The sequence below is a fragment of the Delphinapterus leucas genome, chromosome 11 (assembly GCF_059928025.1).
Source record: "Delphinapterus leucas isolate spDelLeu-1000000601 "Yukka" chromosome 11, BTC_Dleu_Yukka2, whole genome shotgun sequence".
In the NCBI taxonomy this organism is placed as follows: Eukaryota; Metazoa; Chordata; class Mammalia; order Artiodactyla; family Monodontidae; genus Delphinapterus; species Delphinapterus leucas.
This window is the reverse complement of record NC_143139.1, coordinates 71,927,589-71,999,140: the sequence shown is the minus strand read 5'-3', so window position 1 is coordinate 71,999,140 and position 71,552 is coordinate 71,927,589. Positions and strand designations below refer to the sequence as shown.

The following is a 71,552-nucleotide window of genomic DNA, read 5'->3' as shown; positions in this document are numbered from 1 at the left end:
CCTCCAGTGGGGGAACTGGCAAGCAAACTGTGTTCAGTATTCTTTTCAGAAGTGTTCTGAATGTAGCCGGGCTCCTAGAGACCAGGGCTTGCCGGGTGGGGCTAAAGAAAAAGAAAAATCCATTCATGGGAAAGCGTGCAAATAAAAGAAGAGAGGAAAAACCTGGAAAAGGCAACTCAGTTCACTGGCATGCTTATCCTTTCCTCAGTGAGCAGCCACTGGGTCAGCCTTGCCCCTGCCCTCTACTCTCAGGGGGCCCCTTCCTCACCCCAGGACAGGCTAACCAGGTATAGAACTGCCCGAGGAGCTGGTGTTTGTCTGGGGACACTTGGGTGGGGAGGGTTTTACCTGAGCCAACTGCAAGACCCCAGTTCTCTGCTCACTTAAACTCCACATTGTGGAGGACGTTCTGGTACCCCGGGCCCCAACATCCATCCCACCCCCTCACCATCGCGTAGCCAGCATGGATGGATGGATGAACCCTGGCTGGTCCATGCGAACAGGCCAATCCCATTTCCCTGGATCTGGTGATTGGTTCAAGGGTCGTCTGAGAAGGATGGGCACAATACGTTCTTTGCCTGTCTGTGAAGGCAGAAGTATTAGACCCAGTTGCTGCTTACAGCATCTCGAAATCTCTTGAGGGAAGTCACTCTGCACATAAGCTGACACAGGCAAGAAGGCAGATGCGTGAGGATAACAACAAATGGCCTGAGCCAGGCCCTGAGTGAGCCGTGCCTGAGGCTGACTACCTTCACGCCTTTCCCATCAGCATCCTTTCCCATCAGCGCCTTTCCCATCAGCATCCACACAGCCTTAGAGACTAAGCACCTGGAGAAACACAAGTGTCACTGGCTGCCATGTGATAGGTGTTAAGTGTGTGTGTGGGGGGGGAGTGTTCCGTGGCCAAAAACGTTTGCAAAATATTGAATTACACAAAATGCAGCCACTTGTAAGCCATTTATAAACAAATGCATTTTATAAATGTCCAGGAAGGAACTATTATATTAAGCAGATTCAACTCAGAACCAAATGGATTATTTGTTTCTGTTTTCATTTGTTTTCTGAGAACACATTAGCATTTCGAGAAACACAGTTTGGGAAGCTTTGCTGAGTCATTGTCAGGTATTTACACTCTAGGAAGCAGCAAAAGAGAGAAGACAGTAGGTACTGGACTTGGAATGTAAGAGAGAGAAGCCAGGACAAGAAGCAGAACTGCTGCTTCCTTCCCAGACCCACCCAAGAGCTCCCAGAACTGAGAGGACTTGCTTAGAGGGTGACGTGCCATGCTGGCTGTGTACCATCGTCACCTCTGGGCTTTCTAGGACCAACCCCCCACCTCCTACCCATATTCTAATTCAGCAGGCCTGCAGGGTCCCAGAAAAATTATATACATGTACATATGTAAGATAGATATAAATAGATAGATCGATGTCTATCTATATCTTATATAAGAACAGATATGGGTACAGATATTTGTTTTATGGCAATATTGAACCTTTGGGCCTCTCACAGTTGTGGCCTCTCCCGTTGCAGAGCACAGGCTTCGGACGCGCAGGCTCAGCGGCCATGGCTCACGGGCCCTGAAAATAGCTAGCTATTTTCCTGAAATAATTGAAAGTTGCAGACATGATGCCCCAGTTTCACTGGAAGTGTCAATGTGAACTTACTAAAAGACAAGGACATTCTCCCACATAATAACCACAATTCAGCCATCAAGGGCAGGAAGTTGACATTTATACAGTACTACCATGTAATCCATTCACACCATTCAAATTTCACTTAATATTCTAATACATACTGCATCCCACCCCCCCAATTTTTTTTCTTCTATTTCTGGTTGCAGTCCAGGATAATGCGTCACCTTCACTTTGGATGTCTCTTTCATCTTCTTCAATCTGAAATAATTCTTCAATCTGTCCTTGTCTTTTATGACCTCTATATTTTTGAAGATTTCACACCAGTTGTTTTGTAGAATCTCCCTCAGTTTGGGTTTCTATTGTGTTTCCTTACGATTAGTACTATTTGCATTTTGCCAGGAATATCATGGAACTGAGGCTGTGTTTCTCTTAGTGTGTCATACCAAGGGACATATAGTGTCAATCCATCCCATTATTGGCGATGCTTATTTTGATTTCTGGTAATTTTCAGGCAGGTGTATTTAAAATAATAAACCTGAGGTCAAATGCTACCATTGCAACTATGAGTGTTGCCTTTGTTCCAGTCCTGCACAAGAAGATAAGAAAAGGATACAGAACGAAAGGAAAAGCACAAGAAAGTATATTTACTAAGGACAGCCAGATTTTCTTAGTTTAATAATTTCCTTGATTATGAATGAGAAGAAAAACCTGGTTTTTCTTTTTCTCTTGTCTAACAGAAAAGTGTGTGTTATGGTTGGCACATTCAGGAAGTATCAAGCTTGCTGTTAAACAGATTATAAAACATGTTTATGCAACAGCAAACCAGGAGATTATTCTAGGTCATGTTTCTATTGCTTACTCAGTCATCTATTTGCATGAATCAATTTTAACCTCCAAACTTATCCAGTGTAATCCAAACATTAATAGTGCATAAGTTGCAAATGGTTCAGAGAAATGCCAATTTGGGGCTGGAAATTCCAATTGTGGAGCAGCTGTTTCAAATGTAAGTGGCACATTGCGGAAACAAGGCAGATGGACTTCTAAAGGACATCCAGAGTCCCCTGGGGGTCGGGGCTGCACCAGAATCCCTAGATAGCAGGGGCTTGGAGCAGCAATCTGGTTAAAAGAGGGATGGCTAAGGGTTGTCTTCAAGGTACAGGCAGCACACTTTTTACAACTTAGATTACGTGCAACAGATTAATGAAAGTATTATTCTCTAAATATGCTTTTATACCCACCTCATATACTACTGAGACAATGTCCCTTATACATATCAAGTAATATGATTATTTTTATTTGTAACAAATGGCTTAAACCAATCTGGCCAACGTATGATCATGAGGCTCTTCCTGAGAAATTTCAGCAGTTTCTTATAACAGGCTAGTGGGCATTACTTGATCCAAACCAGTTAGTGTGTCACAATTCAAGCAAGTCTCGGGCAAAATGGCCGGACATATGTACACATATTAGCAAGCAGGCAGGCGTGACTCATAGCTTTGGACACCTCCCTCTCTGTTGCTGTGGATATCAACCAGCATCTTACAGACGTGGTCTGAAGGAGACTTGCTGACATACAGCAGGATTATACAGGTGACATTTGAGTTAGATCAAGCAAGAGGGTCCTGAATGATGTGGAGGGACCCAAGGCAAAGAGGCCCAGGACCTCTTGAGAGTCACCAAAAAATCGAAAGGTGCCACACAGCACAGATACATTGAGCAAGTTCTTGTGTTGTTGCTTTCTCATTACCAGTTCCTCATTCTGCTTAATATAGAAAAATAAGAAAATATAGTCGACAAAAAGTGTCGGCAATCCATGATCCAATTTGGCATGGATTACCAATTTCACACATGTAGATACATATAGATAGATATCTACAAATAAACATATAATTTTTACAAACATGGGAACTTTGTTTTTCTTCTCAATGTATAGTCAATAGCTTTCAATATCAATGCCTATGTTTGAAAGTCAGCACTGCTTAATAAACTGGTTGACTATAACAAATCTGCTACTGCGAGGCTCTTAGATTGTTTCTAACTTCTTGCTCTTACAAATAATCCTGCCAGAGAACATCCTGGCAAAGTTTTTTAATTATTTCCTTAAGAAAAATTCTTGGAAGTGATGTTGCCAAGTGAAAGTTCATGCATATTTAAGTTTTCTTTCTTTCCTTATTTCCTTGTCCTTAGGTAATATGTGTTCATCTTCTTAACACTTGCTTCCTATTTCAGTGAGAAAATAGATGTCACCAGAAGATCATTTCCACTATCCCCAGCACCACTTCTACCATCTTCCAGCATCTGTTGCCATGAGCTCTGCCTTCCCTCCTCTTCCCTTTGGGCACTGGATGCCAGCCCCCCTGCCTATCCATGGACACTGTTCCAGCAAGTCTCTTTTCTCTTTCCATCACCATCAATGTTTCCTCTCTTTCCTGTGGATCATTCTCATCAGCATAAAACAACTCTTATTTTTCCCATCTCTGAAATAAACAGAACCCTTCTCTTGGCCCCATTTCCACTTCTAACTGTAGCTCTATTTCTCTTCTCCCCTTTGCAGCAAACTCCTCAAAGATTTGTCTTCATTCACTGGTTCCAATTCCTCCCATTCTTTCTTTAACTCACTTCAATAAGGCCTTCATGTGCACACTCCACCAAAACTATTCTTGTCCAGGTCACCCATGACCTCCAAGTTGCTGTAGCCAATGGAGAACTTTTCGTCTCATCTTACCTAACCAGTCCACAGCAGTTGACACTGATCATGAATCCCTCTTCCTTGAATGAGTTTTTTTTCACGAGCCTGCAGAGCACCATGAGCTCCTAGTTGTCCTTCTCCTTCACTGGATCCTTCTCAGCATCCCTTTCTGGCTCCTCCTCATCTCCATGCACTTAACTCTAGAGGGTTCCAGAGTATGGACACTTCTTTGCTGTTTACAGGCAGTCTTTTGGTGATCTCATTCAGTCTCTGGGAGTTAACAAACTCCCAGATGTAACTCTCCAGCCTAGGCTCCTTCTCTCACCTGTGCTCCACCCCCAACTCCAGATCCAACCTCTCCTTGACGTTGCAAATACAATACGTCCAAGACTGAAACCCTGGCCTTCCCCCTTCCCAACTGCTCCTTCTACAGATGTCCCTATCTCAGTCAACAGCAGCTCTAACTAGGGCCATAAACCTTGGAATCTTCCTTGATCTCTCTTGGTCCCTCACGCTATCCATCCAAACCTTCAGCAAATCTTGTTGGTCACACTTTCAGAACATATCTAGTACCACACCATTTGTCACCACCATTCTGGTCTGAACCACCGGAACATCTTGCCTGGACTGTTGAAATAGCCTCATGACTGATCTTCTTGCTTCCACCTTGCTCCCCTAGAAACTATTCTCATCACAGCCAGAGGGGTACCGTTGAAGAACGTGCCAGGTCATACAACATTTCTGCTCAAAATCAGACAATGGCTTTCCATCTCACTCAGGGTATAAGCAAAGCTCTTGTAAAGACCTTAGAGTCTCATATAATCGGTCTCATTGCCTTTCTAAACTCAGATCCTGTTACCTTCCCTCCTGTTGCTTGCTCCGTCCTCTGCTTCAGGGCCTTTGCAAATGTTGTTCTGCATGGAAAGCTTTTCTGTGTAGACACCTGAAAGGCTTACTGCCTCACCTCCTCTCTGTTTTTGCCTAAATATCACCTTTCTCTGAGCCTTTCTTGACTCTTATTTAAAAATCACAGTCCTCCCACCCCATTACTCCTGATATGCTTCTCCACTTTGTTTTTCTCCACATCACTACATACTTTATTTATTTCCTTTGTGCCTAGATCCCCCCATTAGAATCAAAGCACCATGAGATTTGTTGTTGTATCGCCTGCACCTGGAAACCCCCCAACAAGTGACAGGTGCTCAACACATGTCTGTTGAGTGAATAGATCTTGCAAAAAAATTAGAAAAGTAAAAGGAGAGAGTTAGAAAAAAATCACCCATATATTTAAAAAGGAAATTTTATTCAGCTGTGAGAAAGAAAGCAATCCTGCCATTTACGATAACGTGGATGAAACTTGAGGACATTAATCTAAGCGAAATAAGCCAAAGAAAAACAAATACTGTACGATCTCACTTAAACTAAAAAAGATGATAGAAAAAAAGAGTAGAATGGTAGTTACCAGGGGCTGAGGGTGGTAGATATGGGGAGAGGTTGGTTAAAGTGCAAATTTCCAGTTATAAGTTCTTAAGATCTCATGTACAGCATGGTGATTATAGCTGATAACACTGTACTATATACTTGAAAGTTGCAAAGACAGTAGATCTTAAATGTTCTCACCAAAAAACAGAAATGGTAATTATATAATGAGATGGAGGTGTTAGCTAAAGTTATGATGGTAATCATTCTGTAATATATAATTATCGAATCAACACACTGTACACCTTAAACTTACACAATGTTATATGTCAGTCAATTATATCTTAGTAAAGCTGAAAAAAAATCACCCATAATCACGCTCTCCAGAGAACCGTTGTCTACACGCAATTAAACTCACAGTCTTTTTCATGGATTCATATGTATTTTTGGTGGGGTCACTCTGTACATAGTTTTAAAACCTGCTTTAAAATTTTTGACATGCGCGTAATTTAGACTTTGAACACATACCCCTACATAGCCTTTCAGAAATACCAAGTTATACACTGCTGGGAGTTTATGATGGTCCATTTCTGCATCTTCTCCCCTGAAACTTGCTCTTATCGGATTTGTCTTGTATATAAGCCAACCAACATAATAAGTGTGCATCTGATCTTGAAATCTTTCTTAGCCGACTTTACTTTCAGCGGCTTCCCAGATTCCTGTCACCTTCATCACTTCTCACTGTGCACACACACCTCCTTCTTCCCTAATAATTTCAGGGATTCAAGAGAATGAAAAGTGCACACTCTCGATGGAGAAAATTTCCAGAATTTCAGAATCTAGCTTGTTAAAACTCAGAAAGCCTGATAGTGTGTATTAGGATGGCCAAATGTGGACTCGTGATATTTTGATGACTCTCATAAACTATTGCTGCCCTGTACAGTCAACCGGGTGCACTGTGTGACTCCAGTGTGTGCCATTGACACCGAGTACAATGAAAAGTCACTCCCTGGGCGTTCTGCAATGTGGCAGCCCCCCAAAAGGTCTGACTAGATTACACTCAATTCAGTTTTAAGGAATCGCTTCTGAGATGCTTTCTTTCTCTGGTTCTGCCCTTCCCCCTCACGATCTATTGAGCATTTGTCTAAGAAAAGCACACTTTCTATTGTGATAGTCAAAATTTTTAAATTATCTTTTTGACCCTTTCTCTGGTGGACAAGGAAAGGGATGCAAGCCATTTGGTCCAGTAAAATAACCAGACATGTCTGCCAAATGAGTTTGCTAACAGGTCTCTCCAGCGGGGAGCTTGGGAGGAAAGCAAACGGCTGAGCTTTGAAACCCATTACATCTCTGGTGGGTCAATCAGCCTCTGGCCTCTTTGGACCCTGATGCCTTGCCTGCTTCACCTATTTACTCTGTCCCTCAACCCCTAACTCAAGCCCCACGTTGCATGTGATGGGTCTTATGTGTGTGAATCTATTCTTTTCTCATTGCTGTAGGAACTTTTCAAACACTTTTTAGACCTAAGAATCCCTTTCTACCAAACCAGCAATCCAACAAACACTTATCCAAAATGTTAGCAAACAAAATAGATCAAGGCAGAGCTGCTCTGGCCGAAAAGGTTCTACTTGTCCCCTGATGGGGCTCTTTTGAACCTCTAGGCCTCTTGGAAGCAGAATCTGAAAATCTGGCACCTCTGCTGGAACTCACGCACAAAGGATCCTCTTTCGTCCCATCCCCATGCAGCCTCCATTAGATTCCCCTGGACATCAGAGTGAGGCCCTTGCTTAAGGTGCAAAATTTTAGAGGGGAGCCCCGAAAAAAGTCAGTAATCAAGATAAAGAGTATTTTAATATGATATTTTAAACAATCAAAATTAATGCAAAGAATCCACAATGAGCAAAATATTAACGTTGGATAAAGTTAAAGACCTGATCAGCAAGGGTGCCATGCTGAGCCACACTGAAGCCTGAAACAAAAGGAGAAATGAGTCATACTGAACTCAATCTTGATAATACTCTTTATCTTGATTACTAAGTTTCTGGTGTCCCTTTAAATTCTGAGCCCAAAGTGAGTGCCTCACTCCCCTCACCTGCCTCTCCTGGTACCCTTGACATCCATTACTCCACGTTGTCCTATAACTGGCTCTTTCTCTTGTCTCTCATCCCTTCTTAGACTATACCCTCCCTGAGTATATAAGGACCATGTCATACTAGTCGGTATCTCCAATACATTAAGCTCATAGAAGGCATTTAATAAACATTTTTTTAATAAATGAATTGGACTATAACTAGGGGCTATGGGTTTTTCCATCTGGCTCAACCTCTAACGAGCCCTGTGATTGTGGGCAAATGATAACTTCTCTGGTTTCAGCTTACTCATCTGTAAAATGAAAGACCTGGTCATCTCAACTGTCTTTCTGTATCTGTCTATAGAAATCATCCATCTGTAGAAGCCCAGGTCTCCCCAAACATTCCCTGCCTCTTAGTTGACGGTATCAATAAGGCAGCTGCAAGCGTGCTGGTATTTTGCGATAGGGTACAGCACTGTATTCAGTAAAGCTATGGAGTTACCTGTAGAATGTCCTCCTGGCCAGACAACTGCTTTAAACTTACATGCTGCTGGGACTGTATTTTTAAACCATGTAGAGGGTAATTTCTCCAGTAATGCCATCCTTGTTGGGAAATATAGGCATTGTCCTTTAATTAGACCAACATACTTGAAGAAATACCTTCCTCCTTCAGTTCCATTCCTGTCAGTCTGTTGTCTTTAAATCTGGGGAAAGCCACAGAAGTATTTAAAAGCATTTTATGCTTTCCCATCATCCTTTGTATGTGATTGAGAGAGAAGAAAAGAAAGAGAAGAATGAAGCAGTTCATTGCAGGTATAGAAATATGTATCCACGGAGCACTTACTGTCCATCTACTACGTACAGTCTTCTGTGGGAAGCACCTCAGACAAGGTTCTTGTCCTCAGCGAGTTTTCACACCCTTCCAGGAGAGAAAACATGAACACAGAAGCACCCCGAGTTAGTTAGATGATCAACTACCAAGAAGGTAAGAACACAGGAGTCAGAATAGTAGGAGAAAAGGAGGATGCAAATGTCTAGTGTGTGAGGTGTTAGGTGTTAGCAAATGTTAGGTGTCTAGTGTGTGAGGACTTAGAAAGTTTATCTTGTGCAATCTTTATGACTGTCTTTTTTTTGCTTTTATTAAAACTAATTTTTCTTGGTGTATAATTGATTTACAATGTTGGGTTAGTTTCTGCTGTACAGCAAAGTGAATCCATTATACATATACATATATCCACTTTTTTTTAGATTCTTTTCCCATATAGGTCATTACAGAGTATTGAGTAGAGGTCCCTGTGCTATACAGTAGGTTCTTATTAGCATAACTCTCTTTTTGAGTTAAGTCTTACTATCTCTAATACACTAATAAGGACACTAGGCTTAGAGCAAAAGCCAATCAGGAAGCATAATTTGCTTTCCGAAAGTGTTCACGTACAAGTCCTTCTAATTGTTTGAAATGCATTACTTGACCTGGATCTGTGAGGTTTAACCAGATGAGGAATATTGCTTACCTCTTCCCCTCAGTGATGCAGGCCTTGGGTTTAGAAGTGGCTTTTATTTAACCATCTCATCCATGGAGTGTTTGCTTATTAGGATATCACCAAGGTTTGGAAACTCTCATTGGGGAATTTAAAACAGGCCCTTAGTTTCATTTTCACACTAAATATGATTTAGGCCTTGTTACTGGGCCATCAGACACAGAGGTTCCCATATGTTATTTGGTAGCTCCAAAAGCTCTGGGTTCAGTGGCCAAAATTCCCCACCTGGCTCCATACTCCAGGATTTTTCTTTCTTCTTTCCAGGGGCAGGCTAGATGCTGGCCCTGGAAGGCCATGAAGGAGGGCTGGTGGGTGGGTGGGTGGGGGGTAATTGCCTCCCCTCTGTCATTCTAAAGCCCAGACCTTGAAACAACAGCTTTGAGACAGCAAAGCCTGTAAAACTTGTTTGTTGCTTTTTTCTTTTCTTTCTTTCTTTCCCTTCCTTCCTTCCTTCCCTTCTTCCTCCCTCCCTCTCTCCCTTCCTCTCTCTCTTTCTTTCTTTCCTTCTTTCCTTCCTTCCTCCCTTCCTCCCTTTCTTTCTTTGTTTCTTCCTTTCTTTCTTTCTTCCTTCCTTCCTTGCTTTCTTTCTTTCTTTCTTCCTTTCTTTCTCTCCAGTTTACCATGTTGTTGTTCTACCTCTCCTTCCTTCTCTACCCCTGGCCCCAGGCAATGAGAGAAGGGGTTGAGATTTAACCATCCATGACAGATGGCAATTTGCCAGCCTTGGAAGGTGGTGGTCTGTTTACCCAGTAGCCAAATGTGAGGCCAGAAATGCACACATCCCAGGCCTCAACCTCAGTCTGAAAGATTCAGCCTTTCTTGTTGGGAAGCAGAGGGACTCAACTAAGCTCTCAAAGATTCATAACATACTGGCCTGTGTGCCCACAAAGTATTTCTACTTTTAAATAAGATCAGATGTATCAAGGGATGAAAGTGACTCACCCAGCATTTGCAATTTTTGAGGTAGCAATCCTACCAATAAAAAGGGGCCTTTTGGGCCTTCCTGGTGGCGCAGTGGTTGAGAGTCCGCCTGCCGATGCAGCGGACATGGGTTCGTGCCCCGGTCCGGGAAGATCCCACATGCCACGGAGCGGGTGGGCCCTTGAGCCATGGCCGCTGAGCCTGCACGTCCGGAGCCTGTGCTCCGCAATGGGAGAGGCCACAGCGGTGAGAGGCCCGCGAACCGCAAAAATAAAAAAAGAGGGGGCCTTTTAATAATTTAATTTAAAAGATGACTACTTTCTGTTTTTGTAGGACCATTAGAACTTCTATTCCACACTTGCTCAGTGATACTTTTTAATTATCCAATGAAATCTTAATAGAAATATTGGTGCAGAGCTTTTTGAATATAAAAGGTAACGCATCATCACAAAGGCTAAGAATATGAAATAGCTAAACGATGGTATTAGATGGGGACTGGGGAGTAGTTTGGTAAGTGGTTTGGATGTTTCCTCCATATAGGCAGCACATACTTGCTTTGAGTCAAAGACATGCATGTTTTCCTGGGTCTCGGCTTGCAGGTGAGAGCATCATGGTCTTTCCATAGCCACACAGTCTTGCTAGCGCTGGTGGAGAGTGCCCAGGAGGTGGCCAGGGAGTCAGCAGTGTTTCCCGGGATGGTGGAACATACTCTTTACTATAACAGACCCAAGGGGGAAAAAGGCAAAATAATTTGAAAATATGGTCCCTAGAAGACCTTATAATTCAATTGTAGGAAAAGAACCTAAATTCAGAGAACTTCTCAACAGCAAATGGAAGATTACCAATATATCCGAGCATGGCATGGCACTCAAGCCCTGTCCTATCTGTTCCTGGCTTCCACCAACTACCGCACATCCCGTCTGTGCCTTCCCCACCTTCCTATACCTGCTCGACTTGTAATCATCCAGAAGATTCAACTCTGGCATCAGCTTTTCCAGGAAACCTCTGACACCCCAGAAGATGAGTGCGTGTGTGCTTCCACATGCCTATCTCAACTATCACTCTGATCACATTTTATTAGACAATTTTCCCAAATGGACTGTGACCTCCATGAGGGCAGTGACTAGGATTCACTCATCAGTATAGCTCCAGGACCAAACCCAGTGCAAGTAAATACACAGCAATAGAGAGCAAATCATTCCATAAATAACTGCTTAGGGTTTGCAATGATGCGGAAGGACTACATGCAACCAGGGAGAGCTTCTCAGAGGAGCGCTGAGTAACGTTTGAAGGAAGTGGAACTAATTGGATTGGTAGGAAGAAGACTGGGCATATCATTTATGGGAAATGTCAGTAGCTGCACTGTGGCTCTCAGAAAGCATTGTACGGGGGATTCATGAGAACGGGACTAATAAAAGAGGAAAGTGCATAGTTGGAGGACTGTGGGAAGCACTTTGTATTCTGGATTTGATGGGCAGACCATATCATTCTTTCCACTACTGTAGTCGAGAGGGTGAGCCAATGCCAGCAGTGCCCTGATCAAATGCTCACCAGAGAATCTCTCTTTGGCTTATTTAAATCCCACTGGGCTTTCAGTTTAATGCAGCACTTCCTTCATTTCCTATCTGAAATCCTTGTGCATATTTCAGTGGTAGTTGTGGATTATTTCTACATACTACTGTAAACCTATCCCCATAAATATCCAAGCTAATTCAAGTTTCTTCTTTTTTTTTTTTTTTAAGGCTGCAAGTTCTTTATCTTCAAGCAACTTTAATCTCACATTTAGCATGATTTGAGCATCATTTCTCATGTGTTTTCAATGGAATGAAAAGCCTTACTTGAGTCCTGCAATCACAGCAGCACCATCAGGAAGAGATGAGCAGGGCTGTTAACCAGAACATGCTGTACCTTTTTAAACATTAACCATTGTTCAGGTCTGTAGCCCTGGATGCTGAAGGCAATGACAGGAATCTGGAATCACACGCAAACAAATCCTACCTATGGAAGACTTTAGAGCTCCCTTATCTGCCTTAATCCATAGAAGTATTATACTATATATATATATATATATATATATATATATATATATATATATATATATAACACATGTTTTAGAGAAGTATAAGTACAACTAAATTAACCTATCTCTTATCTGAAGATAGCTCTATCTGATCCATGTCACGTTGAGAGAGACCAAAGTCATTCCATCTGACAGCATTTGGACTAGGATGACATCGTGCCATTAGAACATCTCTATGAAAGAAGTTTCTGTTCTGTGAGGAACTTTGTTTTAGCAAATAGAAAGAACTTGATAATCTTTGCTATTTGCTGGCATAGCTTAGGTGTATGTGGGTTATCATTGATTTTATGTATTTTTCTATAAATGTGAATCATGGGAAGCAGCATTTCTATCAGAGATGGTAGGGCTGCAATCATCATGATCGTTGTCATTTGGCACTGAGCGCTTACTAGGCCAGGTACAGTGCAAATGACTTTCATACATTAGATCTTAGAACTTGGCACTCACTTTTATTATGGTACTTCTCAAGGTGAACTAAAATACATTATATAAGCATCTGTCTCCACTAAATTCTGCTTCCACTGGAACCTCCTGAGTACAGGGCCTGTACCTTACTCATTTTCGTATCCCAGCATGCTGCACAGATTGGGTGCTCAATAAATGTCTGTTATAGAAGTAGAAATAACTTGAAGTAACAAAATCATACCTTTTTTAGAATCTTAAAGAAATATTACGGCCACACTACTTTGATACAATATTTTTTCTAATAACAAAATCTGGAAACAAACTATATCCCAACTGTATGGGAATAGTTAAACATAAGCAAGGCCTAGTATAACAGACACACTTGATACACTTAGCATAACGGAAACACATTGACTGTGAAACACATTAACTGTGAAAGCGCTGCTATCAGAAATATAAATGGCCTGTGTGTTGGGAAAGCTTTCCTTCTTAGTCTCCTATTAGGCTTTCAGATCGGAAACTTCTCCAGCCTTTCTAAACTTCAGATTGTCTCTGTATAAAGGATTCTCTTCTTGTTCACCCTGCCTGGCCACCTGCCTTTTATTTTAATTAATTAATTAGTTAGATTTTTTGCATCCTCTTCCCTACCACCCTAAGCCTTCTCAGGTACTTTGTTATTTATTTGCTCCCACAATTCTATCAAAGATATACTGGCATCTTTCGCAGCAAGGTGTCCTGTTAGCAGACGGTTCCTATCTTGCTTTAAACAATCCTTTCTAGTGGCCACTTTGCATAGCTCCTGGGTTCAATTAACCTTCATTGTCCAGCAAGAGAGCTGCTCAGATGATTTCTGGCGGGATAAAATTAGACCCTTCCACTGAATAACAACAAAATAATAGTAAATAAATGTATGCTCTCAATTTGCTTGGTTCTGCACAAATCAGAAGAGATTAATTGCACACCTCAGGATTAATGATCAATGAATCAGCAGAATTCCTGATCCTATTAGAAATGCTAATCTCGTGAGAACAGGGAGAACCATTTGTGAAAGGGCTGAGCTGCCCAGACTGTGTCTGTCCCCAGGGTCCTGGCTCTGTGAGAAAGGAAGGAAAAGGGGAGGGGAAAGAATATTTGTTCAGTGCCTACTCTATTCCAGACTTTGGGCAAGGGGCATTCACACACCCAATGTAGTTAATCCCCAAGCCAATCCTTCAAAGCAGGATTACAGTCAGCCTTGTTCCTGATGGAAAACCTAAAAATCAGCGAGATTAAGTAGCTTGACCTGGACCACACAGCCAGGAAGTGGCAAACCTAGAAGTGAGGACTTGAACTCAGGGTTTTATGAGTCCAAAGTCTGCCATGTTGTCATTATAGCAGTTGCCGGGTTTGGTTAGATAGACTGTAACAATGTTCAGGTTATTAAAGACCAAAAGGCAAGGTACAGGTCACCTCTGCAAGGCTGATTCCTCCTGCTGTCATGGACCCCAGGACTCCCTCCCACACTGTGTCACATATACCTGAAATGAGAAGTCATGTTATCCCGGATGGACTCCGGGAAGTCAAGACCTTAGGCATCAGGTTTATGGCCACAGCCCTAATACTGACTAGCTGACCCTGTGTCATTTGAACAGGGCCTGGCCCCATGAATAGAAAGGGCTTGAGGACCCCTGGAGCCAATCTCTATCCCTAACCAGCTGTATCTTTTCATGGAAATTCCACAATTAAAAAATCATTCCTGAGGGCTTGATTTTCGTCTCCAAAATATCCTATCGAAATATACATAGACCTTTAAAAAGGTAACACCTAAAACTCCTTTATTACACAGCATTCTGGCAGGATATAGTTGGGCAAGGCCCATAGGTCAGGTACCTGAGTGATGAAGCAAGTAGATGAGTTCTAGAACAATTTCCCCTTTACTATATCGTCCCTTACGTTGGGTTCACTCCTGTCTTTATGTTTCAGTTTTCCTCTTGGGAAATTACCAGTGATAATGAGACACTGGGGACAGGAATTTAAACCAACCAGAAGAGGAAACATGCGTGGACTTAAATGTTTGGTTTTGCAGAACCACAAGCCAAACTAACTTTAACATATATGTTTTTAGTAAACAGTTAATTTTAGAATAGTTTTAGATTTATAAAAAGGTTGTGAAGATAGTACAGAGAGCTCCCATATATCTCACACCCAGTTTCCCCTATTGTTAACAGCTTACATCAACACGGAATATTTGTCACAATTAAGGAACGAAAAATGATATGATATTGTTGACTAAAGATGGTACTTTATTCAGATTTCCCTAGTTTTTACCTAATGTCCTTTTCTGTTCCCATCCAGTTGTCACATCTCTTCTGGCTCCTCTAAACTGTGACACTTTCTCAGACTTTCCTTGTTTGTGATGACCTTGACAGTTTGAGGAGTATGGATCAAGTCATGTGTAGAATGTGTTTCAATTTGGCTTTATCTGATGTTTTTCTCATGGTTAGACAGGGGTGATGGGTTTTGGGGAGGACAACCTCAGTGGTAAAGTGACCTTCTCATCACACCATATCAAGATTATGTTTATCAAATGTTAAATCACTGTTGATTTAACATTTATTTTTATTTATCATTTATTTATTTATTTATTTATTTGCAGTACGCGGGCCTCTCACTGTTGTGGCCTCTCCCGTTGCGGAGCACAGGCTCCGGATGTGCAGGCTCAGCGGCCATGGCTCACGGGCCCAGCCGCTCCGTGGCACGTGGGATCTTCCCGGACCGGGGCACAAATCCGCGTCCCCTGCATTGGCAGGCGGACTCTCAACCACTGCGCCACCAGGGAAGCCCTAACATTTATTTTTAAAGAAAATAAATCATGTGGCAAGTTAGTCTGAACCAGAGCCAGGCCTGTCCATTTTCTAAAAGGACAGAACTGGCACAAAATCAGATTGTCAAAGTCTCTGGAAACAAACTAATGTTTCATTCAGTCCAAGTCCCAGGTTGTAACATTTTATGCAAGTTCCATTTGCAGAAAACATTTGGAGTTCCTGAGGGAAAAAAATGGCTGTCTTAAATATAGAATGTAGTTAAGATGCCATGTATGAAGAAGTTCACAGAACTGCCAGTGAGCGAGCACTGTCATCACAGAGCACCAGCTGTGGAACGCTGCCTGTTGGACCCACAGGCCCCAAGTCCCTGGAAGACAATATTAGCAATGAACCAGATTTTCACATTTCCTGCCTCCCCTGAATTCATAACATTTCCAAACTGCCGGGCTGCTCCTAGGAGTCTGTACCATTACCTTGTAGGGAAAGTGCTGGCAGAACCACCTTTCACATGTGTTGCATAAGAACATCATCTTCATTTCAATGATTTAACTCTGATTAAATTTAGCTGTCAGCCTTTAAAGTTCTCTGAGCAGCTTTCAAACTCAGTAAGGGAAGAGGCATGCTAGCAGGTTCTCTGCAATCCCTTCCCTCCTACCTTCCTGCAAGCTCCTTTCCAAGCAGCTGGGCAAGGCTGGGGTCATGCAGAGGGCAGTCGTTTGTCAGGCTGGGAGGTGCCTGGTTGGAACGGCTTCTCCCACTCTGCGACCTGGCCCTGCCTGGGGAAGGTGGCGGGAGCTCCCAGCACTGCCTGCCACTTTTTCATCTTTCTAGTTTCGATTGCTTCTTTCAGTGTCTTGCTTCTCAGGTCAATCAATACAGCCTGTAGCTTTGTTTTGGTTTTGTTTTGTTGTTGTTTGTTTATTTCATTAAAACAATTTTTTAACTTGAAAATTTTTTCCACATTTGTTTTCAATTGAATGATTCTTGAAATTCTATAGTGCTTTACAATTTTCAGAAGTTTCACACACATGATTTCATATAATCCCACCATTTTTATTACTGTTATTTTTTTTGGCTCTTTCAATTTTTCCTTTCTTGCCAGACTGTCTTGTATTTTTCCTCTTCCTGTTTGGGCCCTCCTGTCCCCAGCCCTCATGCTTTCACTGGACACCCAAGGCTGTTTCCCCTGATGAGTGTCTTTTCCTGTGCTTTCCACTGCCTTCCTGCCATTAGGGTGAGGGCAGGAGGAGGGGACAGGAATGTGGATACCATTGCATCCAGCCCTCTTCCCTGGTGAGGGCGGAAGCAGGCCCATCCTGGAGGGGTGCGGGGCACACACAGTTCCACAGGCCTCCTCCCACACCCCTTTTAACTTGTTCTCTTAACAATCTCAAGGGTCTCATTGCTGCAAATTGCATTTTGGGGTTTTCATCTCATGCTTTCTGTGTGCTCACCATGCAGAAAACTAAGCAGAACTACAGAACAACCTAAAAATTGGTCCTAGGAATCCTGGAAGTGGGTTATGGCCATTAGAGACAGCACAGCCTTCCACTTATCGGGGTCGTAAAAGGATATATAAGAAGGAGTTTTGTAATCAAGTCCATATGCTCCAGGCTTGATTACCAGGGCAGATCTTCGATGTTACACAATCCCCAACTGCTTTGATCTTTGCTGTCCTGGTCAGTATAGCCAGCTGGATAAATAACATTAGTCCAAGCATAGCTTCCTGGACAAATGGTAAAAATTGATAATGTCCTACATTTTCTAGAGGCACAGGTGCTTCAGATCCGTGGGGCTAATCTTGTGGAAACAACTAATGCTAAGCCTTTTTATAAGACAAAAAAGCTTTTGTGTTTACAGGTTCAGATTCGGGAGGTAAAATGAATTTTCTGGGAGGGAAAAATGTTCCCTTTAGAGCTAATGGATTGTTAACATTCAGTGTGGTTTACTGAGCTCTTAAAAAGAAGAAAAAAACAACCAAAACAACAAAGTAATAAAAACATGTACCATCACCATCAGCTTATTACAATAGTTAACTTTCTGCTTATGAGTTTTTCAATAATGACTCACCTGAAAGCTTGAGATAAATATATTATTATGAAACAGATTATCATTCTCCAGGTTTGCTCTTATCAGAACAGATCCAGATGGAAGTGGAGACTCCTACCGGAATATGGCTAGTTTCCAAAGGTTTAGAAGTGTTTCTTATGACTGAATAGATAGTCTCATAATTGGGTTTGTGAGTATAAGTTTGTCAAGATTCCACTTTATGTGGCATAGATATTCTCAGCTCAAACTCTCAAAAGATATTCCTCTGTAAATTTATAGGCAAATACCAAAAGACTCATTCTAGCTTTTCTCCAGTTGGGAGACGCAGTGTAGAAGCAAGTCTCATTCTGTTGGTGTGTGACTTTAAGCAGATCCTTCGTCGTCCAGGGCCTCTGCTCCCTCGTGCCTAGACTAAGGTCTAGCCCTAATAATCTGTGCCCCTATTTAAAACAGTGATTAGGAAAGAGGGTTCCGCAGTCAGACAGCCGTGGTTTTAAGTGCTGGCTTCATCCCTAAGTAGTTACATATTGTTGGGCAAGACAGTTAACCTTTTGGAGCCTCAATTTCCTCATCTGTAAAATGGCTGTAGTAATAGCATCTACCTGGAAAGGTTGGGGTAAAGATTAAGTGAGATAATTACATGAAACACTTAGCATAGGGCCTGAACTATTACAGGTGTTGGAGAAATGTTAACTTTCATTCATAGAGGCCATATTATTATAATAAATGGTTTATTTGTATGTGGTTTTCATCCTTTTCACTAAATTGATCCACTTTTTTTTCTTTCTTCTTTTAAATTGAAGTATAGTTGATTTACAAATTGTACTAGTTTCAGGTATACAGTAAAGTGATTCATATATATATATATATATATTCTTTTTTCCGATTCTTTTCCCTCATAGGTTATTACAAAATATTGAATACAGTTGCTATGCAGTAGGTCCTTGTTGGTGGTTATCTATTTTATATGTAGTACTGTGTATATGTTAATCCCAAACTCCTATAAATTGATCAACTTTTATGGGGATGGATCAGGTAAATAGGTCATGGAAGACCGAGACTCTTACTTTATAAATTCAGAGGTGCTGTTATTAATATTACATCAGTATTCCTGCTTCTAGTGTTTTTGATGCAAAACAATAATTAGGTGTGTGGGGTCCTCTTTGGATGGTTTCCAGTGACCATGTCTACAAGGAAGGCAAATGCCCCATTGGAAATGTGGTTCTTTTCCTGAATGATTTCTGAGCCAGGAAGAATAAGGTTTAAAAATAATAATTTTTGACAAATGATAATAGCAGATTATAGAGGCATGTACTTTCTAGGAGTGTGTGCGTGTCAGGGGAATGTTCTGTGTCCTAATCAAAATATTGTGGCTAATCCCAATCAAACCCACAGCAACAGGGCACTTTGTGGTAGATGACAAAGTTATAGGTGATGAGATAGGTGGAAGGGGAGGAATGAGGACTGTGGTGCTGACCAGGAAAGGGAAGGCCTGGTTGGTCCACTTAAGCTAGCTGGTCAATGATTTCCTGTTTTGATTATCCTTGTCTGAAGTTTTTGGTGAACTAATTGCTACTTTATGCAAACAACCATTTCTAGCTGGGAGGTGAGGACGTTCGAATCCCCTTCTCCTACTGGTTAGACCCAAGGACTACCTATGAGTCAAGCAGATCTGAAATCATCATGTTTGCTTCTGTCTCCCTCCATTGGAATAGAAGCTCCTTGAAGGCAAACACCTTGCCTGCCTAGTTTACCAGGGCCTGGTACAGGATATATAGAGAATATATTCTGTACATATATGGAATAGATCCTCGACAGATGCTTGCTGAATGAAAGCATACTCAGACGTTCTTTCTCATTAGGCTGCTGGAGTGGCATCTGCAGCAAACACAAACAAGGGGAGGAGGAGGAGGGAGGGGGAGAGGGAGAAGAAAGAGAAGAAGAAAAAGAGGAAGGAGAAGAAGGACAAGAGGGGAAGGAGAGGAGGGAGGAGAGGAGGGAGGGGGAGAGGGAGGAGAGGGGGAAGGAGAGGAGGGAGGAGAGGAGGGAGGAGAGGAGGGAGGAGAGGAGGGAGGAGAGGAGGGAGGAGAAGAGGGAGGAGAGGAGGGAGGAGGAGAGGGAGGAGGAGAGGGAGGAGGAGAGGGAGGAGGAGGGGGAAGGAGAGGAGGGAGGAGAGGAGGGAGGAGAGGAGGGAGGAGAGGAGGGAGGAGAGGAGGGAGGAGAGGAGGGAGGAGAGGAGGGAGGAGAAGAGGGGAAGGAAGAGGAGGAGAGGAGGAAGGAGAGGAGGGAGGGGAGGAGGGAGGAGAGGAGGGAGGGGAGGAGGGGAAGGAAGAGGAAGAGGAGGAGAGGAAGGGGAGGAGGAGAAGTTTCAGCAGGTTGAAGAGGGCTCTGGTCAAGGTTTCAGGAAACTCATCTTCTCTGCAACCCTTTCCCTGGCTCCCTCTTGCTCCCTAAACTCCATGGGGAGAAGGCTGGTCATTGCTGATTTAGGATACTTTTCAAACCAAAGCTGAAAATAACTTTAAAAGAATGTGACATCTTAGGGATACCAAATGCTATACCAGGAGATACTGCTTATAGGAAAGTAAAATACAGCCTGTCTCTTTTTCAGTTGCTGTCGTGCAGAAACAGTGGTTCCGGCTGACCTTAAAATTGCTGCTTAAATGAAGGAATGAGGATCTTCTGGGAAATGTAGGCTCCTAATGGAGGGTTGTGGTTTGAAAAGGTTCCCACGCAGTGATTTTTCAAATGCCTATTGACCTCATGGAAGTGGCTGCTTTTCCATCATAATCTGTTATATAATTGCTGTGCAACTCTGGCTCTGCTTCTTACAAAACTGATTGAAACTTACCCACCTAGACAAGCATCACTGACCTTTTCCTAGAATCTGTGGGGCTTATTAGAATTGCACTGACAGAACTAGAGAATCTGGTGATTTCAACCAAATTAACTCCAGGAAAATTAGTTCAAGGGCTCCTTTTCCTTCCCAGGCTTGCAAGGGATGACGTAAAGCCAACGTTTGGGATTCGAATGGCTTGAGAAAACTTGAGTTTGGTGCCTTAGTAAATGTTTGACCCCAAGCAACTCTCCCCACCTCCCAGATTTTGACCTTCCGCATTGCATATTGAAGTCTGTGGCATCTGAGAAGCTATTTTAGTCTGGATTCTGTGATGGAAATAACAGAGGCAGAGTCTGGGTATCTTAAGCAAACAAACGAACTTATTGGAAGGATACAGAGGAGCTCACAGAGCAGAAGGAGAAGCTGAGAATCCACTTTATAAAATTACAAGAGAAGCTCTAGGAATTCAGGTTATAGGAATAACATAATTCCCTTTGGCCATTGCTACCAGAGTAAGTGACTTAGAACCAGTCTCAGTTTTTGTGTCACTTCTATCCGCACCGAAATTCCAGGTCAAGAGCATCTGGTAGACCTAATTTTGGTTATGTATGTGACCTCCCTTTGGCCAGGAGAGGGGAAGGCACCATGATGGAAAACCATTTCTCCTACGGGGGAAAAGAGGTTCTCTGAAGAAATATCAAGGCTCTCTCTCCTCAAGGTATTGTGGCACGTGGCTGCCCTATGGCAGGGGAAGAATGTGCAGTTCTAAAGGGAGAGGCGTGGTGTGGGTTATACTACTTTTAACTCACCATCCTCCAGTTCTAGCTCATATCTTCCATCTCCTCCAAACCACCTGTTAGCACACCAGCCATCCCCCCACACCAGGACAGCATATACTCCTTCCCTCAGGAACAGTCTGGGATGTGTGAGCAGCTTAGAATTTTGGAGAAGGAGAAAAATGGGTAAAAGGAATGAGACTGGAGAGAGGAGGAGTGGGTATCATGCCCTCCTTCTGAGCTGTTGATTTCAGTTCTCCTCAGGTCAACCCATTTTTTATTTAATTTGAGAGAAACTCAATATATTTCTACGGCAGTACCATCGAATCTGCTATCTGTGATTTTTTTTTTAGGTGTGAAGAGAAAACAAAGATGTTTTTAAATTCTTTTTGCTAAAACTGACCTCTCTAAAAATTTTTTATTTTGTCAATCAATTAATTATTACATGTGTAATTAATTGAAAGTATTCTTTTATTGATGAGATAGACAATAACAAAAAATTGAGGGTGCCGAAGAAGTGGGGAAGCTATTGGGCAGATCCAGCCATCCTCACCCCTGGCCACCCCAAGGTAGCTTGCTCATTTGACTCTCCAGTCCTTGAGGTATTCTGCTCTAGGGTTTCCATGTAAGTGACCTCTTAGGTGATACAACAAAAAAACCTATAATGCACCCAGGATTTCATCCCAGTGCATCCTGCAGTGGAGCAAAACAACACACACTGGAGAAGAAATCTCTTCCAGTGTTATGCCTGTGCAGGTTTTCGTTTGAGGAATATCTAATTCTGTTGTTGTTTCAGAACATATAAGGACTTGGGTCTCTCTTAAACCTATTTGTTACATCTTTTTAAACTTTGGTATGTTTTATATAGTTCAGCAAAAAGTTAATCATTGACTTTGATTCATGTTAGAACAAATCAGTATGTTCATTCTGCTTTTCTCTCTTTTTTCCTTTCAGTTCAAATTACCACCTCTAGCACTACAAGCTTCCCCCCATGCCTCTATCGCTGCAAGTCACCAACCCAGAATGGAGCTGATGTGTACCAGACACCTGTCATGTGACAAGCATTATGACAAGCATCATTTACACTTGTAGTATCTTCAGTGAACATACGTGTAACCCAAGATCCAGAGAGGTTAAAAAAAGTATCCAGGGTCACAAAGGGTCCAGGGTCAAAAAGTATCCAGGGTCATTGGTAAGTTCATATTGGAGCCTACATCTGTCTGATTTCAAAGCACATTTCGTCCACTGTGTTATGTCAAATAAGGTAGTTAGCTATCAGCTCATCAAGAACTACTACACATTCCAGGAAGAAATGCATGTTATGAGTTCCTAAGACCAAAATGATGCTAGAAGAGATGGATGAACGGAAGCAGAAAGAATCTTGTATCTGATATATAGTCTCTTGGTTCTCTTTCTTCCCTTCTGGGAGCGCCCGGAGGGTGAGTGAGTGGACTGAGTACGAGTTCAGTGTTGAGCAGCTTAGGTCAGGGAAAAGGATCACTGAAGGCTGGAGGACCATAAAGTCATTGTGGAATCTTACAGACTAGACAAACAATGCTTTCATTTACATAGACATTGATTCATTTTCATACAATGAATATTTATTGTATGTATCTATGAGTGTCTATGAGAGGGCAGGAATACAAAGATGAATAAGACATGGCTCTTCCTTCAAGGACTTCAGTGTGTATTGAGGAAGAGAGATAAGTTAACAAGCTGTCAGAGTGGAATATATATATTTTCACTGTCCTTAGATGCCCCTTCTATGAACAACATATCATGGGCACAAGCTGATTTTTGACCGCTCGTTATTCACTCCAATTTGAATTTCTTTTGAAGGATTACATCTCCCCCACTGGAAAACCTGGTGAGACTATTAAATCTAGCTGCCCTCAACCCTCTACTCACCAACAAACAGCTACCTAACCCAAGCTGGAACACTTTATTTCTTAGAATCAAAGTCTTGAAACGAGGATAGAAAGATAGAAAAAAAAATCCCCAGAAATGACAGATCATGAATGAAGATCATTCATTCTGGGACAGGGCACTGACAACACTGCTGAATGGTTCCTAGACCTATCCCATCCACTCCCTGCCAATTTCTATCAATTTAGGCATCTTCTGGTCCCCCTAGAGAGCTGACAGAAATCTTCCCAATAAAGTCCAATTGTTAAACAACAAAAGATAAGATCCCCTTGGTGAGATATGGGTTGTCTGGGGCAAGACTGAAAGCAGGGGCACCAGTTAGGAGACTATTATTGTAGCAATCCAGGTGAGAGATGGTGAGAGACTGAACTCAGGGACTGGAGAGCGAAAGAAGGAAAGATGGATTCCAGAATCAAAAGAGATAGAGCTAGTTGGACTTGGTGACTACCGGATGCAGAAAGCCAGGAATATAAAGAGTCAGGTGAAGAGTTTTTCAGTGCAATCACGTAGGGCAGCTCCCCTCACCTCTTTCCTGTGGGTCTGAGGGTATGTTCTGACACGCATGGTTCTGGTAGCATTCTCTTACTTGCAAAGGCTGCCTTCTTCCCCCTCCACCCTCCTAGCCCTGGGATGAACACACCACTTTCTCCCCAAAAGTCATCTCCATTATTTAGGAAACTTGGCAGGGACACCAAATTCCTCCTTTCGCCTTGTCTCCTAAGCCCCCCGGGGTACACGTATGGTAGATTCTTGGAAATAGTCCTGGACAGCACGTCGTACCCCAATGACACCAAGCACACTCTGATGATGACTGGGTGTCACAGGGATATTTACTACATTTGTGTTCGCATTTACATCCTCACCTACGTGACCACAGCCCATGCAGTTCACACCACCTCACCCCTCCTTCTCTGTAGGGATCCCCAGGGTGTCCTGTGCTATCAGCTCTGCTGCAGAGGAAAGGTGTCCAAGCAGTTGTGGTCATGTGGAAAGAAGCCAGCAGTGCTGGGTGTGCAGAGGTGGAATTGGTGGGCTGTGCTCTCTCCCCTCAAAAGGAGCACATAGGGCACAAGCAAGCAGCAACCTCTGTGAGTCAGCGCCCGCTCTGCCCACCTGTCCTTTGCACGAATCTTTTGAACCAATAGATACAGGAACACCCATAACTACAACCTCTTATCTGCAGGAAAATAAGCCAGTTAGGAAAGTTGTGCAAGACACTGAACAAACATCTACAGGAACCAAGGGCTCTACCCTCCCTGGAAAGCCCTTCAACCCTGGATTTTGGGGGCTCACTTTTGCGATGGAAAAGATGAATTGACAAGGGCTCTAGTTGGGTCTTTCTCTAGTTTCTCTTTTTGGGAGATTGAGCATCTTGGAACGTGAGTATCTTTAAAAAAATTTTTTTAGCGAGCATATTAGTGGCACTTGGAATATCACATTATTTACTGGGTGCTCTTCTGAAAAATAAAAGCAAGATATTGGTGTGTTCTAGTGGCTTTTGGAACCTCAGCATTTTCAAAACCATGCTATTGAATAACTCCCCTCTTTAAGGCTGTCCAAGTAAACAATGTGCTACAGACTCTCAGACTGTGAAGGAAATCTTGACGGATGATAGAAGAGAAAGAAACAAAAATATCTCACTTACAATTGATACTCCCATGCAATTTTCGCTGGGTGATTAGATTATTATATTTGTTACAGTTTGATCACCTGTATTTCATTTCAAATAAATTTTCTTCAGTTTCTTTGCCAACAAAGCACACTTGATAGAAATGCCTCAAAATCAAATTTATACTGCTTCACTCGTTTTATGCATTTCAGATTTAAGGAAACAACAATTAGGATATTTTCAATGAAGAAAAGAACTCCATTAAGCTGCCACAAATGTCAAAAGTTCCTGGCTATGCTAACACTTATGTAATTGTTCTGGAAACCCCACGCACCGGAATAGACCTACAACACAAGGCATGACTCACTGAATATTTCTATGCACATACCCTCTCTAAAATGCACTCCAGTTGTTTGTGGGTTTTCTTTCCCCCAAAGGGGGAAAAAAAGACAAAATATGGTACATCAAATCCAAAAGTTCTTTCTGTAAGTTTTTGGAAAGTACTGCCTCACATGAGAGCATTAGAAGATGCTGTGGTTCTCATTAATAAAGCAGCCAGATGGGCTAGCATTAAAACAGGTTGAAACTTTGAAATCCTTCCTGAAAGAAAAAAAAATCACATAGAGAACGTATGGGTTCTCAGGTTTCCAAATGGTCCTTATTTCTTCTCGTGACTTTATTCCCAAGTTTGTTTTTTTAAAAGTTGTTGCTGCTAGCATATGACTAGCGTCCTAATCTGAGCGATGTTAAGGAAAATGACACACGCCATCAAAGGCCAATCAGGACAGACAGGCCTGGGCCTAAAACATCAAGGCTCATATATTCTGAGAGCTTTTATTGGACACCTTCTCTAAGTCCAAATGCTTGTGGGGAATTTACAAAAGCATATTGCATAACCTGTATCCCCCAAAGCTTATGTTTGGTGCTACCTTCAATATCCAGGCAGTGCATTTTTCATTAGCAATAGTCAGAATGGCGTTTAGGAATTCAATCAGTGGTGAGCCAAACCAGGTTTGTTTATGCGAGGATTCTAGCGGCGGTTCTCCCAGGTGGTTGAAACAGGTTCTAGATGGGAATTCCTATTTAGGCAGTGATGGGGCGCTTCAGCCATATGGTTGTCAGCAGAGATTTTCAACAAGAGGTCATCAGTCTGTGTTCTACCTGAGAGGGCAAAGGGGAGGAATCTGGCAGGCAATAGCCATCCGTGGACCAAGCAGCCACAGCTGGAAATGGAGCAGGGCCTCAGAACAGAAGCCGAGCCCAGCTCATTAAATATTGATTAGCTGAGCTACTTACATTCCCTCTAAGAGCAGGCTTGGGCTCAACCCCTGGGGTAGGGCTGAGCTGCAGGTGGGCCTCCGTGGCCTCAGCCCAGGGTTGAGCCTGAATTCAGGGAAAGACGCCAGGCGGATGGCCAAGCACCACCCACACCAAAGTCCTCATGGCTCCCAGCCCTGTTTTTGTTTGTTTGTTTGTTTGTTTTTTTCCACAACTTCATCTCTTTTTGCAAGCTGTTTTGTTTATTTCCTTTTTTTTTTTGGCTGTGTTGGGTCTTCGTTGCTGCCCGCGGGCTCTCTCTAGTTGCGGCGAGCGGGGGCCACTCCCTGCTGCGGTGTGTGGGCTTTTCACTGTGGCGGCCTCTCCCATTACGGAACACGGGCTCTAGGCGTGTGGGCCTCAGCAGTTGTGGCTTGTGGTCTCTAGAGCACAGGCTCAGTAGCTATGGCACACGGGCCCAGCTGCTCCGCGGCACGTGGGATCCTCCCGGACCAGGGCTCGAACCCGTGTCACCCGCATTGGCAGGAGGACTCTCAACCACTGCACCACCAGGGAAGCCCTGCAAGCTGTTTTTGTTACCTGAAATTCCCAAGCCCAAACTCCTCGGGCTGCTCATCCTTCAGGATCCAGTTCAAAAAGCATCTCCTCTGGGCTTCCCTGGTGGCGCTGTGGTTGAGAATCTGCCTGCTAAGGCAGGGGATACGGGTTCGAGCCCTGGTCTGGGAGGATCCCACATGCCGCGGAGCAGCTGGGCCCGTGAGCCACAACTACTGAGCCTGCGCACCTGGAGCCTGTGCTCCACAACAAGAGAGGCCGCGACAGTGAGGGGCCCGCGCACCGCGATGAAGAGTGGCCCCCGCTTGCCACAACTAGAGAAAACCCTCGCACAGAAATGAAGACCAGACACAGCAAAAATAAATAAATTAATAAATTCCTACCCCCAACATCTTCTTGAAAAAAAAAACAAAAAAGCATCTCTTCTGTGAAGCCCTTCCTGACTCCTGACATCTAGTACACCTTGACTCGTCCTGTTTTTCTTTACACGTCTCTCTCCCTGACCAGCCTTCGAACTTCTTGCCAAATGAGCTTTGGCATCTCCTGAGCCTAGCATAGCATCAGCATAACGTAAGATCTGAATACATATTTGATGATAAATAAATGAATGAGTCACTGAATGATTCAGTTCACTAAATGGAATGAGCAGGTGTTTATTAAATGAAAATTGATCAATCAAGAAACAAGTTAATGAATAAAGTAATTGTTAACAACTCCATATATTGACAAGGGACACAAAGTGATAACAGTAGCTAACATTTATGTACCGCTGACTGTCCTGGGCTCCTGTACTTAGTCCATCACATAGATTATCTTATTTCATCTTCACAACAACTCAAGATGTAAGTGCTGTTATGACACCCATTTTATGGATGAGAAAAATGGGAGCATCATGCTAGAGTCTTTATGAAGTCAGTCTGATCTGGGAACTGTTTATTTTACTCAGCAAAGGGATCACTCACTTCTCAGGCCTTTCACTTGCCACAGGGGATGTAGCGACTGTTGGGGGTGGAAGGAGAAGATGTCATCAGGCTCTCCTTTTCTCTCTACCTCCCTCTTTCTCCCCTCCTCGTGTCTTGCGTTAACAAGAAGAGTATGTCCCATGCAATTCTATTGCTGGGTCCCTCCTGATGGGCGAGTCTGTACTGGAACAGGCTACATTTGGTCCCTTTGAGTTCTTGACTTTGCTCTCATCAAGGTGTAGGTGTGACAGAAGATGATGTGAAATGATAAGACGTTTCCTTAGTCATCTGATATCTGTGTATCTACCTTCTTCTGAGGACCCCAGGAAGTACTTTACCTATATCATTCTCCTCGGCCCTCACTCCAACCCCTTGAGGGAGGTGTCCTTATCCCCCAACACACAGGTGAGGCACCTGAGAGTCCCAGAGGCTTAGCAACTTGCCTAATGTCCCAGAAGTTGGTCGCAGAGCCAGGATTTGAACCAAGGCCCATCTGCCTCCAAGTGATGGAATTTAATAACTATCTACAAAGCCCCTCCTTTTGGACGAGCTCATCAATATGCAGTATGTTGTCACTAAAACCCTTTGGTGTCGGGGATACGGTCGTAGTCACCTTCTCTGGTGATTGGTCAGGGTCTCCTTTAACGTGTGACTGTGGTGGCAGCTTTTTGGTCTGCTTATTAGAAAAAGTCACAAAGGTGCCATTCATCAGTGTAGAGTTAGCAACAGAAGCCGTGGATGACGGTGGGTAAGATGAACAGCATCTTCAGTTGGGAAATCCAGAATCCTTCCCGACTTCCGCTGTTGTCTCCTCTTCTGCTCTTTAGCAACTCACATGCTCATAGTTTACATGCAGCCATTCTTGTTGACCTGTTCATGATGGATGGTGAGAGCCTGTTATGAAACGAGGCACCAGCAGGAGAGAGCCCAGAGCCCACACCCACACTGTTTGCTTTGTGAAATTCCAGACTGTTTAATCTGCTCTACCTCATCCTAAGAACTCCAGGTTCCACTTTTCTTAATGACTTTCCCCTCCTTAAATACCTACACAGTTATTTTTAAGGAAGGAAAAAAAGAATAGATGAATCATTTGCAGGAAACGGAGGGGAGAGATGTGTGGTTGGAACGGCAGATGGGCGAGCGTGTGGGCATGTAGCTGTCTCTGTGTAGCTGTCTCTGTTGTTCCTTCCACCACACTCTGGAAACGAGTCCTTTGGAAGTAAGTGTACATTCATTTTAGGGTAAGGGCTGTGCCCGCTTTCAGGTACTAACATGTAATTCCACATCCGCTCAGATTCCTCTGAGACATAGAAACTCCAGGGAAAGTGGGAAACTCAAGCTAGGCTCAGATTGGACTGTTTATCCTCTCTTTGAAGTTTTGACATTAAACCTTCTAAAGATAAGGTGATAAACTCCTTTCAATTAGTGGCAACAGAGTTTCTCCTGCTGTCTTCTTTCTCCTGCAGGATATGAAGTCAGTACATGAATATTCTTTCTGTGCCACAGTGCAAGCTCTCTAACCTCATAAGGGATTGGCAAATGCCTAGAGGGAAGCTGGAGGAGAGAGCTTGAAGCAGGAAGCAGGAAACACAAATTGTTCTTGGTGGGGCTTTTGATGGTGGGGGGGCGCGTGGAAAGGACATAAAGACAGTACGATGTTGGGGACAAGTGCGCATGTATTGGTCCCCAAAGTGAGCTTCTTAATGTTTGTATGCAGATGACAACAACTATGGTCTTTTCACTCGGATAACTAAAAATAAGTTTCTAGAGTCCCGAAAATCCAAGAGAACATACATTTTTGAAAAGCTGACTTTTTTTCAGAAGGCTTCATGTAGGCCCTCCTGTTACTTCTATGTAAATTTCCAAATGTTATCTGGATGGCATACTAGGATAAGTAATTGTGGTTATTTTATTTTTAGATTATGAAACTCATTCCATCAACAGACTCTCTTCCACTGATTTTTTTTTCCCCCACTTCCATCACCACCATCTGCCCTCCCTCCCCTAGACCCACAGCACAGGACCCTGTTGTGAGCACACGAATGAATGTGCAGAGAGGTAAAAGCTTGTGATTTTTAGTGCAATAGGAGTTTTGGTAAAATATGTGTCTAGAAGTTGACATATGTTTCTTAACACAAATATACCACTTGGAACCAAAGAATTGTGGTTAAGAGCATTTTTTTATTAATGAACACTCCTTCAGGATCCACTTTAATAATAAAAGTCATCTGATGAAGAATGAGTAAACTTAGTCCAGAAATCAATCTGAATAATTATAAAAAATATTTCAGCCATCATAAATCTTGTTAATAATAGAATTTCCACCCTCATTATGATGTGATGACTCACTGAAAGTCATTCATACTAACCTTCACAAAAGCACTAATTCTTGGATCCTAAAAGCTTTAAAATGATTCTTCATAATTTATAAACATGACCATACTGGACTCATTTTTGTGCCTCTGGGGATGCCCCAGATTCACCTGACTCCCAGCCTCTGCCTCCTCCTGAATGGACAGCCTCCTGGGGGCGGGGTTCTGGTGGAACCACATCTCACCTGCCATAACAGAAGCCTCAGTGGTTCCTGGCCCAGGTCTGACCAGACAAGACTCATGTACCTTATGGATGGCTGCTGCCCTCCCATGTCTTCCAGTCAGCTTGCTAAGATGTGGAATCTGGCTTTCCTAATGGCTCCCTGAAGTGGCTGAAAAACAACCCAGATGTTGCAGAGGACTTAAACTTTGAATCATGGGACTAGAGGCCAAGAAGATAAACCCTTCTTCCTTCTTCCACCCCCACCCCTACCTGATGGATTGCTTCAAGGTGACTTGCAGGATGAGCAACTGGCCCGTAATTCCTCGTGACTTTATGGCCAGTTCCTTAACACGCCCGGCTGGTATCTGCATTCCTTTCTCTCCTGCCTCACCTCTCTTTCTCTCTCACTTTTGCAGCCCTGGGATTGCCGTATCCAACGTAGCCTTAGCAAGTAATCTTTGCTGCAGGTTTTATTCTCTAGGAAATTTGGTTAAGACAATGATAAAAAAAAAAATCACACATTATATCTTCAGTCTGGCCTCCTGCCAACAGTCTATTGTCTTCTTAATAAGAAGAATGAATGGAGATCTAAAGTTTGCGTTAAGGTTAACTAGCACTGCTCCAGTGAAGTGTTTCTGGGTTGAGAATATGGTCTCTAAATCTCATCTAACTTTCCTGTAAGTGGGTTTCCTCTCACCACAGTATGATTGGATACCAGCAATTCTTTTCTCAGATTGGTTGCTTCTGCCCAGCCTGGTTGGTGATAAACCAGAACAACAGATAGCAGCTTCTCCTACATACATACAGCCTGGTATTTACAAACCTACTTCCTGATCTCCATCGTATCACCTTTGATGCTATCCTCTGTCTTCTTTGTGTCTTTACCTTCTATTTCACTCTCAGCAAATTCCTGACATGTAGGTGTGATAAAGCCGGTTCAAAGTAATACTCAAAATCCTTTTGATTCATTATATTCAGTTTAGGGTAAAATATGTATATTTTAATCAATAGCTAGAGAATATCTGCCACCAAGAGCAATGTGATATTTGGAGATTGTAAACAAGACACTTTAAACCATACCCAGACTGAGAAAGAGAAAAGGACTTTTTCACTTCTCTATTTAATGGACTAGATAGGATCTTCTTATTGAGAGGCGGGGGGGGGGGGGGGGGGGGGGGCGGTGGGGGGGTGGTGAGGATAAAGGCGCTTAGATGTTTGGTACTATCGAAAGGCAGAGACTGTGAATGCTGGAAGACAATATTAAGGCTGTTATTTTAATGAATTAAAATTCCTCAGAAGGTTTGCATAGATAATAATGTCTGAGGCTGAGTTTAAGACACTCTTCTGGGATTAAAACGAAACAAACAAAAACCAGAGCTGTTGGACCCTGAGCAAGCCTGAGGACTGGAAACAGTTTTCATTATAAGATGACATTTAGAATGAGTTGAAAAGGAAAAGTCAAGCACCAGTGAGTTATATATCAAAGTGTGCTCAGGGATTAAGTGCCTCCACATTTTATTTTTTCTATTTGAAACTAATGATTGAGTTATGGTATTTAAATTCAGTGGCTACCATCAACTTAATATTATGGTTGAAAAATAAGGTATACAAATAAAATAGGATTTTAATTTACTTATTTACCAATCAAAACAATGGGACAGAATATGAGTAGATAGTTCATAGGAAAGGAAATTCAAACAGGCTTTAAACATAGGCAAAGATGCTTGACCTGACTCTTAATAAGAGAAATGGAAGTTAAAGTCACCACGAGATATCAAGATTCATCTGTCAGATTGGCAAAAGGTTTGAGAGCACACTGTGTCAGCTAAGGTATGAAAAAAATACGTGAGTGGCAGTAATGCAAACTAGTACAATCTCTGAAAGGGGCGTTTGGGTGATATGAAGCAAAATTATAAACTTGCATACTCTGACCAAGCAATTCCACATTTAAGAATTTATCCCACAAACATATACGAAGTAGATAAATGTATAAAAGCATATTCACTGCAGTTATTGCTTGCAGTAGCAGAAAAGATTATGAAGAACCACCATGCCCATGGATAGGAAGATTGCATAAATAAACTATGCTATCTATGCTCATGTAACAGAATACTATGTAGCCATTAAAGAGAATGAAGAAGCTCTTATGTTTTCTTTCTTTTTTTTTTTTAATTGGGGTATAGTTGCTTTACAATGTTGTGTTACTTTCTGCTGTACAATGAAGTGAATCAGCTATAGGTATACGTGTATCCCCTCCCTCATGGACCTCCCTCCCCTCCCCTGCATCCCACCCATCTCCTTCACCACAGAGCACCAGCTGAGCTCCCTGCACTATACTGCAGGTTCCCACTAGCTATCTGTTTTACACATGGTAGTGTATATATGTCAATCCCAATCTCCCAATTCATCCCATTCCCCCTTCCCCCCCAGCTCCGGGTCCACACGTCCATTCTCTACATCTGCATCTCTATTCCTGCCAGATAGGTTCATCTGTACCATTTTTCTAGGTTCCACATATATGTGTTAATATATTTGTTTTTCTCTTTCCGACTTACTTTACTCTGTATGACAGACACTAGGTCCATCCATGTTTCTGCAAAAGGACCCAATTTCGTTCCTTTTTATGGCTAATATTCCATTGTATATCTCTACCACATCTTCTTTATCCATTCCTCTTTTGGTGGACATTTAGGTTGCTTCCATGACCTGGCTATTGTGAATAGAGCTGTAATGAATACTGGGGTGCATGTGTCTTTTTGAATTATGTTTTTCTCAGGGTATATGCCCAGTAGTGGGATTGCTGGGTCATATGGTAGTTCTATTTTTAGTTTTTTAAGGAACCTCCATACTGTTCTCCATAGTAGCTGTATCAATTTACAAAGCCCATCTCCAAAATGTGCTCAGTGAAAAACCAAATTGCACTCCTGTATGTTTAGTCTGCTACTGTTGTGTAACATTGGTAATAACGTCAGTAATAGTAAACGTATACGTTTGTATATGCATAGACTCTCTCTTTGGGAGGATGTACCAGACCAGTTAATAATAATTGCCTCTAGGGAAAGGAACTAGGTATCTAGGAGAGACTTACTTTTACTCTCCACCACTTCTTTCCTTTTCCATGCACAAGTATCATCTATCCAAATATAACTCAATAATGTTTTATTTTTATTATTATTATTTTTTGCGGCACACGGGCCTCTCACTGTTGTGGCCTCTCCCGTCGCGGAGCACAGGCTCCGGACGCGCAGGCTCAGCGGCCATGGCTCACGGGCCCAGCCGCTCCGCGGCATGTGGGATCTTCCCGGACCGGGGCACGAACCCGTGTCCCCTGCATCGGCAGGCGGACTCTCAACCACTGCACCACCAGGGAAGCCCAATAATGTTTTATTTTTTAAGAGAAGAAAAAATTGTACAATATATGTAGACATTTGAAAAGGGGCTTTCATCTAATTCATGAGAAAACTGTATTCCGTAGTTTCAAGTCAACTGGAAGCAGCATACGCATTATTTTTTCATTAATTAAAAAAGACTTTTCTAGAGCAATTTTTGGTTTAGGGCAAAATTGAGCAGGGTACAACCTCCCCCATTACCAACATCCCCCACCAGAGTGGAACATTTGTTATAAGTGAGGAACCTATGCTGAGACATCATTATCACCCAAAGTCCACAATTTACATAAGGGCTCACTCTTGGTGTGGGACATACTATGAATTTTAACAAATATATACTGACACGTATCCACCATCATAATATTGTTTCACCACCCTAAATATCCTCTGTACTCCACCAATTCATCCCTCTCTCCCTCCAACCCTCAACGGTCACTGATCTTTTTCCTGTCTCTATAGTTTTGTCTTTCCAAGAGTGTCATATAGTCGGAATCATACAGTGTGTAGCCTTTTCAGATTTGCTTCTTTCACTTAGCAATATGCTTTTCAGCTCCTTCCATGTCTTTTCATGGCTTGATAACTCATTTCTTTTTAGTGCTGAATAATACTCCACTGTCTGGATGTACCACAGTTTATTTATCCCATGCACCTTCTGAAGGGCATCTTGTTGCTTCCAAGTTTCAGCAGTTATGAATAAAGCTGCTATAAACATCTGCATGCAGGGTTTTTTGTGGACATGCTTTCAACTTCTTTGTGTAAATACCAAGGAGTATGATTGCTGGATCCTATGATAAGAGTATGTCTAGTTTTGTAAGAAGTTGCCAAACTGTCTTCCAAAGTGGCTGGACCATTTTGCATTCCCACAAGCAAAGAATAAGAGCTCCTGTTTCTCCACAACCTCGCCCGCCTCTGGTGGTGTCAGTGTTTCAGATTTTGGCCATTCTGATAGGTGTGCAGTGGTATCTCATTATTGTTTTAATTTGCATTTCCCTGATTACTTGCCATCTGTATATCTTTGGTGAAGTGTCCATTAAGGTCTTTGGCCCTTTTAAAAATCAGATTGTTCATTTTCTTACTGTTGAGTTTTAAGAGTTTTTTTTTTTTCCATATGTTGGGTAACAGTTTTTATCTGATGTGTCATTTGCAAACATTTTCTCCCAGTCTATGTCTTGCACATTTTTTTGAAAAGAAGTGAATAAGTCACCTTTAAAGATCTAACCAGAAATTAGAACTATCAAATGGTCACATTACTTTATTAGTAAATGGATAAATCTTTATTAATTCCCTTTGTAACAGATTATTTGTTGTCAGCACAGCCATGTTTCTAGCTGTTTTCCTTGAGCTCTGTGAAGTAAAAGAATCCAACGTGTAATGGGCAAGTAAATGCAAATGCAGACTGGGATGTTGTGATATTTAAACTGCCCTTAAAATAAGAACTAATTTGTGTAAGGATTAAAAAGGGTTATTCTTCTGTAATTTGTAATCTCCCAATTACTTTGTGATGAATTTCGCCAGTAAGTTTTCCAAGAAATGCATGTTAAGAGAGAACAAATGAATCAGAATAATTTACTGTACCAGAGCAAATATTTCCATTTGAGAGAACTAATCACTTATTCCTTATGTAACTCCTTAGAAAGTACTGTATATTATCTTCTCCTTATGTGTTCCTGACATGTACCCTTATTATATCACTCTATAATCATTTAGTTTTCATATATAAAACAAAGAACCGTGGAGTTCCTCATTGTAAGTCTAAATCGTCCCATCCTGGGTTGGCAGGACTCTGTCTGTCACCTAACACCACCATCCTTTTTGATCTTGAACTTTGATACTGTTCTACCTGCACACTGAATGCTACTTCGGCAACATTCTCTCTTAGGTCATGGTCCCACCTGTTAGCTTCTTGAGGCGAGTGTCCCCATGTGATTTATCTTTTTATTCCTCAGAAGATCTTGCCCCAACTCAGCAGATATATTGAGCATGGATTTTTTTAAAGGTAGAAGACAGTCATTTTGACAAAATGGAAAGCATTTTCAGTCTGTACTGCATTCTGTGACAGATACCGGTGATACCCTTCCAAAAAGAGGAGAGAATTCTGCTATGGTTCTGGGTGGTGAAATGGCGATCTAGTTGTCAGAGAGGCCGTGGCAGCAGGTGGAAAAGGCACGGCCAGGTGTCCCTTGCTACCAGGCCAGGGTCTAGGACCCCCAAAACAAGAACACTTGAAAGCATTATGCCCAACTCTTCACTTAAATGACCGTGTTTAGCTCCTTTACAGACAGGGGACACCCCCCACCCGCATTTCAGCAACAGGAGTAACAGGAGGAACATCCCTTACACTTTTGTTTCTAATGAAAAGAAAAACAATGGGGAGACAAGCTTTTTTTTTTTTTTACAAAATTTCACTTTACGGAACAGTGTTTTTAACCACACATGTTACAATGGCATTTACGTCCTAAAGGCCGCGGGTGATTGTATTAGAAATGCCACTTCCGGGCTTCCCTGGTGGCGCAGTGGTAGAGAGTCTGCCTGCAGATGCATGGGACACAGGTGCGTGCCCCGGTCTGGGAAGATCCCACGTGCCGCGGAGCGGCTGGGCCCGTGAGCCATGGCCGCCGAGCCTGCGCGTCCGGAGCCTGTGCTCCGCAATGGGAGAGGCCACAACGGTGAGAGGCCCACGTACCACAAAAAAAAAAAAAAAAAAAAAAAAAAGCCACTTCCTGGGTAGTTGAGCAATTGGAGCTTCTGCAGGAACTTAACTGTTTCTGATGCTTTTACTCAACTTATCTGCAGGTGTGAAATTTTCATAATAAAAAGTTAGAGGCGAAAGGCAGTTTGTCTCCTGGAGAGAAATGTCACCAATGGCATTTAGAATAACATTTCCCCCTCTTTCCTGGCTTACAAGCATCTCTCAGCACCTCCCTGTGTGAGGTAAGTTAAGGATTTTGTCATCTTCTATTAACAGGGAGGGATTCTGAGTCACAGAAAGGCTAAGTGATTTTTCTAGCCCCAGAAATAAGAGGAATAAAATGAAGCAAGGTGATTAGTACATTATTTTAGGAATAGGACTATTATGGTGGAGAGCATCATTTTCTTGAACGACTGCAATTGCTTCCTAACTGGTTTTCCTGCCCCCAGTTTCTCTCTCCCCTCCAGTCTACTCACCCGCTTTGTTACCAGAACCGTATTCTGAAATCATGCCACACCCCTGTATAAAAATCTGTGATGACTTCTCACTGCCTAAAGAAAAATTCCAAACCCCTTAGCAGGACGTCCAAAGCCCAGGTCCATCTGGCTTTAAACTACCTTTCCTCTTTCTTTGCCACTCTGTGCCATTTATAACTGCTCAACTGCTCTCTGGTTCTCACGCACGTCCGTCCATGCCTCCAAACCTTCGCTCATGCCATCTGGCTCTCTTACCCAGAAGGCCTTTCTTCTTCTATCCTTCTGGGACCATGGAGAGGGGGGAATCTGCTTACCCACGGGGATCTGACTCGAATATTGTCTTCTCTGGGACACTTACCAACACCCAGGGTCAATGGACCCATTTCCTCCTCTTGTTCCCGTTGTACATTTTTTCTATTGCAATTACTATATTTAGTTTCTTACATTCTAGGAACCTGGGCATGTGTCTAACCTCCCCAATCAGACTTCTTTTTTGTGACAGCAGGGTCTGACTCTTACTGATTTCCATATGCTCCAGCAATCACTTCAGATCTAGACACACAACAGTGTTCGACGCAAGACTTGATGCTGTTGTCAAGAGAAACCCTCTTTTAGGCAAAACCACAGGCAGATCTGGGTACCGTTTCAGCCCCCTGAAAGAAATCAGGGCTCGTGCCAGTTCAAGAGTTGAGTTGACAAGGACAAGCAGATTAGTTATGTCTGAGGTTGCATTTTTCTGTAACGAAGTTCTGATATTTGCGGATAAAGTGTACTATTTGATTCATCTTTCCAGGTAACCTACAAGAAAATTTCTATACTTTGTGGACCAGAGCTGGTGGGTGAGGAGCCTGGCTGTCCAGGCTATTAGGAACTTCTCAAAGTGTGGTCCATCTGTAAGAGCCACTATTGGCTGCTGGACTAAAAGGCAATTGCCTGGGTCCCTCTCTAGACCTCAGTCAGGGTCCCTGAGTGGGAGTCTGGAGTGTGGGCCACAGGCAAGTACCTCCAGCTGTTTCTAAACATTTATTTTGAGACCCACTGGTCTGGCTGGAAACCTCTCCCTAGGCAAGCGGAATGAGTGCTGTGAATCCTTCTAAGGCAGAGGTTCTCAGCCCAGGTTGCGTATTGGAATTCCCTGGGGAACTTTTGAAACATATCGATGTCTCGGACCCAGGTATCATTTAAATCAGACTTACTGGAGCTGGGATTTGAGCATCCATATTTTTCAAATGCTTTGCTTCTGAGCCAGGGTGGATGTTGGATAAATGTCAGATTCTTTGGATAAAAATCAGAGGCTTCTAGCGGTTAGAGACCCCAGATTTAGGTCACACTCTTCACTGCACCCCACCTCACACTCACTATAAAAGTAAATCTCATACCGAATTTAACTAGATACACACACACAAAAATGTTTCAGCAAGTACTACAGTCATCCAAACTGAGTCCTTCTCTCCACCTCAGTATTTTGATGAACAGCGCCTTGCATGAGAGGCCCATGCTGAAGGAAAGGCAGCAACATTCCAAAATAAAACCCAGCAGGGGGTGTAGTCTCACAGGGCAGGGGGCAGGGTCCTAGGTGAAGTGGAGGGTCACAGGCTCCAGTGCTGGAGGCTGCATGGTTACCTGTGCAGGTGGTCTGGCTGCCCTCTTATATCTTGGTCATACAAGATCCATGGGTCATGTCACACCTCCCCTAACAAGACACATCGCAAGCACCACCAATTTCAGCAACAGATATAACTTTTTAACATCTTTTATGCAAATTAAAAAAAAAACCTCACAGGTCACTGAGTCTAAGGTATTGGTTCATATTAGAGAATGTCACAGCTAATTCTCCATCTTTAAAGCATTAGAGTACTACAGTAGCTATGCTGAATTACTTAAAGTAAATTATGGTACAGACACTATAACAAAAGGGCAGAGAAATCCCCATTATAAAGGCTTTTTCCCTGGGAAACTGGTTAGGCGAGAGGGATGGATTGGGGGAGGGAAGGGGCATGACCTGACAAGGGTTTAGACTTTTGGTAAAGAATCTAAAACTTCTGATGGCTCCAGAGAAACCTAAAATTTGTCAGACATTTAATAAAAATAACCTTGGGATCATGCATGTGCAAAAAATTACTATAGAAACTGAGCTGAGCAGGTGGCCCGTTTACTTAAGGCTAGGCAAGCTTCTACCATGTGGCCTTTAGCAGAGCACTCTTGCTAGGCAAGACGTCAGAGGAAGGAAGGAAATTTCCAGAGGAGATTTCTTAGTTGCAGGAGGCCTTAAAAGCTTGAGTATACCAATGTGTGCTCCCATCAGCGACAACAAACCCAGATCACTGAGGATGGTTACATCGCTTGGGCCAGTAGACTTCCAATTCACCTCCTGCAGACTGTGCAACCTATTGCACAGTGCAAGGAAGGGCTGTGAGCCAGCAGTGATGGAGGGGGAAAGTGCCTGCTGCTTCAGCAAGTCAGTCCTAGACTGCTGGGAAGTCCCTCCAAGACAACCAATGTCCCCAAGGTCCCCAATCTATCCAGATCTCTCAGCACACTGAGATCTGGGCTGCTTACATCAGCAACTAAGAGGGGTGGTAAAGCAATTGACTCTGTTCTTTAGCATTTTTCTTTCAGAATCTTGCACTGATTTTTTTTCTATTCCTAAGAACAAAACTGGCACTGTAGTGTTTTTCATTATATAATCCCTTTTCAGCAAGGTCAGTAAACATTTATTAAGATCTGTGTGTGTGTGTGTGTGTGTGTGTGTGTGTGTGTGTGTGTGCGGGGTGTGTGTGTTAATAATAAAAACAGGTAACTGCCAATGAATTAGTATTGTTTCAGGATTGTTCCTACCCCTTTACAAATGTAACTCATTTATCACAATAGTCCTGTGATATACTATCCCCACTTTACAGATAAGGAAACTGAGGTATATGGCGATTATGCGATTTCCTTCAGAGTCACACTCGAGAAAGGTTTAGAATCCAGATTGGTCTGACTCTAGAACTCCCAGGCTTGACCAGCAAGATAAAACTGAACAAATAATGTAGATGCTGCTATTTAATAATAGGTTGCATGAAGTCACTCTTATCAGGTAGGGAGCAGGGGGTACTAAAGAGGTTTTGAAGGGACTGAGATATTTAGATTCCAGTGTAATTACCTGATATTTGAGCCCAGCCCTCCCCACTATAAAATTGTGGTAATAGTATACCTGCTATGCAGAATTATCACCGTAATTAGACTGAACACATGCAAAGCTTGGTGTTGAATAAATTGTAGCTTTCTGTTGTTATTTTCATGGTATATCCAAATATAGCTTTTGTAATTAACCCACCAAATGCCCTAAAGCAGTACTGCTTAGACTGGGGTTTGGAAGCTCCTGGGGTTCCACAAATATATTCCTGAGGAATCTGTGAGTTCTTAAGTTTGATAAACTGAGCGAAAGCATTCCTTGCATTGTGGACACACAGTCATTTCTACTGATTGCTGAGGCAAAATTAGGCTGGCAGGAAATAATTCCTACTTAGAAAAATAATTAGTTCTCTTACACAACAGCTACCTGTGCTGCTCACACCTGCATAAATAAAGGAACACAAGATGAGGAGAAATGGCACCCGAGGAAACATGGCCCATACAAGGAGGCACAGGGCAAATAAACTGTATGTAGATGCGGCATGGCCAATGCCCAGGATGCTGCACACACGAGGCCCCATGACACGACCAGGGAAGGTTCCTGAGAGATGAATACATAGAGTCCCTCACCTTCCCTGAAGGAAATGTAAGCCTAATTTCCCACCAAGTATCCTCACTGGGGCTTTGGAAATAGTACAATGGGAAGCAAGGTGCTGTCATTCCTTTTCCAAAACAAAAAGCAAACCAGAAAAATCTAACAGTAAGTGAACTTGGCTATACTGCAGATGCAGAGATGCCAACCTCCTGATGATTTCTTACACATACATTTACATGTGCTTTTACTTTCCTACTTTGTGAAAATAAAAGAGAAGAGGGAAGAATGAAGGAATGTTTTCCCATGGGAAGGAAAAGGACAAAAGCATCTGAAAGAAGAAATCAACACTGCTAGCTGTAAGTGAATTTCCTTACTAGAGACTAACTTCCAAAGAATATTCTTGATAGAGTCTCTATGAGATCCTGAATGTACACTAATAGGTATTCCATCAGGGGAGGGGAAACAGAAACCCAAGAAAGCTGATGAAGACCTAATTTTTAAAAAACTTCGATTGGGGTCAAGGTCTGAATTTCACAGTAGTTCATATTTTTCTTCAGGTTGTATAATTCCGGCAAGGTGTGAAAGTGCCATATCTTTTACAGGAAAGCTCTGACCACTCCCTCCATGTGACTGTGGATGTGACTCTGGAACTGCTGCTGTCTAGCTGCCTGTTAGTCCCCGTGTAAGCTTACCTGCCTTTCCTTCCACGGCTGCATTGTTTGGGGACATTGTTACCCGCCTTCAATAAGCTCCCTGCAGCTGACCCTGGGGCAAGCTGCATGAAGCTGCAACACCAGAAGCAGTCTGATGGCAAACAAGGATCTGCAGTCATGTTATTTTAATTTGCGGCTCACATTTGAAGCTCCCTGTGGTTTTTTCCATGCACAGCGCATCACTGTATATTACCTTGGTTTCCTATTGTCAGTCCTTTGGGCTTCTTGGGTTCCACGGTGCCTACCGGTCTGACATAAGTTGCTGTCTTTTCAAGGCACCTGTCAAGAAAGCACAACAGAGTTTTGTGAACCCCATATGCCATTTATTTAAAGTCAGACTATTTCAAACATATTTCTCAAATGCAGGTGAATTGTGTTCTGAGGTTTAGCTGTCCTGAAACTCACCGACTGTCACTTTTTTTTTAAAATTTTTATTGGAATATAGTTGATTTACAATGTTGTGTTAGGTTCAGGTGTACAGCAAAGTGAATCAGTTATACATATACATATATACACTCTTTTTTTTAGATTCTTTTCCCAAATAGGTCATTACAGAGTATTGAGTAGAGTTCCCTGCGCTATACAGTAGGTCCTTATTACTTACCTATTTTATATATAGAAGTGTGTGTGTGTCAATCCCAATCTCCCAATTTATCCCTCCCGCACTTACCCCCTGGTAACCATAAGTTTGTTTTCTACATCTGTGACTCTACTTCTGTTTTGTAAATAAGTTCATTGGTAAGCTTTTTTTAAGATTCCACATGTAAGTGATATCATATGATATTTGTCTTTCTCTGTCTGACTTCACTCCACTGACTGTCACTTTGAGGGCCTCCCTGGGACCTCGAAAAAACCTGAATCCTGGATATGCCACAGAGTCCATTTTAGGGACTTCCCTGGTGGCACAGTGGTTAAGAATCCACCTGTCATTGCAGGGGACACGGGTTCAATCCCTGGTACATGCCACATGCCGTGGAGCAACTAAGCCTGTGTGCCACAACTACTGAGCCTTCACTCTAGAGCCGGCGAGCCACAACTACTGAGCCCACGCACCACAACTACTGAAGCCTGTGCACCTAGAGCCCGTGCTCCGCAACAAGAGAAACCACCGCAATGAGAAGCCCATGCACCGCAACGAAGAGTAGCCCCCACTCGCTGCAACTAGAGAAAGCCCGCGTGCAGCAAGTAAGACCCAACACAGCCAAAAATAAAAAAACAAATAAAAAAACAAAGACTCCATTTTTAAGTCAGATCTTCCAAAACACACTCTCCCTATTAGGTGAAAATCTGTTTAACTATTTTCACATGATGTGTTAATTAATGTCATTATATTCATAGAGATTACTCCAAGATTAAAGGTCATACTAACGCTTTCAGGTCTCATCAATCGCAAGTGTTCTCAAATGCAGGAAAATTCCTGCAAAGTTGGAATGCTTCTCCAATAACCAAGCAAACATTTATAACTGAAAGATTTTCTTTTAAGGAATTTTCCAGGGGGAAACACCAGGAAGAATTCAAGCACGAGTGCTCATTGCACGCACACACTATCACACAGAGAGACAGTAGGATCTATGAAATTGTTTCTGTGCACTTATGAAAATGGATCAGAGATGACCTGCTGTACTCTCCAGCCTTTAAACATAGCTCTCTACATGTGACTGATACCCTAGGCAGGGAACTGAGGCCTCTGGAAGTAAGGAAGCCTGTGGCTCTTATAGTCACTAGAGCTCTCCTGAGAAAGCTTTTCCTGGGGGCCCCAGCAACAGGGCCAGGATGATGAGATTCAAAGCAGGATCACCAGCAACAGCAAGTCAGTTTTATGCAGAAATGAAGCAACGAGTTTAAAAACCGTTGAATACCTACTTTGTGCCCTTTGTGTGTCATCTTGGCTGTCTCTATCCTCGCAGTCCTTTGAGGCAGGTGTTGCTATTCCCCATTTTACATACTGCTGAATTCCTTTCCTTGCTTTATTTTTCTCCATAGCACTTTTCCTTTCTAATATACTGTATAATTATTTATTTTGTTCATTGTCTCTTGTTACTAGAATATAAGCTCCAGGAGGGCAGGGTTCTTGTCTGTTTTATTCACTGCTGCTTTCCTGGTAGCTAGAGTAAATGAGTGAGTGAGTGAATGAGCGAATGAATGAATGAATGGAGGCCCGGAGAGGTTAAGTGACTTTCCCCTATCAAAATACTAGTTAGAGACAGAGCTAAGATTTGAACTCAGGCCCATGTGCTACACTGAGACACATCAGTAATGGTAGATGCGAGGATTACCATCTAAGACATACTCTAAGAAAGAAAACTGTATGGGCATTTATTGAATGGTTGACTAATGAAAAGGTGCATACAGTCAAAGAAAACCGCCAGATGTAAAAGGAGCAGGAAGGAAATGAGCCTAACTTTTGATCCTTGACATCTGTGGGGAAGGAGCAACATAATTTGTGAAGTCCGGAAATGCCTGGTGGTCAAAATTCAAAGTGCAGACCTTGAATCCTTCAAATTTCAGCAGCAACAGCAGAGCGTGGTGGGCGCGGTCTCCACAACACCCTGTAATATAGGTATGTGGTAGTCCTTGAGGCTCTGTGAAAAGTCAGGCTTCAAATCCTGACCCCATCGTTGGCTCCTGTGTGACCTCAGGCAAATTCCTTAATCTCTGTAAATGAGGATAATTTGCATGGGTTTTCTGAAGACTGACGGAAATATGCATGTAAACACAGAAATCAAGACCATGCCCACCAGGTGGTAAATACCCACTACATATGACTTCGATTATATCAGCTTAGTGTACAGAGTGTTTAAGAGGGGACCAGTAGGGAGAAGTTAGAAGGGTAGCTGGGTATATTCGGTATTTAACTGTGTTAAAGGATTTTGATCGTGGTCTGTAACAGCACCTGCTTTGCTTGACGGCTAAATTGGCGTGGATTTAACTGCTTACTGCAGTTCTTCAGAGGATTTCTCCTTAGACTAGGGAATTTCAGGCGGGCTGTTAGGCATCAAAGGGCGTCTTTGGGATTGAAAGGACGGGGGCCATTCTGCAGGTTCAGAATTCAGAAAGATAAAAATAATATTAACAGTTAATGACACACCAACAACGTCTTAGGGCATCTCACTTTACCCATTCAGTCATCACAGCGATTCTGTCATTTTCCGTATGCCAGCGTGGAAGACTACGGCTTAAAAGAGTTAGACGATGTAATCAAGGTCGCACATTTAGGAAGGGGTGAGGGTACAATTCAAACCCAGGCCGCCCCACTCCAGACGCCCTTTCTTTATACCGCACGTTTTAGGACCGAGCGGTCTGAATGCCATTTCATACAGTGTCCTGAGAAGGACTGAGGGTTCAGAAGCATGGGTAAAGCTAAATGTTTCAGGTTTGAGAAGTGTTGCAACCATCTTTCCAAACGGATGCCCAGGCTCAGGTAACAGCACTTTAAAAATAGCTAAGTGGAAAACAATTTCCCTTCTTGCTTTTTCTGTTGGAGGTCTCGGGCTGAAAGATTATGCACTTCTCAGTTCCGCTGCAAGGCATCCTGCTTCTCCCCTCCTCGCCTCCAGGTTCCAGTAACAGAAAGGTCTCGGGGTAGGGACATCTGCAACAGGTGGAGGCGGATCGAAGGCGTCAACTCCAGCGCAGGCCTCCTCCAGCTGGAACTGGATGATATCCAGTGAAATATGGGAGCTCTGTTCCAAGGGATGCCCAAAAAAGGCGCGGGGATAGGAGCGCTGCAACTCCCACCTTCACCGAACACGCTCCTCCAGGGGCGGCCTGACTGTAGCAAAGCTCCAAAATTGGCAACCTGGGCCTCGCAGCCGCCTTTTTTTAGCCTACATTCCCCAAACCAGAGAAGAGGCGGGTGACTAAAAATGCAAATTGGAGCGGGGGGGTCAGCAGGCCGGCCAGTGGGTGTGGGGCGTCTGGCTTGGGGAGACCCCGCGACCTCAGGTGCCCTCGGCGATATCAGCGGTGGACGCAGAGCGCCGCGAGGGCGCTCGGAAAAGCCGCTCCCCGCCGAGCGGCTGCCTCCGCTTCCGCCTCCCCGGCGGCGGCGGCGGCGGCGGCGGCGGCAGGACAATGCGCGCCCTCTTTTCCGCCGTGGGTTAGGGAGGGGCAGCCGGATTAGGGCCCGCGCCTTCCGGCCGCAGGCCCCCATCCTCCACCTCCCCTGCGCGCCGCGCCGGCAGCACACAGGTGGCTTTCCGCTTGGGAGTTGCAGCCCCGGTACTTTTATATAACAACAGAGTTCTGCGCGCCTGGAATGCGTCTACCCGCCGCCGCCGCGGCCCCCGCCCGCCACGCCTCTATCTGGACCCCGCCGCCCGCCCCGCTCCGCCGTACCCCGGCCGAGCGCAGCTCGCTGGCCTAGCGAGCACCTCCCCAATTACCTGCTGGCTCTGCAGCGCGGCAGACACTTTCCCCAGGACTCCCAGCTCTCCTCGGGAGCAGGGGCTCCCGGCAGGCACTTCTCCTCGCCCCACACCCACCCCAGGCCTCTCCGGAGCCCGAAGTCCCGCATCGGCCCTGCACCGGTCCTCGGTGTCGCCGGACGCCCCGCGCCCGCTGAACGAGGAGGCGGAGGCGGCGGGTGCTAACGAGGAGCGCAACGCGTAGGAGCGGGCGGTGCTCCGCGAGGGCCCGGCGACTCGCAGGGGAGGGGATGCCCGGGCAGGGAAGGGGGTGACCCTGTGCGGGAAGTCGGGGGCGGGAGGGAGTCTCCCTTTTGACATGCCTCGGTCTACAGTAACCAATCGCCGAGCCCTCCAGAGCCCCCGCAGCCTGCAGGCCTTGCGGGAGGACTTCCCCAGGCTTTGCGGATGGTGGGGACAGACGGCCGGGCTCCGCGTGCCCTCGGTGCACCTCGCCCAGGCGGCCCTTCCAGGCGGGCTCCTGTGTCGGAAGCTGAGCTAGCTTGCTCAGAAATGATTAACGAGCGCTACCCGCCCCCCACCCCCGGGCGCAGTGGGCGGGGGCGGGGGATTTGGATCCCCGTAACAATGGTTCATAACACCCCACGCCCCCGGAGAGGAATAAAAGCATCGGACTGACCAACGAGTTTGTTCCTGCAGTCTCCACTGTTTAAAAAAATTAATTAATTAAAACGCTCTTTTTAAGAGCTTTTTAAGAAGCTTTAAAGCTTCTTGCTTTCTATTCTCTGGACAACCAAGCATTTGTTTGTTTGCTTGCTTAAAAATGTTTCAACAAAATCCTGCTTTGTTCAAAAGATGTTGGATTAGCATTTAACACCTCATCGGTCACTAAAGCCCGGGCAGTTCACCAGCCCCAACACAGCCTCAGCTAAAAGAACATCAGAGTAAACAGAGCTGGGCTTTTTAAGCTGGCAAACAAATGCCACACACTGCCTAAGGGGGGTGGGGGGTGGGGTTAACGTGAACTCCAGTCCAAATGAGTTTAAAGGGAATAAAAGGGAAAAAGTCAGCACAAGTTTCCCTAAAGCTAGCTTGCGCGCCCAGGCGTCGCGAACAAGGGCTTTTGTGCCTGCTAATTGCACCATTTGTGCGCAAAAGTTCCGAAGCGAAGTGTGAACTCTCAACAGAAGGAAACATGAGACAACTGAAGTGCCCTGGTTTGTGTGCCCTGCTCCTCCTCCACCACCGCCTCCTCTTCTTTCTCCTTCCTCCCGCCGAGCCCGCTGTTGCAGCTTGTTTGCACTGGGGCTTATCCGGAGCGGAAATTCCTTTCCGTTTTTGTGAATGACAAACTCATTAACAATTCATCAACACAACCTGTTCCAGCCGGCCCGTCCCCACGGCAACAGCCCCTTCCGCAGCGCGCTCATTGGCTGGCCTGGAGAATGTATCCATTGAGACGCTCGCTGTTTGTATCCATTGAGGAGCTGCCTCGCTCGGGGGGTGTGCGAGGCTTGAGTCTAAGGGAGCGTGAGCAAATCGAGGCTTGAATAGTCCTAGGAGAAAGACGCCCGGGTGGATTTGAGGTGCAGTCTTGGAGGGAGGGATTAGGAGCCGCTGGGTTTTTTTTTTCCTCCCCTCTGAGTAGCACGGAGTCCGAATTAATTGGATTTCATTCACCGGGGAGGAACAAAACTCTCCGGGCAGCTTCATTCAGAGAGATTCATTGACACTAAGAGCGAGCGGCTGCAGCTGGGTGCAGAGGGAACCGCCGGCTTCACTTCTGTCTCGCCTGCCCCAACGGCTAACCGGGTTTGGGAAGGGCGAGGTGGAATTCAACCCCGCTCTGAGAGCGGCGGCTTCGCGCGGCGCGCTCGGCCTATGCCTGCCCCGAGGGGCGTCTGGTAGGTACCCCGCCCTCTTCGGCAGCTCGACCCCCATGATAGATACGCTCAGACCCGTGCCCTTCGCGTCGGAAATGGCGATCAGCAAGACCGTGGCGTGGCTCAACGAGCAGCTGGAGCTGGGCAACGAGCGGCTGCTGCTGATGGACTGCCGGCCCCAGGAGCTGTACGAGTCGTCGCACATCGAGTCAGCCATCAACGTGGCCATCCCGGGGATCATGCTGCGGCGCCTGCAGAAGGGCAACCTGCCGGTACGCGCGCTCTTCACGCGCGGCGAGGACCGGGATCGCTTCACCCGGCGCTGCGGCACCGATACCGTGGTGCTCTACGACGAGAGTAGCAGCGACTGGAACGAGAATACGGGCGGCGAGTCGGTGCTCGGGCTGCTGCTCAAGAAGCTCAAGGACGAGGGCTGCCGGGCGTTCTACCTGGAAGGTACGAGCAGGGGGAGCTCCGCGCGGGGGCAGGACGGGGGACACCGGGCTGCGAGCTGCAGGCGGGACGCGCGTGCTGGAAGCGCCCCTGCAGCGCTCGGCTGGCGCTTCTCAGCCGCGCTGCTGCGCCAGGGGCAGTCTGCCGGCTCCCGGCTGCGAACCTCTCTAGAGTCCCGCACCCGCGAGCCGGGCCCGCGCGGAATCGACCGGCTTCCGGCCGCAGGCAGTAGCCGGTTCTTTCTAACTAGGTCTCCTTCCTACCCGGGATATTCCCCACCATTCCCTGCTTTCTATCGTTCGATTTTGAGTTCAGATTTTGCAGGACGGCAGAGGTCGTTGGGGTGCAGATTGACCCCTTCTAGACCTTCAAGATATTCGAAAAGTTGCCATTTTGTGCGTTTCCGGATTCGGAAGAATAAAGGTTCCCAGGGGAGGCGGGCCCGTTCGTTCCGTTCCCAAGGGTGCACACTTCAGTGTCTTTCTCTTGTATCTGGCTCTGTGTGCAGAGCGGCTGGAAGGGTTCTGTGGTGTGTTTCTGCGTGAGGCTGCGGCTCTCAAAGCTGTGAAAACTACTACGGGATCTCGGGTTACATGATTGCTTTTCTCGTCCTGGCAGGTGGTTTCAGTAAGTTCCAAGCCGAGTTCGCTCTGCACTGCGAGACCAATCTAGACGGCTCGTGTAGCAGCAGCTCGCCACCGTTGCCAGTGCTGGGGCTCGGGGGCCTGCGGATCAGCTCCGACTCCTCCTCGGACATTGAGTCTGACCTTGACCGAGACCCCAGTAGTGCAACGGACTCGGATGGCAGCCCGCTGTCCAACAGCCAGCCTTCTTTCCCCGTGGAGATCTTGCCCTTCCTCTATTTGGGTTGTGCCAAGGACTCCACCAACCTGGACGTGTTGGAGGAGTTTGGCATCAAGTACATCTTGAACGTCACCCCCAATTTGCCGAATCTCTTTGAGAACGCGGGAGAGTTCAAATACAAGCAGATCCCCATCTCGGATCACTGGAGCCAAAACCTGTCCCAGTTTTTTCCTGAGGCCATTTCTTTCATAGGTGAGACTTTAACAGTCCTCGCTCAGACTTTGAAATGCAAAATTCCTAACATTTCCTAGAGTTCAAGCTGTTCATCTTTCTTGCTGCTTGCTAATTTGTGGGGCTGCCGGTCTCTGATGTTCCAAGGGCGTTCTTAATTCTGGTTTATCTTCTTGCTAAGAAAAAGTGCCTTTTGACAAGGCTGCAGACCACAGGTGTATTTGAAATGCTGTTTGCTGCTTGGCTCTGAACTCAGTCATTTGAAAGGGAGACCATTCGTAAGTAGACAACAGAATTTTCCCACAATCTTTGGACTAGAGGAGGGCCAGATAATAGTACTCAAGGTAGACAGGAATTCTAGCATGACTTTGTAATTTTAAAAGACCTGGGAGTTGTTTGAGAATACGAAGTTAGGCGTTGGAAAGCCCTGTGAATGCTAGATGCTGTAATCCAGCTGAATGTTACTGTGATACCGGTTCACAGTGAGACAGTGAGGGTAACCTGAGCCCAGCAGGAAGGACTGTGGGCTGAAAGCCTGGAGAAGCGAATCTCCAGGCATTGTAATGCATTTCCTATTACAAAGGAACTCATTTTCAGGCCATGTCGACATCCTGTTCCTCCTAATGGGCTGTCCCCTGTGACTTCCCTCTCTCTCTTAAAATGCCTGAATATCTCCATTGTTAGCTGCACAACAGTTGGAGAATAATTTAATAGACCCTTGCAGTCTGCTTGTCTGTATAAAAGGCATTCACGACCATATTGCAGGGTTTCTGGTATTCACATGCTGGGGCAAAGAATGCACACATTAAGGAGTTTTTTGTTGGCGGGAACTTAATACAAAAGCTCCCTTTTCAGAAAATATCTGAAATATGTAATTGTGCCCAGTGTACATGTTTTATCACAGTGATACATTTTCTGCTGCCTGCAGGGCTCAACTGCTGCACACAATCATTTTTAATCTTTTTTATTATCATTATTATTCAGTTTTTAGACTGGTCGTTCACAAAGGGTGGTTTTCAGTGTACTGACATTTTGCCTTTCTTTTTTGTGTGTTTACAGATGAAGCCCGGGGCAAAAACTGTGGTGTCTTGGTGCATTGCTTGGCTGGCATCAGCCGCTCAGTCACTGTGACTGTGGCTTATCTCATGCAGAAGCTTAACCTGTCAATGAACGATGCTTATGACATTGTGAAGATGAAGAAATCCAACATCTCCCCCAACTTCAACTTCATGGGCCAGCTGCTGGACTTCGAGAGGACGCTGGGACTCAGCAGCCCCTGTGACAACCGGGTCCCAGCACAGCAGCTCTATTTCACCACGCCCTCCAACCAGAATGTCTACCAGGTGGACTCCCTGCAATCCACGTGAAAGGCCCCACACTGGGATGTGTCCGTTCTTCAGCAGTTTCTCTTAGCAGCATCAGCTGGGCTGCTTTCTTTGTATGTGGCCCAGGTGTCAACATGACACCAGCTGTCTGTATTAGACAAGGTTACCACGTGTGGAATTGGTTATTCCAAAGGGAGAGATTTGCTCCATTCTCGTTGGAAGAACAGGACCTGCTGTATAGATACAGGCAGTAGGTTTGCTCCACTCCCATGTGTACAGCCTACCCCTGCAGGGACTGGGATTCGAGAACTTCCAGGTATATAGGGTAGGACCAAATGGTAGGGTAGGAGCATGTGTTCTTTAGGGCCTTGTATGACTGTTTCCTTTTGCATCTGGAACTGACTCTATATTGTCTTCAGTGAAGACTGACTCAATTTTGCATATAGAGGAGCCAAAGAGAGGTTTCAGCTCTGTATTTGTAGTATCAGTTTGCAAAAAAAAAAAAAAAAAAGAAAATAAATAAATAATCAATCAAATGAATCTGATACTCCATTTGATTATTGTAAATATTTGATCTTAAATCATTTGACAGTGTTTGTTTGAACTGTGTTTGTTTTTCCTTTGATGGGTTTAAAAGAAATCGTCCAAAGGGAGAAAGAGCAGTATGCCACTTCTTAAAACGATTGAAACTTTTGCTCTTTTCTAATCCAAAGGATATATTTGCAGCATGCTCGACTTTACCAATTCTGAATGACGTTTTCATGGACACTTATGATCACAGAGACCTTGTTATGGTGCAGTCTCCAGTGTCTTTCATATATCTTCCTTGTGACCTTTTTTTTTTTCTCTTAATGTAGTTTGACTCTGCCTTACTTTTGTAAATATTTTGGCTTGTATTGTCTCAAAGGGGATATCTTGGAAAGACACCAAAATCATGGGCTCACTTTTTTTTTTTTAAACTTCAGCTGTGCTAAACAGTATATTACCTCTGTACAAAATTCTTCAGGGAGTGTCACCTCAAATGCAATACTTTGGGTTGGTCTCTTTGCGTTTTAAAAACAATTTGTGCGTAACTGGAAGCGTGTGTGTGAGCGTGGGGACCCATTCAACAGGCGACATGCATATGATTATGAAGGAGGGAGACAAGTGGCTCCATTATGTTCATGGTGTAAAGTTCTGAGCTGAAATTTATTATAAGAATGTAAAACCTTAAATTATTAATAAATAACTATTTTGGCTATTGAATGTGTATTTTTAAAAAATCTCTCCTTAACTGTACTTACATGTGAAGTTACTCATTTTAGGACTTTTTCAGTTGGGGATTGATATTGGCTTGTAAAGTACATGTAGGAATAATGGGGCAAAGTTCTCATCTTTTAAGCTATTTCCAAGAATTTTTCAGGTGCATCTTTTGCTTCAAATAAAAGTGACAAGGGATTGACTACATCATTCCTATGGATAATTCTTTATACGAAGGGGGGAGAGCGATTACATCATTCCAATGGACAATACTTCCTAATAAGTTCTGGCTTACTTACGAAAATTGTAATGCTCTTGAAGAAAAATGAAGTCTCAGAGCCCAGCTCGCTGAACTACAAGATTTGGTTATTCATGAATAGTCTTAGAGGGGGGGCACCAGAATAACAAGGTGACAGTTGCAATGTTCACCTCTCTTTCCTTCCCTCTCAGGGTCTTCTGCTCAATAATACTTAGACATGCCAGGGAGAAAGTAGAGATGATTCTTTTTCTGGTCTGTAACTGTCTGGCAATTCTACCTGCAAATTCTAGCGTTGGAATAACAAATGAGTCTGGGATGATGTCTCCCCTTTCCTTTCTCGTGTACAGGGCAGGGCATAGCTAAGCTTTCTCCCTGAGTCTAGATGTAGCCACGATTTCACGTTGGCACTTGAAATGAAGCCTTGCCACTCCTAATGTGCTTTGTACTTTGATTTAGAACGTGGGCCAGAAACTTCTGTTGGAACTTTATGTTGGTTATTTTGAACAGTTACTTTAAAGGCTTAATATCCTGTCGTTTTCCTTGGGACATACCTCTCCTCGTCCTGAGTGTCAAAATACACAAATCAAAATAAAGGGCAGGTGTATGAAATCAAAAGGATTAGAACATACATTTCCAGCCCTTTTTGAATGAGCTTGGTCCCTTGGTCTGCAGTGGGGAGAAAGATGGGCTTTTCACCCACACGGTACCTGTGAAGATGCCAGTTGAATTATTCGGTAGGAGGCAAGTAGCCCTGATTTTATGGCAATCATATCAAGCCGTCCAGTGTGACTTTTAGCACCTAAGCATGTATAAAAGGCAGAAACAGTGCAAAAAAACACCAAGTCAGTCTCTCCCATTTGGGTGCCCCAAGTCAGCCAGAGCTCCGAAAGGAGAAGTGGGTTGCAGTTCAACTTGGCTCGTGTTAATCCAGTTCTGAACGGTTTCCGCTCCTGGCATTCCCTAAACTGCCTCTTCAAAGTAGGGATTTGCAAGCAGCGTTAGCAATTTCCTGTCCAGCTGCAGCTCGAGTAGCTGCGTGCTTCTCCACACACCTCCCCCCCCCCCACTTTTCTCTGATTTCTTTTCTCTTTCTTTCTTTTTTCTTTAATATGGGCGGTGGATAATTTTAGTGCATTTCCTCTTTGTGGATTATCATCTCCTTTCCTTCTAGAACCTGCATACACTGAGTTCCTACAGCTCTGCTCAAGCCGACAGCTGGCCTCCCCAGCACTTCCTCTCGTTTCACTGTGGGTTTGTTGTTTGTCAGTCCACTTCTGAAATTAATAATGTTTTCTGGCCAAGTGCCACAAGCCATTACCACAAAGGGGAAGTAACACATATGAATAGCAGGAAGCCATGCAGGGTCACAGTGTGAGCTGAACCTGTGGCAGGAGCATAATTGAGCCTGGCCCATTCAGCAAGTGTCTGACAGCGATTTGTGGGGAAAGGGAGCTCCCTGCATTTAAGTAGCTCAAGCTGTGAAAAAAAAAAGTTTCCAATAAATTGGTAGCAAATGGTCTTTGTCATCAGTGTGAATAAAAGAGAGGCAGCAAGAAGAGTTTAGGGCCCCCATAAAGTTAGCAAGGTTTGGGATTTCTCGCCCCTCTCCTGGCATACTGTTTCATAAGGCTGGTAAACAGAGGGGCGCCTGCTTCCCTCCATCGCCACAAAGGGAGTCCTGTTAAATGGGTGTTTTTACGGTTCACACAGGCCAGAAGATTCAAACAGCTCTTCTCTTCCGTTATTTTTCTTCTCTGGAAGGTGGAAGGTTGTAACTGACAGCCTGGGCCCCCATCTCACCCCACACCTCCCTTTCTCCTGGCCATCCCTCAGTTCCTTTGGTTCCTTTGTGCTCACAGGAGCCCTTGAAGGCGATCATTTTGCATCTTGGAGTTGGGCTCACTTCCTGAATGGAGCCCTGCACGGTTACTAGGGCAACCTTTGCCAACAGCTGCAGCTCCCTGGCCTCCCGCCTCACCTGCTGTCTCCATTAGCGGTTTGCTCAGGTCTCTGAGCAAGCGGTACCTTTCCTGGCCTTCTGCAGGGGGCTGGGGGGGGGGCCCTTTCCCGGACGTTATCTGCAGGTTTCGTGGGGCTGCAGGAGACTTAGAAGATGTACTGCTTAATGGTCAGAACTGGTCTTAGGTTTAAAATCAGACGGAGAAAGGCTTATCTGGGGATAGAAATACCAGCACAGCCTTTAAAGGAGTGAAAATGGAGACTTGCTTGAACCAACAATTAGAAGACCTGAACTCTGACTCTCACTAATGAATCAGAAGCCCTGGGCAAGTCACCCAACCTCACCAAGTCTCTTTTTTTCTTGTCTATAAAATGAGAGAGTTTTTAACCTCTCATTCTAGGATTCTTTTATCATTCCAGTGTTCTGGTACACAAACTAGATGGTAAAACGAGGTGCAGATGAGGGGAAACAAATAACATTTACTGAGGGTATTAGATACTGTACTTCGTTTACAATATTATCTCATTTAATCCTCAGAGCAGCTCCGAGATGGGTCCTATTACCATCCTTATTTTTCAGCGAGGAAACTGAGGCAGAGAGAGGCCAATAGAGCCTGAAGTCACCTCGTGGGAATTGGTAGAACTTTGAGGCTTTAGCTCTTCTTGTAAACTGCTTGTCATCAGTATTTGCTCGTCTTTATAAAGTCCTGTGATGCTGGCTAGGAAGTGGTGACCCCGTTTTACAGCCGAGGAAGTGGAGGAAGCAGAGTTAAGTGACCTGCCAAATCAAACCCAAATTCAACAGCCAAATCAAGAGAGAGTCAGAGGACCCCAGCTGATATGTCATCAGAGAGATGTCAGGTCTGCCTAGAAGCTTCCATCCTCCCTCTCCACGGAGAAGTTACTCTATCTTGGACCCATGAGCATATAAATTACAAAGCTGATGTCCCTAACGATCTCTAGAGCGGCTAGCAGCTGGCCAGCTGGCCCTGAACCTTGCCCATACTCCCCTTTCAGGATTACACAAGTGAACTGGCCCCAGAGATAGTCACTTTCTCACTGTGATCCTCTTGGAGGAAAGCTGGCCTGGCGAGGGTGGAAGAGAGGAGAGAGAGAGAGAGAGGGAGAGAGGGAGAAGGAGGGAGAGGAAGAGGGAGGGAGAGGGAGAGAGAGAGAACCATGGAAGGCTGCAGAATAAGAGGGGCATATTAGAAAATAGTGGAGGAGCAGAACACAACAAAGGCAAATCACGTGAAAGCTGGCCGTAAGTAAAGATTCTTGAAAAGTCATCTTGAAAAATCAGTCTTCAGACTTTAAACTGCTTCAAAAGGATTACTTTGGGTGTAAGTTTATATGCAGCTCCTCACACTGTAACAGTCATTTTCCAAAAGATTCTGCAGACTTTCCAATACGCGTACTCCTCTTGTGTTTCTACCACAGTGGGCCCTGAATTAGTCTGGTTTTGGTGACGGAATCTTTAAACTTCTTTAAAGTCCAATATTGATTTCCTAAGAGTATTTAAGGGCACAGAACAAAGTTCAAACAATTCACAAATATTTATCCAGGCCTTGATCTGTGTTACACAGATTCAATGAAACAAGGTTAAAATAAAAGGCAGCCAAAGACTTAACAGGCCCTCAAAGGCTGACGAAGGCAAAGTCATGTTTCAAAGTGTCACCTCTTCATCTTTCTGCTGGTGCCTCGAGTCAAAGCGGAAGCCCCAAAGAACTATTGGGCAAGTCCTTGGATGTCCTTACCTGCTGCAACGATCAAAATAACATTTTAGACCCTATATTTTATTTTTTATAGGGGAAAGGATGATTCGTCCACATGTCTGCAATTTGGCCCACCTACTTCCCTCTTTTGTCATGGAAAAATACCTTTAGAGACTGTGTGCAGCCTTTAAATGATGAGAAGTTTTGGACCACCATACCTCGAAAAATGAACTCTCAGACACACAAATGAAACAAGAAGAAATATATACTATTTGATAATGACATCCTGAAAAGCACCAAGCTAAAAAAAAATTGCTTCTTCTAAGCTAGAATTCTTCTTTTACTGCATTTGGAGACAAACTAGGTATTTATTACATTAAGCATTTTTCATCAAGTCTAGTTTAATTCCCATTGCAAATGCTAACAGGAGAAGGAAGAAAGTGGGGAAGGTACAGAAGAGGTTCTTTGGGAGCACATAACTCCAAGGACAATCATAGCAGGAATGTCCCTTTATCTTAAGTTCTGGTTATTATTGCTATATAACAAACTACCCCCAAACTTAGAGGCTCAAACAACAACAATCATTTATTTTGTTCCTACGTCTGCATTTGGGCATATCTCAGCAGGGAAGGCTGGTCTCTGCTCAATGCTCTCTTAGCTCGACTGCAGGCCAGAAGCTCCATTTCCAAGATGGCTCCCTCCCGTGGCTGGCAAGCTGGTGCTGGCTGTCAGCTGGGGGCTCAGCCGACGGCTTGAGTCAGGGACTTTGATTCTTCTCCATGTGGCCTAAATTTCCTCACAGTATGATGTTCCATGGGTGAAACCCCAAGTGAGAGAGTCAGGTAACTGTGTTGAGTTTCAGGACGTAGGCTCTTAAGTCACACAAGGGTCTACCACGGTTCAAGGTGAGGAGATGAAGGAGGGGCAAGATTCTGAGAGCACGTGCGATGGAAAATATGGCTGCAACCATTTTTGGAAAACAGAACCTTCCACTTCTTACATGGAAACTGCTTGAATGTGGGACTCTAAGAAGTAATAACGAGCCCCCAAATTAGTCTCATGGTCCTATCTTGAAAACGTTATAGCTGTCAACAGTGCTGCAATTATTCTTTTAATCTAACTCATCTTTCGTCTGTCTCTAATGTTCCCAACATAGTAATACCATTGAAACAATCACAAAGATTGACCCATGAAATAAAATATGAAATAGTTTTACGAAAGAATATTAATGTTTTCATTTGGGCAGAGAAAATGTTATATTTGTGATGGATTCAACCAAGTTATTGAGTATAGTGATAGTTCATTATTTTCATGCAAAATAGTATTCTGTTGTATTTCATGGTATTCCATTGTAGTAGACCACCTTACATAGACGGTTGGGTTTTATCCAGATTTAACTATTATGAACAGTATTGCTAAGAAGACTCTTGTGCATGTACCCTGATACCCCTGTGCACATGTTTCCCTGAGGATACACAAGGGAATGGAATAGGTATAGATTGTGTAGATCCCCAACTTATATAATGACAAATTGATTTCAAAGTGGTTGTACCAATTTAAACACCACCAATGGTATTTGAGTTTTTATAGTTTCGCATTTTTGTCAACACTTGATATTGTCAGACTTTCTTAGTTTTTGCTTATCTGGAAGGTGTGAAATTGTTATTTATTATGATTTTAATTTTCAGTATTCTGAATCCTCATGAGGTTGAGCCTTTGTTTGGTATTGATTGGCAAAGGATATTTTATTTTGCAAAGTTCCTGTTCAAGCCTCTTGCTGAGTTTTTCATGAGTTACCTCTAGTTTTTGTATTGATATAACGAACACTTTGATATCCTAAATACTAGTCCTTTATTGATTATACACATTGAAAATATCAGTGCAGTGCTTTTCAAACTTTATCCCTCTGGTCCTTCTCAGGGAAGGGTACATTTGGGGGCAGGTTGTATATTATATAACTCTAAAAGGTGTCTATCAGAAAGACAATGACAAAACTGGCAGTGCCGACCTGCATAACCTTACGTGGAGTCTTAGGGAATCAAGGGACTTATGGCTAAAAATGTTTGAAAACCACTGAATCTATTTAACAAACATGGAAACAGAGTCAGAGAGACTGAGATGAAAGAATATCTACTTTTGATTATCTGGACTTAAGTGGGGCTGGTCTAGAAGTGTTTTGGGGTATCCTAAATCTTGCACCAAGTTTTGAAGAGTGGTGTGTTTTTCACAGACATGTAAAAGGGATGCTACGGTTGTAGGTGATGAATTATGCCTAGATTTGGAAGTAGTAAAAGACAAATTCTTTGTAAGGCATGGCAAAAGTATTTTTCAAGACGTAAAACAGATAGCAAAAATCAGGATACCCAGGGATATGGGGGGTGAAATTTAAAGATAATTTGCAGAGAGTAGAAAAAACAGTGGCTTTTGATTTGCCTAGCCTCCCTTCCCAGTTACATCTTGAATTGGAAAAACTCCTGTTCTTTCCTCCTGTGTGTCTGTTTCTTGTGTCTCCTTTACTACTCACACACTTCCCTTCTCACACTCTGATCACCAAATGTGTAGAGGATTTTCCCCACACCAAGCAATTCTCTGTGACACCAGCTGGGTGTCCTATAGTTAAACTCAATTCTAACACTCTCTATTTAAAGATAGTGGCAGATTCCACAGCTTCAGGGCTGAATCCCTCAAGACTGTTCATACCCCACTTCGGATGCTAACAGCAAGTAGAAGGTCCCAGATTACCTACAACTTCAGTCCAACATGGCCACAAATCAGAGCATCCCATGACCTTCTTCTCAGGTTCAATTCAACATGTAGTTATGTTTACCAGTTTCTTAAAGGATATGACAAAGTATACGGATGTATGCCCGGTGAAGAGATACATAGGGCAAGGTCTAGGGTCGCCAATGCAGAAGCTTCTGTCTCTGTGGAGTTGGGGGTGTGTCACTTTTCCAGTAAGTATGTGCTCACCAAACTGGAAGCTCTCGAAACTCCATACTCTTGGAATTTTTATGGAGGCTTCATCGTGTAGGCGTGATCAATCATTAACTCCATTTTCAGTCCTTTTCCCTTCTCAAGATAATGGGAGGCAGGGCTGAAAATTCCAAGCATCTATTCATGGCTTGTTCTTTACTGTGACCGGCCCTCATCCAAAAGCCCACCCAGAGTCCTCTTATTAGAACAAAAGTTAGTCTTATCACCCAGGAAATCACAAGGGTCTCAAGAGCCCTCTGTCAGGAATTGGGGACAGAGACCAACATATATATTTCTTATCGTAAATCACAATATCACACATCTGGTTACAGAATCTTACTGTAATGTATCAGGGAGAATTAGGTTCAGAGGCCTATATTAGAGAACAAAAACTAAAAATTATCAAAACTCATGAGGATTTATTCTCGTCTGTAAAAGTCAGGAGGTGTAAAATCCTGACCTGGTAGGGCCACTTCACAGGCCCATTTGAGACTCAGGCTTCTTCTAGCTTTGATCCCCACAGTCACAAGAAGGCAGTTCCATGCTGGTCGTCACATTCACATTCCAGTCAGTAGGAAGGAGGATGGAAAAAAGGGAAAAGAGTGCCCCTCTTGCAGAGTCTGTTCCCTCAGAGAAGCTTCCAGGAAAACATGTACCAGACTTGTACTCTATGTACTCAATACCCAGAATTAGCCACATGGCCATAGCTAGAGAGACTGGGGAATATAGACTTTTAGCTGGGCATGTGCTTCTCCTAACATATAATTGAGGTTCTGTTACTTGGGAAAAAGGGGAGACTGAATATTAGTTACCCACTTCATTCCTGGCGAAAGCCCTACCCCAACTCTAGGGGCAGGTACACGACCCAGGGCAGGGCAAGAAGAGTACATCATTTTCCCATCTCAGTGATTGGTTCAGGGATAAGACATGCTTCAAGTTCAGCCGATCCTATCACACTCTGGATTTTCCCATGGAAAGGATTTTCTCTTAAGGTTGCTAAGCCTAGACCTACCAAGTTAGAATTACTGGATGTGAGGCCTGGGAATCTGTTTTATAATAAAAGGTCCATAGGTGATCCTTTTGATTGGCCACTTTGGGAATTACCAGATATGCCATATGTATTAAGCCAGTAGTTAATTTAATCTAGAATCTCCACTCTCAGGGTCTTCAAAAAAACAGTGTGAATGGAGCTTGCTAGATGTCTTTCATAACATGGACATCAGAAGATGGGGCATATAATTTAGCTCTAACTGTACCATAAGCTTTTATGAGCTCCCTACTTTAGACTCTCTTAGAGTTATGATTTTTTTCTAGCTTATTACCTGTCCTATAGAATAGCATTTGAAAATATAAATTGTCCTAGAAATACTTTAATTTCACCAGGACTTCTAGGTCTGCTGTGCGGGGCCTGTGTTCACTCTATAACTCTATCAGAGCCCTCTGATCTAAAAAAAAAATGAAAAAAAATTTTATAGATTCTGATCCACCAACTCTCATATTTTGTCTTTTCAGGCTGACGTGTTTTAAAGTCTCTCTGATTTCTTTACAAACCCTAATATTGACTAATTTTAAGTGACCTTCTTTGGATACATTCCAGTTTCATTCTGACATTTTTGAGGTTTAATGACTGGAACTCAACCCAGTATTTCTGGAGCAGATGAATTCTGGTGTCTCCGTGTGTATATGTGTGTGCGTGTGTGTGAGCACTCACGAGATGTGCTTTCTATTTTGTTTTTAACATCCTTCCTGATGATGCTTGCTTTTGTGACCGCCACAATACTTTGGACCGCCTTCCTCAGAGAATGGGCTACAATGATGCCATCATCCTTTTCCTGGATCACGTCTGCACTTGGAGGCCTTGGTCTCTGGAGAACAAGGTGGGCTCTCTTTTCCTGTGGGCATTACGTTCAACTGCCTGTACTGAGCGTCAGTGTTCTCTGCCCGCTCACGCAGCTCTGTGAGATCTTCCCAGTGTTTATTCTTGTCAGGTTGGTATTTCATTTGCCAGAAAATCTTGGCATCATTTATAAATTTGAGATTTCACTTTATTGATGTCTACATTGCTTTTGGAAAATGATAAATGGTCCACCTACAGATTCATGAAACACAGTTTTTAATATATCCTCAAACAGAAGAGTGATTATCCCTTTAATGTGCCCCTATAATATCCATCAGCAATCCACGAATAATAGAATCTGATTAAAGATAGGGAGACTACTGTGAAAATATAGCTTTATGATCATTTCAAAAAATTCATGCTCCCGGGCTTCCCTGGTGGCGCAGCGGTTGAGAGTCTGCCTGCCGATGCAGGGGACGTGGGTTCGTGCCCCGGTCCGGGAAGATCCCACATGCCGCGGAGTGGCTGGGCCCGTGAGCCGTGGCCGCTGAGCCTGCGCGTCCAGAGCCTGTGCTCCGCAACGGGAGAGGCCAAAACAGTGAGAGGCCCGCGTACCACCAAAAAAAAAAAAAAAAAAAAAAAATTCATGCTCCCCACCCAACCTCAGTTCCAATGAAATTTCTACTCCCAAATCCTTCTCATAAGGACATTTTGGAATTGCCACTGATTTTTATTCAAAGTTTCATATTTTTAAGGCTCTCCTAAGTCCTTGACAAAAGCAATCAAGAGTTTAAAAGTTTAAAAAGAAAGATGCTGGCTGAGTGGACCATAGAATATCTCAGTTTGGATATGGTTCTGAGCTGTGGAATGAAGATTACAAATTCCATCAACGGGTTCAGTCTTCCTGATCTGTCACTTATTATCCATATGATCTTGAACAAGTTACTTAGTATCTCTGAGCCTTGGGGTTTCCTCATCTGAACAATGGGAATAATAGTAACACTTAGCTGATGGAGTTGTGAGGATTGAATGAGAAATTGATGTAAAACACTTAGTACAAATAAATTATGATTGTAAGGCTCTGGGGAGTAGAATTATGGTATATAATTATTCATTCATTCATTTATTCATTTAATAAAAGACAAACTGTTGTGTTCAAGGAATGTTCTGGAGGCTATAAAAAGATAAATTAGATACAAATCTTGACATTTTAGCCTTAAGGAACATAAATCATTGCGGGGTATAGAGTGACAAATAGCATCAAGTTAAGAACATGGATTCTGGACTTAAACTCCCACAGGTTCAAAGCTTAGCTTCATTACTAGTTACATGTATAACCTTAGACCAGTTCCTGAACCTCATTAAATTTTTCCTCTTTTCATCTGTGAAAAATGGAGATAATAAGGGTATTTACCTCGTGGTGTTGTTGTCAGGATCAAATGAGAAAATGTACGTGAAGTGTTCAGCACTTTGGCTGGCACATAGAAACTAATGTCACCTATTTCCATAAAAGAGATCCAGAAGCAGTACTCTGGCAACTGAGAGGAATAGGGGAATGTGTTTTTCTGTGTGGGGAAGGGAAGGCTCATGGAAGACGTCCTACAATAGGCTGCTGAATCACAAAGCCAATTTATAAATTTACTGGAGAGTACATATTGAGCTATTACCATGAGGCTGGTCCAGCTATCCTTTGAGGTAGGTTTTATAGGGATATGAAATTCCCATCTTCCAGATGAGAAAATAGGTATTCAGAGAGTTTAAATTAAGTCATTTGTTGGTCTTTGTTCACAGATCTGCTCGACTCCAAAGCCTGGGTTTTTAACATCTGCTTTGTCCTCCTCCACAGTGATGTGGACATTGCCCATCTCATTGGTCTCTCCCTTCCAGCATGAGGATGAGGGCACTGGGAGAGCTGAATCCCTCATTGCAAGACTGCTGACCAGCAAGTGAATCAGAGTCCAGGGAGTTTGTGGCATACTTCATCCAGGTCATATTAGGGTCAAGACAAACATTCCTGCTCTGTGGTAAGACAAATGAAATGAAATGAAACGAAACCAAACCAAACCAAACCAAACCCGCACCTTTTTAGTCACTGGAATGTTGAAGTCCATTGGATGGTGCTGAGTAATCCTGACAAATTTCTGTCCTCTGGCTCTCTTTTCCTTGTCTTTTTTCAGGAACTCCAACACCCTCCATACATCAGTCAAGCTATAAGCTATAGCTAATTCAAACACAAATTAGTTATATTACTTACAGATTAGATTCTTTGTTCTACCCTAATCCCTTGATGAGAGACAGGAAAAGGTCTAGTTTCATCTGAAGCATATTGATGGATCATTTTCTGATAGTAAAAACAGAATCTATATTTTTTGAGCCCTTCCTTTGTGCCAGGTTGTGTCCTATATGCAGACTATCTCCTCTAATCTTTGGTACTCTCTTCGTGAGGCAGAGATTACTCTCTCATGGTGGTTAACTACAAGGGCTCTAGAGCTGGAAGCCTTGGTTCAAATCTTGACTCTATCACTTACTAGCTGTCTGACTTTAAGCAATTTGGTTAATCTCTCTATGCCTCAGTTTTCTAACCTGGAAAATGAAAATACTATAGGGACATAGTGGGAAACAAATTAATTAATACACTTAGTGTTAGGATGGTGTCTTGCTCATTTTAAGTAACAAATACATGTTAGTTCTGTTGGGGAGGAAAAACTTTTCCTCTAACCTCTAAGGTTCTATAATTGGAGGCTGTGGATTAAACTGACAAAAGACAGCTTGGCAAGAGAAAAGACAAACTTTTATTCACGTATGTTTGCAGGAGTTCACAGAAAAATATGACTAAGGAAGTGGTTAGAATTTAGGGCTTATATACCATCTTAATAGTGGAAATGGAGGGGGAGAAGGGCACTTATGGGAAAACAAATGACTCTTAGGAAAGATAAATGGTCCCTTAGGAGAATAAATGGGAGATACGGTAGTTTTGTGACAATGTCTGTTAGAGTGACTTCTTATCCTACTGCTGACTTCTCCCCAGTGATAGAAGTCAATCTTCCCTGGTTGTGAAACTCCCGGGAAGGGTGTTTATGACAGCTGAATTCTTTTGGAAGGCTCTGCTTTTAGGCAGATAAAGGGAGTCTAGGAAACAAACTCTTCACAGTGGTATATTCTGGACCCCTTCAACTCTTATCATGTCCATTTTGCAGATGGACAAGTGGAGGCTTAGAGGGACTGATTTACCTAGATCACCAAAGCAGTAAAGGGTGGAGCTGGGATTTGAAACTGACGTGACCTAAGAGCCTTTGATTTTTCCACCGTGAGAGATCAGAGATGGAGAAACTTCTTGTGTCAAAATTCTTAGGGAATATAAATTCTTTGGAATGAATTTAACTTACCTGGGCCTCAACTTCATCATTTTTGCAAAATGAGGTGTTGAACAATATGACCTTGCAGGGCCTTTCTACCTCAAAATTATTATTGATTTTAGGTGTTTTAGCATAACCCATCATTGAAGAAGAAATTATGGTCATGTTTCTAAGAATGCAGCGGAGGAGACACTTCGATGTGTGTATGCAAGTATGTGTGTTCATGTACACTCCTCCATGTGTGTACACCTGAGTACATGGTCAGTTGTGGAACCAAGCAAGACCCTGTGGGGTTCCTGGGCACAGAAGCCTTTCTGTCCCCGCTTTCTTGACTCCAGCCTCCATGACCTTCCCTGAGTTCCAAAGGGCAAATTCGAACAGTTGCTAAAACGGGAAGGGAGGGGATGCAAAGACAAGGGAGGGGAAGCCAGGAAATAATAGTGCAGGCTTGGGGCAGGGTCCTGGTTCCACTCCAAGGGATACACATAACAAATTCTTTAAGCTCTTTAAGATGTTAGCATTCTTCATACCAGAGAAAGACCACCTGAGGCTACATTAAAGGAACCAGAGAGCTCATCAAGAAGATTACTTGAGACCAGATTAGAGGAGTGCAGGCCCTGCACATGCCCTAATCTTATCAGCAACCCCACCCTTGACCCGTTGCTATAAAACTCCTCATCAGATCCTCCCGAGTTGGGACACATAGTTTTTGAAGGCAGGAGCCCACTGTGTCCCCCTTTGCCTGGCAAAGCAATAAAGCTATTCTTTTCTACTTCACCCAAAACTCTGTCTCCTAGATTTGATTCAGCACTGGTACACAGAGGCTGAGCTTTTCAGTTGCTCTCAAAAGAATGATTGTCTTTGGAAGGAAAAGGGAAGATCTTAAGATGGAGATAGTTTAGTTGTTTATTTCTATCACACAAGCTGCTGACCTCGGATTCTGCACGTCCTCAGGGAGTGCCTCTCTAAGGCCTTTTCCAAAAGGTGATTGGCAAGCGAAGTCCTTCTAAAAGAGATAAGTAGCTTCTTAAAGTAAACTCAGAATAAATGGAGTACAAATTCTGTTTACTAAGTATTTCCTGGTTTATGGATGCTAACGTGCAGCCTTGCATGGCATGGTCTTTGAGGGATGAAAGAAAGGAGAGGGAGAGGTTGAATTCTGTTCCTGTATCATTTGGGAAAGGTATTTGGAAGCTGCCCCAGATGGAAGATTACATCATTTCAGAGTAGTAACTCAAATCTATAGAAATAGATGCTACCATGTAGGAGATGTGTTTACGTTAGAGACCACTGAGACGTGTGAGAAGCTTTTGTTTGCAGTTAAAAAAAATTTTTTTTTGGCCGCACCTCGATGCATGCAGGATCCTAGTTCCCGGACCAGGGAACGAACCTACGCCCCCTCCAGGGGAAGCACAGAGTCTTAAACACTGGACCGTCATGGAAGTCCCTTGTATGAGAGGCTCTTGAAAGCTTATGATAAAATTTGGTAAATTCTTTGTAATTTATTAAATCTGTAGAATTCCTTGCACTACCACAAATTTTTCTGAGCAGTTTACTTCCATTTTGCTAAATACACTTTGCATTTTGCGTGGTTGTATTTCAGAATCACAAGGTTTTGCTGCTGCTGGTTATTCTAACCAAAGGCTTTTTCTTCCCCACTCTGAGGACAAACAGGAAGGCTGGATGCTTGAGCCAGTTGAGTCAAACAGTTTCCAATTCTTTTTTTTTTACCTCTTTCTCTCTTTTTTTTTAAAAAAATCTCTTCTTTCTGGGACTTCCCTGGTGGCGCAGTGGTTAAGAATCTGCCCAATGCAGGGGACATGGGTTCAAGCCCTGGTCTGGGAAGATCCCACAGGCCGCGGAGCAATTAAGCCCATGCACCACAACTCCTGAGCCTGCGCTCTAGAGCCCATGAGCCACAAGTACTGAGCCCATGTGCTGCAACTACTGAAGCCTGTGCGCCTAGAGAAGCCCCCGCTGGCTGCAACCAGAGAAAGCCCGTGTGTAGCAACGAAGACCCAACATAGCCAAAAATAAATAAATTTATTAAGAAAAAAAAAAATCTCTTCTTTCTTAATATTTCCTTTTCTGATGTTGGGCCTTAGTGATGTTAATTTAGCAGCATGATTCTTATATTGAGTCTGACTTTTCAAGATGGTTTGTTCAGCCTCAGGATAGGGCCAATTTAAAGTCTGATTGTCTGATACAGTGAGGCTTATAATTATACTAAGAAACAGGCTAATACAGGAAGAGAAGTCAAAGGATTACTAGTTGAGACCCAAAGTTGTAAGATAGTGAAAGAAAAAAATTTTGGCTTTTTTATCCCACGTGAGATGAAAAAAACCCCAAACAACCAAACCAACCAAGCAAAACGTAAGAACTGGCTTCTAAAGACAAGGGTGACTTTAGGAAAGAAAAGGAGAAAATCCATTTATTTAAGCACCTGTCAAGAACTTTGTTCCTCTTACCAAAATAAATCACAGGTGTATCTAAAATAAAATAATAAAATCCTGAAAAATGCTGATCATCAGTTCAGATTAAGGAATAGGTTTCAAAACAAAAAAAAAAATCTCTTTCCTAAAACCACACTTCTCCGCTACAAGTTGATTTACACACACAATTTTTTATTTATTTATTTATTTATTTATTTTTGCTGCTCCTTATTTTAAATTTATTATGAAATATGTAACTGGGAAAAAGAGAAGAAAAAAATTCTTCCCTAGTTTTCTTACATGTATTCCTTTTTTATTTTTAACATCTTTATTGGAATATAATTGCTTTACAATGGTGTGTTAGTTTCTGCTTTATAACAAAGTGAATCAGCTATACATATACATATATCCCCATCTCTCCTCCCTCTTGTGTCTCCCTCCCTCCCGCCCTCCCTATCCCACCCCTCTAGGTGGTCACAAAGCACCGAGCTGATCTCCCTGTGCTATGTGGCTGCTTCCCACTAGCTATCTATTTTACATTTGGTAGTGTATATATATGTACTCACTCTTTAAGTGAAGTCAAAAAAGTGGCCCAACTCTAGTTTCTCTTGTAAGATGGGACTTGAGGCTGTCTGAGCTTCTTCCTCTGTCTCTCTGTGGCCTTCTGATGACCTAGGAGTTCCACCTACTTTGCTTAAGTCCTCTCTATGCCTCAAATCTGCACATCAGTGGGATGTAGTTTTCCTTTTGTTTTAATGGCTCCTCAGAACCTTACTCATTTGGCAATCCTTCCCACTTCCTTTCTTGTTTCTCCAGCCTTTAAGGGCAATAACCCTCCTCCCCTCCCCAGCAGGCAGGCTCTCAGGGATTGATGGTGATTCACTGATTTACAGTTTTCCTTGTTTTGTTTGGCTGGTTTGGTTGCTTTGTTTTGTTTTCTTCTCAAGTGGTGTTAAAAGCCAAACTGTGTTTTTCTTACACTTTGGATCTCGGCTAGTAATCCTTTCACTTCTCTTCCTATATTAGCCTTTGTTTTTTAGTATAACCATAGGGAAAAATTATAAACCAGTCAAAAGCTTGACAAAACATACTTTGGGTGTTAAAAGTCTGCATAAGGGATTTTTGTATTTTTACATAAACAGGATTATAGTCACATATTTTTTTGCACAACCAGCTTCTCCAACTTCAACAGTTTATAAAGAACTTCTTTCATTTTCCCTAAGTATAGCTTTATTTCATCTTTAAAAAAAAAAGATATTTTTTATTATATTGTATTCAATGGTATGAATGTAGAATAATTTATATGATTGACATGTTATTGAGGAACATGAGCTTGTTTACAATTTCTCACTATGATCAGCAATACTATAATGAAAATCGTTGGTTTATGCTGGCTTAATTATTTCCTTTGGATAAATTCCTGGAAGTGGAATGACTGGGTAATGACCTCACACATTTTATATCTGATTCATATTGCCTGCTTGCCCTCTTTCAGACATGCGCCCTTATCTCATTGGGCATTGTTACTCTTTTTATTCTGTCTCAGTCAGTAGGGTAGCACCCATTTTAGAAGCTGGGCTTCTCTCCACCACAATTAGAGGATCACGCAATGCCAGATTAAACTTGTTGGTGGCAAAAATATTGAAGATACGAAAAGTAGGGAGAAGAGGAGGATGTGATGAATTTTCGACCTCCAACTCTGGCTTCTCCTTGATCTCATGAGATGGAAGTAGAAGAAACAATGCAAAGGAGAAAAATCAAATTTTGTTAGAGATATGTGGGATGTGTAAATCTGGTCTAGGGTATTTTAACCTGTTCTATTCAACCCATTTCTCTTAAGAAAACGAAAGCCCCCAGTTTTGTGCCCTAAATGTGGAAGAACCATTGCAGAAGACAGTATCCCAGTACAGGAATGCACAGGGTAGGGTGGAGATGGGGTGGGTAATTTATTGAGGGCCAGCCCTCTATATTCCAGGTGCTTTACAGATATTGTCTCATTCAATCCCGCACAACAACCCTGTGAGTTGGGTGGTGATGTTATCACCATTATACCGTATTTACAGAGGAGGGACCATAAGCTCTCAGAGGGCAAGCCCACGCTATCAGAAGTGTAGAACCTGGATGAGGTGGTGGTGTTGGTGTTGATGGGGTATCTGCATGAAGGGGCAGCTTTCTCATCTGGCACACATGCCTCAAGGAATGGGGGCGTGGGTGTTGGGCAGGGAGGAGCAGGGGGGAGGAGGGTGGGACAAATGGCTGTCCCTGGGGGACAAATGCCTTTGTGAGCCTTGGGGAATACGCTAGCTGTATCTCTATGTTCGTAGATCAAGACTCAGAATTGTCCTAAAATGCCCTTTGCTTTTGGTGACAGTAGGGCCTATGTTTGTTTCCAGAAATTTCAGTAGCCATCACAATGAGGCTATGTTCATATGTAATCGGGTTTGACAGGAATTAATTTTTAATAAGAGGTTCCATTCAGACAAACAACTGCCCTTCAGGGCCGTGTCAGGGTCAGTTGATCAGGGCTGGGTACTGGCACAGTGTGCTCTTGGCTGTGGCCTGAGGAGTGTGTGTGTGTGTGTGTGTGTAGAGAGGGAGTGGATGTTGGGATGATGGGGGTACTAACTGGTCTTAGATCTTAAATCAGGACCAGGCATTGGTCTTACCAGAAGGTGGAGGAGGCAGCTGGCCATTTAGAATTTCCAAGAAGAATAACTATGGTGCCCCGCAGGAAACCCCTTCCTGGTCTTCATACTAAGGGCTCTTTCAACAAATTTAAGGTCTAACAGAGGCTTAGGGTATGCCATTCACTGTGGTCTTGTTCAGTGCCACTTACTCTGTGTTGTTATTTAATCTTAACAACAACCCTACCTGGTACAATGTGATCAGTCCCATTTTACAGATGAGGAAAACTAAGTCTCAGAGAGGTTAAATAATTAAGACTACAGTCAACTAGAAAGTTGGGAGGTGGGCTTTCCTGGTGGTGCAGTGGTTAAGAATCCGCCTACCAATGCAGGGGACACGGGTTTGAGCCCTGGTCCGGGAAGATCCCACATGCCTGGAACAACTAAGCCCGTGCACCACAACTACTGAGCCTGCGCTCTAGAGCCCGTGAGCCACAACTACTGAGCCCGTGTGCCTAGAGCCCGTGCTCCACAACAAGAGAAGCCACTGCAATGAGAAGCCTGCACACCACCACCAAGAGTAGCCCCAGCTCACCGCAGCCAGAGAAAGCCAGTGCGCAGCAACGAAGACCCAAGGCAGCCAAAATAATAATAATTAATTAAAAAAAGAAAAGAAAAAGAAAGTTGGGAGGTGGACTCTATAATCTCTCTGCTAAATCATTTTGTGTCCTCCTTGTGAAGACAAATCTCTATCCTCACCATTTCTCTGAGGACCAGTTACTGGAGTATTGGAAGCACTACTGTTCAAACTCTTATCGTATTTACTCTTTATTTAATCTTTCTCATTGAAGTTACATTAACCAACCATGTTTATTTATGATCTGCTACCAATTTTTCACCATGTCAAACTCTGCCTCACTCACATCCCTTGCCTATTACTAACACTAATAAGGTGATGTTCATACCAATTGTTGAAGATCTGGGGCTTCTGTGTCTTCTCTCTTAGAGGCTGCTTCCATTTTACTGAGGAAATGCACACTTTTAGGGTTTTTTTTTGGTCCTGTGAAAAGGCAGAATCTAGAGGCTCTTCCTTCTCAATGTGGGCGGCCCTGCCATTTCCAGCACTGCAGACTTATCCTCCAGCCGCCCCCAAAAGCTTTATCAGGAGATGTGGTTACTTCTCTATGAAATTACACAGGTTGGTTTAAAAATAGGCTGCAGGGCTTCCCCCGTCTGGGAATGCTGTCAGGCTGCCCACTTTTGACAGTCACTTCTACCTCCCTTCTTTGGTACAAGTTGGAGCATTTTTATTTGTATTTAAAAAAATGTTCTGCTTAAGTTATCTGGAGCCCCCAAATTACCAAAAAGGTTCATTTGAAGCATCTAAGGGCGCCTTAAAAAATGCTTCAGTTTCCTGATTAAGAATCACGCACAATTTGATTTTCTACACCTTACCATCTTTGCAGGGGCATTGTTAGCATGAAAATGAATTTTAAAAATACATTCTAGCGGAGGCGAGCATCCTGACACGAAGAGTTCTGCTCTGTGTGGATGGAGACTCAGTTGGGAGCACAAAGTAACTTTGTGCTGGGAATAGATCAGCTTGCATCGTGAGTGCAGCAAAGGGCAATACAAAGTTAAACAAATAACGATAAGAAAAAATAAAAACAAAGCAAATAAAAATAAGGTCTGGAAGTAAAAACAAATTAATTAAAAAAAAAAAACAACTCACCCCACATAGAAATGCTGGGAAAGAGAACAGGCTTACAACTTGGGTAAATATTCTCTAGTCAAATCTTTTCCAAAATGATAGGATTGGTTGAAACATCTTGTCCTTTGTGTGCGGGAATGTAAAAATCTCCATTTTTTTCTGTAACCTTTTGCCTCTCCGTTCCTCTCCTCTTATCTGTACTGTCTGTTCCTCCCTTATATGGCTGTTCTCGGAAGTCCAGGAATTTGAGTGTTATGTGAAGGGCTAATTCTAATTGGGCTCAGTGACATTCCTGTCAGATGGGAGATGTATGGGGGTCGTCCTGTGAAAGATCAACACGGCCGGCCTCGGCATCTGCTGTTCTGCATTGCCTCTTTCATTCCAGTCTCTCTAAATACCGGGCTTAGCTAAATGGCCCAACAGCCCGTTATCCCCTCCCCCATACCCCTCCTCTCAGCCCACTGTTTCCTTAATTAGCAGGGCAAGTGTGATTCCCTAGCATTTCTTTAACACTGCAACTTTGCAAAAAGATGTTTATTTCATTGATTACATGCAAAAACCTGTGAGATAAAGAGGGCAGGAATTCTTACATCATGTTTGTTTCCTAGCTAAGAGACTTGAGGCTTTGTAGGTTCTGGTTACAGTGTATGATTGCACAGCTCATTAACGGCAGAGTCCATTTCCCCTCTTCCAGCCCCAGGCTCCTTGGCGCCTTCGTTGGGTGGTTTTCCCTAAACAGAATGCTTCCTGACTTTGGACATCAGGCACCATTTGTGGATCCAAGTTACAGATTATTTTGTAGTATGAAAACCCATCCAGCTTTATGCCTCATATTAAAGAAGCTTTTCTTATCTCAATCTAAATGACTTCATACTTTAGGAAGTGTATTAGCTTCATTCATTCAACAAATATTGACACTGTCTTAGTTTGAGTACATAGCAGTGAAAAACAATCAAACAAATTCTCTACCCTCGTGGTGCTTACATTTCAGTGGAGGAGACCAAGCATTTAAATAAAGAAATAAATACATATATGATAGGCCTGGTGGTAAGAAGTGTCAATGAAGTATTGTGCATTTATATGAGATGGTAAGGCACGGTTTCTCTGGTACAGTGACATTTGATGAGATACATGAAGATTTGAGGAAGTGGGAGCTCCAGATATCTGGGTGGGGAGGAAGCATTCTAGGGAGGGTGATGGCATGTGCAAAGGCCCTGGGGTGGGAGAATGCAAATAGGATAGCTGATGGGAGCTGAGAGGGGAGATGAGTGGTAGGAAATGAGGCCAGGGAGATGGGCAGGGGAAGTAGCAA

At 43.5% G+C, this 71,552-nt stretch overlaps 2 protein-coding genes across 12 annotated transcripts; one reads left to right on the top strand and one right to left on the bottom strand.

Moving 5' to 3' along the window:
• Window positions 1-25,319: 25,319 nt before the first annotated feature.
• LOC149748052 (uncharacterized) lies at window positions 25,320-47,112 on the bottom strand. Of its 10 annotated transcripts, none has more exons than XM_089921105.1 (4): window positions 41,266-47,112; window positions 30,364-30,570; window positions 30,177-30,262; window positions 25,320-28,428 (listed from the first exon to the last, which is right to left on the bottom strand). In XM_089921105.1, exon 1 carries the CDS (start codon window positions 45,223-45,225, stop codon window positions 44,584-44,586), a length of 642 nt encoding a protein of 213 aa, XP_089777231.1. In that variant the 5' UTR covers window positions 45,226-47,112; the 3' UTR covers window positions 25,320-28,428; window positions 30,177-30,262; window positions 30,364-30,570; window positions 41,266-44,583. The 10 variants fall into 10 exon arrangements, with proteins under 10 accessions (XP_089777231.1, XP_089777232.1, XP_089777234.1 ...); XM_089921106.1 differs by having other exon boundaries at window positions 25,320-30,262; window positions 41,266-41,351; window positions 42,936-47,112; XM_089921108.1 differs by having other exon boundaries at window positions 25,320-30,262; window positions 41,266-41,351; window positions 43,475-47,112.
• A 256-nt stretch (window positions 47,113-47,368) lies between these two features.
• On the top strand, window positions 47,369-51,375 carry DUSP6 (dual specificity phosphatase 6). 2 transcript variants are annotated; one of them, XM_022552402.3, is made up of 3 exons: window positions 47,369-47,778; window positions 48,394-48,831; window positions 49,870-51,375. In XM_022552402.3, exons 1-3 carry the CDS (start codon window positions 47,379-47,381, stop codon window positions 50,175-50,177), a joined length of 1,146 nt encoding a protein of 381 aa, XP_022408110.1. In that variant the 5' UTR covers window positions 47,369-47,378; the 3' UTR covers window positions 50,178-51,375. The 2 variants fall into 2 exon arrangements, with proteins under 2 accessions (XP_022408110.1, XP_089777229.1); XM_089921103.1 differs by lacking the exon at window positions 48,394-48,831.
• Window positions 51,376-71,552: the final 20,177 nt, after the last annotated feature.

Excerpts from the sequence above, each read along its gene's own strand:
- LOC149748052 (XM_089921105.1), bottom strand. The coding sequence starts at position 45,225 with ATGGGGGCCTGCGGCCGGAAGGCGCGGGCCCTAATCCGGCTGCCCCTC.
- DUSP6 (XM_022552402.3), top strand. The coding sequence starts at position 47,379 with ATGATAGATACGCTCAGACCCGTGCCCTTCGCGTCGGAAATGGCGATC. Across the intron at positions 47,779-48,393 it reads CCGGGCGTTCTACCTGGAAG|GTGGTTTCAGTAAGTTCCAA; the intron begins GTACGAGCAGGG and ends TCGTCCTGGCAG. Across the intron at positions 48,832-49,869 it reads TGAGGCCATTTCTTTCATAG|ATGAAGCCCGGGGCAAAAAC; the intron begins GTGAGACTTTAA and ends GTGTGTTTACAG.